Below are 67,457 nucleotides of genomic sequence, written 5' to 3' on the forward strand. Positions count from 1 at the left end.
AGTGGACGCTGACCTGCAGCAGTGGACGCTGACCAGCAGCAGTGGACGCTGACCAGCAGTGGACGCTGACCTGCAGTGGACTCTGACCTGCAGTGGACGCTGACCTGCAGCAGTGGACACCGACCTGCAGCAGTGGACGCTGACCTGGAGGAGTGGACGCTGACCTGCAGCCGTGGACGCTGACCTGCAGCAGTGGACGCTGACCTGCAGGAGTGGACGCTGACCTGCAGCAGTGGACGCTGACCTGCAGGAGTGGACGCTGACCAGCAGCAGTGGACGCTGACCAGCAGCAGTGGACGCTGACCTGCAGCAATGGACGCCGACCAGCAGCAGTGGACGCTGACCTGCAGCAATGGATGCTGACCTGCAGGAGAAGGCACCTGGCTCAGACTCAACGGGAAACCTCCCCATGGTGAGCTGCCCCACCTTGACCACCAGGTTCAGCCACGCCCACCCTGTACTTGAGCCACACCCACACTGGAGCCATGCCCACCTGCCCTGGAACCACACCCACCCACACTGGAGCCACACCCACAGTGGAGCCACGCCCACAGTGGAGCCACGCCCACCCTCTCCTGGAGCCACGCCCACGCTGCCCTCCCCGCAGTTCTCAGGACAGTGGGTGCAGCTTGGCGTGGGCCTCTGTTCAGGAGCTGGGCTGTGGTCCTCCACCCCGGCTCATGCAGATCCACAGCTTCCAGTCCCTTAACCTTGGCTGTGGGCCGCTCCAGGCCTTCTCTGGGCCTCACCCACTGGAGCCCAGGGGGATGGAGCCCGGGGGACAGAGCCCAGTGGTCACAGCCCCAGACCCTCAGCTCCATGGAAGGGGAAGCAACTTCCTGAGAGATAAGCAGACAGACCACAAGTTTACCGGGCCCCTGCAGTCCTGCAGGACCCGGTGCAGTGACCACAGACCCGGCAAGCACACAGTGCCCCGTGCTCTTCCGTGACGGATCCCGTGTGACAAGCTGATTTCTAATTTCTGTGGAGCAGCCCCGGGGCCTTGGAGCCTCCTGGGACACATCAGGGCACAGTGGCCGAGTCAGCAGAGCGAGTCCACCCTCCCTCCGCGGGGACGGGCCGAGTCAGGCAGCGCCTGTCCACCCTCCACAGGGGCCGGCCGAGTCAGCAGAGCGAGTCCGCCCTCCACTCCTGTTCAGTGGAACACTAGAATTCCCAGCCACAGCAACAAGGCAAGAAAAAGAAATAAAAGCATTTACAAAGGAAAGTGAATTATCCTAACTAGACTAAAAAGCACACCAAAAAATTCCTAGATATAAATCATTTTAGCAACGTAGCGAAATACAAAATCAACACACATGTGCATAACTTTTCAATATGCCAACAAGGAACATGCTGAGAAAACAATTAGAAAAACAATTTCATTTACAATGGCTCATATATATATAAAATTCATGTAATATAAACCTAGTCCATGAGGGAAGAGATGTCTACAACAAAAATCTTAAAACCTTGCGGAAAGAAACTAAAAAGCATCAGGAAGCCGGGGCTGCCAGCTCACTCCCGTGTGGGCCCGAGGGCCTCCGACCCCCAGGGCCGCACCCCTCCCCACCCCAGGTCCTCAGGACGCCCTCAAAGCTCACCCAGCCAGGGAACTGGATCCCTGAGGACAGGCCCTCTGCAGAGCCCCGAGGCCACACCTGCCCGGCGGAGCAAGGACAGTACAGCCTACCGAGCAGCCGGGCAGGCCGGGACACTGGCAGTTAGTTATTAGAATGCCCGTGTAGAAACGATGGAGCACAAAATACCAGGAGACGGCGGCAGGAAGGCCGCGGGGCCCGGGGAAGCCCCGGCGGCAGAGGAGGGAACAGCTGAAGCAGAGAGAGGCCAAGTCCAGCAGCCGGTGACAGGAGAGTGACGGTGGCGCGGTTTCCTGAGCTAAGACAGGGCTGAGGACAGCCAGGTCCGGACACAGCCTGGGCCCCCAAGAACCCACAGCCATGGGGCAGCTGCTCTGGCACAGAGACCCTGAATTCAAGAGGAGGAGGAGGAGGAGGAGAGCTCCACTCCCACATGCCCTCTCCAGCGAAGTCCTACAGTGGAAGGGAGACGTCATGTCAGACATCCAGGGAGCTCTCAGCCCCACTCCCAGGACCACCCTTGGCCTGGCGGGGGGAGGCAGCGTGTGCGTCAGAGGAGGCTTAAATTCAGGCGCTCACTGCAAGGGAAATGAAAATCAGACCACGACTAAAAGACCCAAACACACAATCCACATGAAAATCTAGGACTAACATTCTAGGTTGTGCCATCCCCAGGGAGAGGCCTGTGGAGACCCCGGGGAGCTAGAGCCCTGAGACATGTCTTGTGTCAGAAAGCAGATGGGGATGGAGACAGGAAATGAGCCTGTGCCGAGACACAGGCGTGGGGCTCTCAGAACTGCAGTAGGAACCAAAGAGAAACGCGTCATCTTCTACACCAGCGGAATGGAGCGGGGAAGGGAGGAGACAGGAAAATGACACACTGGATGGAAGGAAGATGGCAAAACGGACTCTGGTTGACCAATAAGTACACATCTGGATGGCAATTTACAATCACAATCCTCTGGCACTGAGAGCAACCCATCACAATAACTGTAAATAGACTAAATTTGCCAATTAACCACGACCCATCGATGTGTTGTCTTCAAAGACCCCAAAGAGTTGGAAATAAAAGGGTAGAAATCTAAGAGGCAGACGTAGCCCAAAAGCAGAGAGAGGAAACCTGTTTTCTGGTAAAACTGAACGTGGGAGCTAAAAACAAAGACACAGAATACGTGTGGGCCTGACCGGTGCAACCACACAGCTACGTCAGCGTGAATTGGCAGTCTGGAAGTCTGCTTTTCAAAATTCTCATCAAGCTGGAGGAAACACACGGTGGTGTGGTTTGGGCTGTGGCATGTCATGGTCACGTCACGGGCGTGGCCGGCAGCCTGGCCAGCTCTCCCAGCCCCTGGACCCCCACCCCTGCCTCCCGGCGGCCTCTCCTGCGGCTGGGGCTGAACGTCCTAGCTGCCCTCTGTGAACAGGATGCCAGGCGACTGGGACCTCGTCACACTGTGTCTGCCAAGACCCTCCTCCCAAATCAGGCCCCACCCCTGGCTTCTAGCTGGCAGGAATTTAGGGACATTATGAAGCCCAGAACAGAGTTCCTTTGCCGGACTGCTCGACTGCAGACGGCCCCATGCCATGACAGTTCTGCACCAGACCGAGCTGGTCCAGCCCAACCTCGTCCCCGCAGCCAGCCCCAGGGGGACAGGGCAAGCAGAGACCGGAGACAGTGAGCTGGACCGGGGTCACCACCTCCCCCGCAAACCACGCGACCCGGGAGAGCAGCGCAGGGCTGAGCCCAAGATTCAAGAGCTCCCGGGGTGGCCAGGGTGCCGGGCGGGGGGGGCACGCGCCAGGCCCGGCACGCGGGGGCTCCGGGGAGGGGTCCGCATCCCCCAGCCCCGGCTGACCTGTGGGTCCTGTTCCCAGTGGACCGGTTCTGAGCCCTCCCAGAGATGGGGATACCCAGTTAAGACGGAGGAACTCAGGCTACACCTGACTGAAAGCCAGTTTAGGGAGAAGTGGAAGACTCCAGTCAAGTGCCTTGTAGCTCCTCTGCCCAGGCCCAGGCCTGAGAGCTATGGACGCACAGACACCCCTGGAGCGGGGCAGGGCACCCCCTGGGGCCTCTCCCAGGCAGGGGCCTGGGTGGAGGACACCGGCCGGCCTGCCCCTGGATGCTGGGCGGCCACGGACGCTCCTGGCCTGGGCCTGCACTGCCCACGCCTGGGGGGCGGGGGGCTGGGATTGCTCCCTAGTCCACCAGCCCCTCCCTCCCCGGCACCTCCCTCCCCCAGGCACCCAGACGCCTGCAGACAAGCCACCTGCCGGCACCTTGCCTGGCTGCGGCTGCGGCTGCGGCCGCAGCTCTGCTCCCCAGCCGTTGGGGCAAGAAGGACCTAGACCCTGCGGCCTGCAGTGGCCCGATGGTCTCGGCTCCACCCCACCCGCAAAGGTCACCCCGGCGGCGTCTGTAACTAGCAGCACACACAAGGGTCCCCAGCCCACACCTTGGCCAGGAAACCCCCACGTTGACATGAGTGCAGGCCCTTCTGGGGGCTCAGCCCCAAAAAGGCAGGGACCCGTGTGTCCGGCTCTGCCCACGCCTGGCCCCAGCTCCTGCCCCCCCCCCCCCCCCCGCAGCTGGGCCCGCAGCTGGCTGCAGCCCTGCAGTTACCACAGCCCACCACAGGGCGGCAGCAGCGCCCCTGCCAGCCGTCCCCCAGGCTTGGCCGCAGTCATGGGGGACCTGGGACACCGACCCCTAGCAGCCAGAGGTGGGAACTGCCCTCGGCCCCTCCCCAGGCTGGACGTGTACCTAGGCCAGCTCTAAGGCCCAGGAGCCCACCAGACCTCACTTGCAAGCCGATGTCAGGTCCGGAGCCAGCTGTCCCCAGTGCCACCCCAGGGCTCTGCCCCCCAGCGTCGGCCTCTCCCTGTCCTTTCCCACCCAGAGGGCGCCCGGCCCGGCCCGCACGGTGCCCACGTCGACGTGGCCATGCACCCTGCCTCGGGGCCTCCTGCGGACAGGGTGGCTGCCTGGGAGGGACTGGTGGGAGCTGGCAGGGGACCGGCCTGATCAAGGGAGCAGCCCCTCCAGAGGGGACGTGGGAGCGGTGCCTCAGCCGTCCTGGGAGCCCACCCACATGGCTGCTCCGTCACCCTGCCTGCCTCCTTCCCTCCACTTCCTCCTCGTGTTCCTGTTTTGGGATTCTGGGTTCAAACTTGGGGCCTTGCACCTGCGGCCCACCTCTATCCATTTTTCTTTCTTTTTGGGGGAGGTCGAAAAGGGAAAGTCGGTGACGGAGGGACTCCCACCACCAAGACCTGCCACCGCTCGCAAACGCTGACCTGTCAAAAAACTGAAAGAGCAGAGGAGCCATGCCAGCAGCCCGGATCAGCTCCAGCGGAGCCTGAGGTGTGCCGGGAGGAGGCCGGCCAGAGCAGAGCCAGCACACACGGTGCACAAGCGTGGCTTGAGGGCACCGGAGCTGGGCACCTCTGCTTTGTGCCAGTCCTGGGGCTCGAACTCAGGGCTGAACGTTTTTTGCTCAAGGCTGGTGCTCTTACCACTTGCGCCACAAGGCCGCTTTTTTTTTTCCTTTTTGAAAGGTTTATTAGAGATAAAGGTCTCACGGAGTTTCCTGCCCAGCCTGGCGCCCTCTCCTTGCTCTCACAGACCCACCCACCTTCGAAGGTGCCCGCTTCTGCCCCCAGCCCCCCTGGCTCGGCAGCGCTGGCTCCTTGGTGTGTGTGCGTAGGAAGTCTAAATTCCTGGGGCTTCCCCATCTCCTGCATGATTACGTTTACAATGTTAAGGCTCACTCTCTCTACTGTGTGGCCTGTGGGTTTGCACGAAGGTGTCCTGCTGTCTGTCCCCGCTTGGAGGACGGTGTCCTGCTGTCTGTCCCTGCCTGGAGGATGGTGTCGTGCTGTCTGTCCACTCTTGGAGGACGGTGTCCTGCTGTCTGTCCACTCTTGGAGGACGGTGTCCTGCTGTCTGTCCCCGCTTGGAGGACGGTGTCCTGCTGTCTGTCCACTCTTGGAGGACGGTGTCCTGCTGTCTGTCCCCGCTTGGAGGACAGTGTCCTGCTGTCTGTCCCCGCCTGGAGGACGGTGTCCTGCTGTCTGTCCCCGCTTGGAGGACAGTGTCGTGCTGTCTGTCCACAGAGGACGGTGTCCTGCTGTCTGTCCCCGCTTGGAGGACGGTGTCCTGCTGTCTGTCCCCGCTTGGAGGACGGTGTCCTGCTGTCTGTCCACTCTTGGAGGACGGTGTCCTGCTGTCTGCCCCCGCTTGGAGGACGGTGTCCTGCTGTCTGTCCCCGCTTGGAGGACGGTGTCATGCTGTCTGTCCACTCTTGGAGGACGGTGTCCTGCTGTCTGTCCCCGCTTGGAGGACAGGGTCCTGCTGTCTGTCCACTCTTGGAGGACGGTGTCCTGCTGTCTGTCCCCGCTTGGAGGACGGTGTCCTGCTGTCTGTCCACTCTTGGAGGACGGTGTCGTGCTGTCTGTCCACTCTTGGAGGACGGTGTCCTGCTGTCTGTCCCCGCTTGGAGGACGGTGTCCTGCTGTCTGTCCATTCTTGGAGGACGGTGTCCTGCTGTCTGTCCCCGCTTGGAGGACGGTGTCCTGCTGTCTGTCCACTCTTGGAGGATGGTGTCCTGCTGTCTGTCCCCGCTTGGAGGACGGTGTCGTGCTGTCTGTCCACTCTTGGAGGACGGTGTCCTGCTATCTGTCCCCGCTTGGAGGATGGTGTCCTGCTGTCTGTCCACTCTTGGAGGATGGTGTCCTGCTGTCTGTCCCTGCTTGGAGGACGGTGTCCTGCTGTCTGTCCACTCTTGGAGGACAGTGTCGTGCTGTCTGTCCACTCTTGGAGGACGGTGTCGTGCTGTCTGTCCCCGCTTGGAGGACGGTGTCCTGCTGTCTGTCCCCGCTTAGAGGACAGTGTCCTGCTGTCTGTCCCTGCTTGGAGGACGCTGCACAGCAGCCCCGCTGTCCCGCGAAGGTCCCTGCGCTCTCCGCTCCTCCCGCCCCTTCTCCCCGGAACTCCGGTGTTTCTGGAGCGCTGTGTGGGCCCTCCGGGCTGGCCGCTTTCACCAAGCAGGTGCCTTTGCCCCTTTCTGCCGTTGGTTTGTTGTGATCTGGGCATGAAAAGCCTCCACGGGCTCAGGTCCGGGGGACGTGGCTGCATGTCGATCCGGGGCCCCTGGCCTCACCCTGCGGCCCATGGCGATGGGTCTGTCTGACGCGCTGGTGTGGGGCGAGGTGGGGAGACGCAGGCGGCGGCGCCTGGCGAGGGGGTGCCGCCGGCCCCGCCCCCGCCCCGCCCCGCCCCGCCCGGCCCCGCCCCGCCCCCCCCGCCCCGCCCCTGCCCCGCCTGGCCCCGCCACGCCCCGCCCGGCCCCGCCCCCCCCCGCCCCGCCCCGCCCCGCCCCGCCCCCCCCCGCCCCCGCCCCGCCACGCCACGCCCGGCCCCGCCACGCCCAGCCCCGCCACGCCACGCCCGGCCCCGCCCCGCCCCGCCACGCCACGCCACGCCCCCCGCCCCGCCACGCCCCACCCGGCCCCGCCCCGCCACGCCCCCCCCCGCCCCGCCACGCCACGCCCCGCCCGGCACCGCCCCGCCCCCCCCCGCCCCGCCCCGCCCCGCCCGGCCCCCCCTGCCCCGCCACGCCCCCCGCCACGCCCCGCCCCACCCGGCCCCGCCCCTGCCCCGCCCCCGCCCCGCCCCGCCCCGCCCCCGCCCCGCCACGCCCCGCCCGGCCCCGCCCCGCCACGCCCCGCCCGGCCCCGCCCCTGCCCCCGCCCGGCCCCGGCCCCGCCCCGCCCCGCCCGGCCCCGCCACGCCCCGCCCGGCCCCGCCACGCCCGGCCCCTGCCCCGCCAGGCCCCGCCCGGCCCCGCCCCTGCCCCGCCACGCCAGGCCCCGCCCCCGCCCCGCCCCGCCCGGCCCCTGCCCCGCCACGCCCCGCCCGGCCCCGCCCCGCCCGGCCCCGCCCCGCCCCGCCCCCCGCCACGCCCCGCCCGGCCCCTGCCCCGCCACGCCCCGCCCGGCCCCGCCCCCGCCCCGCCACGCCCCGCCCGGCCCCGCCCCTGCCCCCGCCCGGCCCCGCCACGCCCCGCCACGCCCCGCCACGCCCCACCCGGCCCCGCCACGCCCGGCCACGCCCCTGCCCCGCCCCGCCCCGCCCGGCCCCGCCACGCCCCACCCGGCCCCGCCACGCCCGGCCACGCCCCTGCCCCGCCACGCCCGGCCCCGCCCCTGCCCCGCCACGCCCGGCCCCGCACCCGCCCCTGCCCGGCCCCGCCCCGCCCCGCCCGGCCCCGCCACGCCCCGCCACGCCCCGCCCGGCTCCGCCCCTGCCCCGCCACGCCCGGCCCCGCCCCGCCCCCGCCCCGCCCCGCCCGGCCCCGCCCCTGCCCCGCCACGCCCCTGCCCCGCCACGCCCCGCCCGGCCCCCGCCCCTGCCCCGCCACGCCCCGCCCGGCCCCGCCCCTGCCCCGCCACGCCCCGCCCGGCCCCGCCCCTGCCCCGCCACGCCCCGCCCCGCCCCTGCCCACGTGAGGCCAGCTGCTTGGTCTGCCCTGTGACCAGCCTCACCCGCCCCACCACACTGATAACTGAGCGTGCCATCACCGTCCATGCGGAGACCCAGAGGGATGCGGGTGTCCAGCGTGGCCGGGCGGGCCCGGGTTAGCGAGGGGCGCCCTGCGCTTGTGTGACGCGGCCATTCTCGGCACCTCTTCGTGTGTAGCCCCCCTACGTGGACGGGTGGACGTGGGGTTCGAAGGGAACCTCTGTCTACTCAACTAAGATCGCTTTAGTTAAACAAAATCGATTCCATCCCCCCAAGGGCTTCACTGGGCCGGCCAGTTCCTCGTGGCCTCTCTCTTCGTCCATTCCAGTGACTCGTGCTGAAGCAAAACTGACCCACGGATCCATCCATCCAACGCAGCCGGGTGCTTGACGATTGCTCTCTCCTAAGTTCCTTGTGAAACAGGCCTTTTGTTTGTTCTGTTTGGCGCCGCGCTCTGGACGCCTCCTTCCCCTCCATCCTGGCTGGAGCATCTTGTCGGGGCGGGGCCGCGGCGTGGGGAGCCAGCGGGGCGGGGCGGGGCGGGGCGGGCGGGGCGGGCGGGGCGGGGCGGGGCGGGGCCGCGGCGTGGGGAGCCAGCGGGGCGGGGCGGGGCGGCGCGGGGCGGGGCGGGGCGGCGCGGGGCGGGGCGGGGCGGCGCGGGGCGGGGCGGCGCGGGGCGTGGCGGGGCGGCGCGTGGCGGGGCGGGGCGGGGCGGGGCGGGACGGACGGGGCGGGGCGGGCGGGGTGGCGCGGGGCGGGGCGGGCGGGGCGAGGCGGGTCGGCGCGGGGCGGGGCGGGGCGGGGCGGCGCGGGGCGGGGCGGGGCGGGGCGGCGCGGGGCGGGGCGGGGCGGCGCGGGGCGGGGCGGGCGGGGCGGCGCGGGGCGGGGCGAGCGGGGTGGCGCGGGGCGGGGCGGCGCGGCGCGGGGCGGCGCGGGGCGGCGCGGGGCGGGGCGGGCGGGGCGAGGCGGGGCGGCGCGGGACGGGGCGGGCGGGGCGGCGCGGGGCGGGGCGGGCGGGGCGGCGCGGGGCGGGGCGGGGCGGGGCGGGGCGGCGCGGGGCGGCGCGGGGCGGGGCGGGCGGGGCGGCGCGGGGCGGGGCGGGCGGGGTGGCGCGGGGCGGGGCGGCGCGGCGCGGGGCGGCGCGGGGCGGCGCGGGGCGGGGCGGGCGGGGCGAGGCGGGGTGGCGCGGGACGGGGCGGGGCGGGCCGGGCGGGGCCCTCCGCGGCGGCGCCTCCACCCCTGCAGCCCTGCCTGCTCTCTCCCCGCCGCTATCTCCTCTGGCGTCCGCGCCCCAAGTGCCCGGCTGACCCCTTCCCGCCCCGCCCTCCACCCATCGGCCTAATTCTTCACCCTTTACCTCGCTGCTTTGGTTTTCTCTGAGCTGCCTCACGTTTCTGGACCTTGGTTGGAGCAGAGCTGGTCTGGAGCCGGCTGACCTGCGCCTACCCTACCCCTGTCCTCCCAGCCACCGCCACGCCCTCCTCCCTCCCGCCCTCCCTCCCGCCCTCCCGCCCTCCCTCCTCTCCCGCCCTCCCTCCTCTCCTGCCCTCCCTCCTGCCCTCCCTCCTCTCCCGCCCTCCCGCCCTCCCTCCTGCCCTCCCTCCTCCCCTGCCCTCCCTCCCCTCCTGCCCTCCCTCCCCTCCCGCCCTCCCTCCTCCCTCCCGCCCTCCCTCCTCCCTCCCGCCCTCCCTCCTCTCCGGCCCTCCCTCCTCCCTCCTGCTCTCCCTCTTCCCTCCTCCCTCCTCCCTCCTCCCTCCTGCCCTCCCTCTTCCCTCCTCCCTCCTCCCTCCTCTCTCCTGCCCTCCCTCCTCCCTCCCGCCCTCCCTCCTCTCCGGCCCTCCCTCCTCCCTCCTGCTCTCCCTCTTCCCTCCTCCCTCCTCCCTCCTGCCCTCCCTCCTCCCTCCTGCCCTCCCTCTTCCCTCCTCCTTTCTCCCTCCTCCCTCCTGCCCTCCCTCCTGCTCTCCCTCCTGCCCTCCCTCTTCCCTCCTCCCTCCTCCCTCCTGCCCTCCCTCCTCCCTCCTGCCCTCCCTCCTCCCTCCTGCCCTCCCTCTTCCCTCCTCCCTCCTGCCCTCCCTCCTCCCTCCTGCCCTCCCTCCTCTCCTGCCCTCCTTCCTCCCTCCTGCCCTCCCTCCTCTCCTGCCCTCCCTCCTCCCTCCTGCCCTCCCTCTTCTCCTGCCCTCCTTCCTCCCTCCTCCTCCCTGCCTGCATGCCTGAGGTGTGCGGGCCCCTGCCCAGCCCCAACCCCGCCCCGCCCGCACTCAAAGCCCCTGGGCCAGAAGGGCTCACCCCTTCCCGAGGGAACTTTCCAACCTGGCCAGGGCTGGACTTGTCTGGCTGTCTGGAGGCGGCCGTGGGGAGTCCCCGCCTCCACCCCAAAACCTGCCTGGGTGTGCGGACCTCAGCAGAGGGGCCAGGAAGCCCCTCACTGCCAGATGACCCACCTGCGGAGCAGAGTGCCTCGCGGCCACTCGGGCCCATACGGCCTGCAGATGACAGGGACGGTGAGCACTGGGCACCGGACGTTCCTGTGCCCTCCCTGCTGGTCTGGAGGCCCAGCCACCCAGGGACACCAGGCTGGACCTGGCTCCATGCCCCCAAAGAGGAGCAAGACCTCGGGGGCCAGGAATGTGGGAGCAACGCGGATGCTGCCGGGACCTCCCCCCCCCCCCCCCGCCTCTGGAGGGGCTTGGCATGGGGGGGAAGGGCAAGTGGGGAGGCTGTCCAGGAAGCTGGACAGGAGGTGACGGCGGAGGAGACTCCGAGACTGCAGTGGACCCCTGGAACTGCTCCAGCAGTGACCTTCCCCCTGGGCCTGGGCAGCGCTCATGGGGGGCAGTCTCCAGTTATGAGGTCAGAGGTCAAGTTCAAAAAGCCACAAGCCCATGCACGCACTAAAGCAAGCTTTGGCTCTGAGGGTGGTGGTGTTGGTGTGGGGTGCAGCTGTGAGGATTGAGCAAGGCCCAGGCCCGGGCTGAAGGGCCTGCAAGGCCTGGGGATCTCTGGCGGATGCCTGGAGGCCGTAGCCCACGGCCCAGCCTCTTCGCGGGGAGAGGACAGAAGAGGTGGCACCCTGCTCGTGTGGACACATTAGTGTGGAGAAGGCTGGGAGCAGACCAGAGCTACACCAACCGCCGCTCGGCTCGCTGCTGGAGAGCCAGGCCCGGGCAGCAGCCTCTCCTGGGCCTCTGGTGGGGGTGGAGGCTGGGCGCCTGTCACCCCATGCCCCTGACCAAGCAGGCTTAGCTTTGGCCATCCTGCTTTCCCGTGCACAGGGACTGGACGGGCCGGCAGAGCCCCTCCCAGGGCAGCCCCTGCGCCTCCCAGTGGCCGACGCGGGTTAGGAATGACTTTCTGTGCTCTGGGCCAGCGCCAGCGGGGCACCTCCGCAGGCTCTGAACCAAGAGCATTCCCCAGGCGTGGGGAGGAAGCTGAGGCCTTACCAAAGGGCCCTGGGGGCTCCCCAGTGAGGGCAGCAGGTCCAGGCCAGTGCCTGGAAGGTCACCAGCCCTGCAGGCTTGGGCCAGGGCACCAAGTGGGGCAGGGGCCTTGGTCAGCACAGCTTTCCGGCGGGAGCCGCCATCCCCAGGGGCCACTGGCTCTGCCTGAGCCTCCAACAGCACCAGACTCAAGAAGGGCTTCCCGAGCCAGCGCGCGCCTGAGCCCCACTGGCCCTGGAGGCCGTTGAGGTGCCGGGGCCCAGGACAAGAAACGGGCTGCTCCTCCCAGCTCCACCGCTCGGCTCCGAGTGTCCAGCGCACACCAGCTCCTCGCAGCTCCACCGCTCGGCTCCGAGTGTCCAGCGCACACCAGCTCCTCCCAGCTCCACCGCTCGGCTCCGAGTGTCCAGCGCACACCAGCTCCTCCCAGCTCCACCGCTCGGCTCCGAGTGTCCAGTGCACACCAGCTCCTCCCAGCTCCACCGCTCGGCTCCGAGTGTCCAGCGCACACCAGCTCCGTGCACAGCGCACAGCCGGATGCCCGGTGCCCCGGCCCAGATGGAGCCCCTCCTCCCCACCCCACCGCCTGGCCTCTTCAGGGGTTCACTTCCTGACTAGGGCCTCCAAGCCCTCCGTGGTATGGCCCAGGCAGGCTGGGTCTCTGGTCAGGGCTGGGCCTGGCCCCAGGGCTCCTGCCTTAGCCCTGCGGACTGCTCTCCAGAGGAGGCCACTGGTCCTGGTGCCCACAGAGCCGGCACCAGGGCTTGCAGAGTCGAGCCTCTGTTCTCCACGTTTATTTAATCTCGGGAGCATGTGCTCTGGGGGTGCCCGCCTGCCATCCTGCTCTGTCCACTTGGCCTTCGTGGGCCGCTCATCCCTCGCCCTCCGGGCGTGGCTCGGCGTCGCGTGGTCTTTGCCGCTTACTCATCAGGGCTGGCACGAGGCTCTGAGAACCGGAAGGGCTGCTTTCCTCCGCTCCCGGGGCCCTGTCACCTGTCCCTCCTGGAGTTACTCCTGCCAGTGGCTGGGCAGCGCACGCGCGTGCACGCACACACACAGGTGCCCACACAGACACCCACTCAAATCCCCAACCCCACTGTCAGCTCCCCTGAGAGCAACCGGGAGCTACAAATGGCACCCCGGACCCTGGACCATGCCCGCCAGAGGGCTCCCTGGGGACCTGAGGAGGGACGGAATCCCAGATGCTGCCGGGCCTCAGGTCTGGCAGTGTCTTTGCCAGGCCCCTGCCTTCAGCCCCATGCGGCCTTCTTGGCGCTCCAGGTCTCCCAGGCTTGGCACCCGCAGTGGAAGGGGTGGAGGGCCTGGGCGCAAAGGCACCGTGGGGCACCACACACAGCTCCCCACGGGGGATGGGATGGGAGCCCCCCTCACCCCCCATCCCCTACCCCCACCCCAGGAGGCGAGAAGAGTGGGCGGGAGCAGGGCCTGGGGACGGGGGGGGGGGGGGGGGGGGGGGGGGGGGAGCCAGGGGCTGCGGCGCGGGAGACGCTGGCCCTGAGGTTTGGTGAGAGGAGGTGGGGCGCGCAGAGCAGGAACATGAAAACATCTGTGCTCCACCTGAGGGGACGGAGACGTGACAGGCCGACACCCACGCCGGGCCCACCAAGGCTTCGAGAGCTGATCTGAAGGCTGTGGACCGAGGTAGAGGAGCCCTGGCCAGCCCGGCCACAACTGGGAGCCCAGGGTGGGCATTCGGGGGAGGGGAAGCACAGGCCAGGGCCTTGGCTGGGAAGTGGTCAGGATGTGGGGCGCGGGGACCCTGGGCCTCTGGGACAACACCACACCATGCCATCCTTCTCGGGCCACACTGGCCTTTGGCCTGTGAGGCTGGGAGTCTGTCCACAGCCACTGACAAAGCTCATGTGGGCGACGGGTCTTCACAGTGGGACAGGTCTCCACAGGACAGGTCTCCACAGGGGGACAGGTCTCCACAGGGGACAGGTCTCCACAGGACAGGTCTTCACAGGACAGGTCTTCACAGGGAGACAGGTCTTCACAGGGGTCAGGTCTTCACAGGACAGGTCTCCACAGGGGGACAGGTTTGCACAGGACAGGTCTCCACAGGGAGACAGGTCTTCACAGGGGGACAGGTCTCCACAGGGGGACAGGTCTTCAGAGGGGTCAGGTCTGCACAGGACAGGTCTCCACAGGACAAATCTCCACAGGGGATAGGTCTCCGCAGAGGGACAGGTCTCCACAGGGGGACAGGTCTCCACAGGACAGGTCTTCACAGGACAGGTCTCCACAGGGGACAGGTCTTCACATGGGTCAGGTCTTCACAGGCTAGGTCTCCACAGGGGCCAGGTCTCCACAGGGGCCAGGTCTTCACAGGGGACAGGTCTCCACAGGGGACAGGTCTGCACAGGGGGACAGGTCTGCACAGGACAGGTCTCCACAGGGGGACAGGTCTTCACAGGGGGACAGGTCTCCACAGGGGGACAGGTCTCCACAGGGGGACAGGTCTCCACAGGACAGGTCTCCACAGGACAGGTCTCCACAGGGGACAGGTCTTCACATGGGTCAGGTCTTCACAGGCTAGGTCTCCAGAGGGGCCAGGTCTCCAGAGGGGCCAGGTCTTCACAGGGGACAGGTCTCCACAGGGGACAGGTCTCCACAGGACAGGTCTTCACAGGGGACAGGCCTTCACAGGGGACAGGTCTCCACAGGGGGACAGGTCTCCACAGTGGGGCAGGCCTCCACAGGGGACAGGTCTCCAGAGGGGGACAGGTCTCCACAGGGAGACAGGTCTCTACAGGGGAACAGGTCTCTACAGGACAGGTCTCCACAGGGGACAGGTCTCCACAGGACAGGTCTCCACAGGACAGGTCTTCACAGGGGACAGGCCTTCACAGGGGACAGGTCTCCACAGGGGGACAGGTCTCCACAGTGGGGCAGGCCTCCACAGGGGACAGGTCTCCAGAGGGGGACAGGTCTCCACAGGGAGACAGGTCTCTACAGGGGAACAGGTCTCTACAGGACAGGTCTCCACAGGGACAGGTCTCCACAGGACAGGACTTCACAGGGGACAGGTCTCCACAGTGGGACAGGTCTCCACAGGAGGACAGATCTTCACAGAAGGCAGGTTTTCACAGGGAACAGGTCTCCACAGGGGGACAGGTCTCCACAGGGGGACAGGTCTCCACAGGGGGACACAGCTGTCCACAGGGGACAGGTCTCGACAGGGGACAGGGCTCCTGAGGGGACAGGTCTCCACAGGACAGGTCTTCACAGGGGGCTAGGTCTCCACAGGACAGGTATTGACAGGGGCAGGCCTTCATAGGGGACAGGTCTCCACAGGACAGGTCTCCACAGGGGGACAGGTCTCCACTGGGGACAGGTCTCCACAGGAGACAGGTCTTCACAGGGGGACAGGTCTCCACAGGGGCCAGGTCTCCAGAGGGGCCAGGTCTTCACAGGGGACAGGTCTCCACAGGGGACAGGTCTCCACAGGACAGGTCTTCACAGGGGACAGGCCTTCACAGGGGACAGGTCTCCACAGGGGGACAGGTCTCCACAGTGGGGCAGGCCTCCACAGGGGACAGGTCTCCAGAGGGGGACAGGTCTCCACTGGGGACAGGTCTCTACAGGGGACAGGTTTCTACAGGACAGGTCTCCACAGGGGACAGGTCTCTACATGGGGACAAGTCTCCACAGTGGGACAGGTCTCCACAGGACAGGACTTCACAGGGGACAGGTCTCTACAGGACAGGTCTCCACAGGGGAACTGGTCTCCACAGTAGGACAGGTCTCCACAGGACAGGTCTTCACAGGGGACAGGTCTCCACAGGGGGACAGGTCTCCACAATGGGACAGGTCTCCACAGGGGACAGGTCTCTACAGGACAGGTCTCCACAGGGGACAGGTCTTGACAGGACAGGACTTCACAGGGGACAGGTCTCCACAGGACAGGACTTTACAGTGGACAGGTCTCCACAGGACAGGACTTCACAGGGGACAGGTCTCCACAGGGGACAGGTCTCTACAGGACAGGTCTCCACAGGAGTACAGGTCTTCACAGGGGGACAGGTCTCTACATGGGGACAGGTCTCCACAGGACAGGACTTCACAGGGGACAGGTCTCCACAGGGGGACAGGTCTCCACAGTGGGACTGGTCTCTACATGGGGACAGGCTTTCATAAGGGGCAGATCTCCACAGAGGACAGGTCTCTATAGGGGGATAGATATCTACAGGGGGACAAGTTTCCACAATGGGACAGGTCTCCTCAGGACAGGTCTCCACAGGTCTCCACACAGGGCAGGTCTCCACAGGACAGGTCTCCTCAGGACAGGTCTCCACAGGTCTCCACACGGGACAGGTCTCCACAGGACAGGTCTCCTCAGGACAGGTCTCCACACGGGACAGGTCTCCACAGGACAGGTCTCCACAGGAGGACAGATCTTCACAGAAGGCAGGTTTTCACAGGGAACAGGTCTCCACAGGGGGACAGGTTTCCACAGGGGGACAGGTCTCCACAGGGGACAGGTCTCCACAGGGGACAGGTCTCCACAGGGGGACAGGTCTCCATAGGACAGGTCTTCACAGGGGACAGGTCTCCACAGGGGACAGGTCTCCACAGGGGGACAGGTCTCCACAGGGGGACAGGTCTCAACAGGAGGACAGGTCTTCACAGGGGGATAGGTCTCCACAGGGGGATGGGTCTTCACAGGGGGACGGGTCTCCATAGGAGAGGTCTTCACAGGGGGACAGGTTTCAACAGGACAGGTCTCCACAGGGGGACAGTTCTCCATAGGGGACAGGTCTCCATAGGAGAGGTCTCCACAGGGGACAGGTCTCCACAGGACAGGTCTGCACAGGGGACAGGTCTCCACAGGGGACAGGTCTCCACAGGGAACAGGTCTTCACAGGGGGACAGGTCGCCACAGGGGGACAGGTCTCCACAGGACAGGTCTGCACAGGGCAACAGGTCTCCTCAGGACAGGTCTCCACAGGACAGGTCTTCACATGGGGACAGGTCTCCACAGGGGGACAGGTCTCCACAGGGGACAGGTCTCCACAGGACAGCTCTCCACAGGGGGACAGGACTCCACAGGGGACAGGTTTCCACAGGGGACAGGTCTCCTCAGGGGACAGGTCTCCACAGGGAGACAGGACTCCACAGGGAACAGGTCTCCACAGGACAGGTCTCCTCAGGGGACAGGTCTCCACAGGACAGGACTCCACAGTGGGACAGGTCTCCTCAGGACAGGTCTCCACAGGGGACAGGTCTCCACAGAACAGGTCTCCACAGGGGGACAGGACTCCACAGGAGACAGGTCTCCACAGGACAGGTCTCCACAGTGGGACATGTCTCCACAGGGGACAGATCTTCACAGGGGGACAGGTCTCCATAGGACAGGTCTTCACAGGGGACAGGTCTCCACAGGGGGACAGGTCTCCACAGGACAGGTCTCTACAGGAGGACAGGTCTTCACAGGGGGATAGGTCTCCACAGGGGGATGGGTCTTCACAGGGGGACAGGTCTCCATAGGAGAGGTCTTCACAGGGGGACAGGTTTCAACAGGACAGGTCTCCATAGGGGACAGGTCTCCACAGGGGGACAGGTCTCCACAGGGGGACAGTTCTCCATAGGGGACAGGTCTCCATAGGAGAGGTCTCCACAGGGGACAGGTTTCCACAGGACAGGTCTCCACAGGACAGGTCTGCACAGGGGAACAGGTCTCCTCAGGACAGGTCTCTACAGGACAGGTCTTCACAGGGGGACAGGTCTCCACAGGAGGACAGATCTTCACAGAAAGCAGGTTTTCACAGGGAACAGGTCTCCACAGGGGACAGGTCTTCACAGAGGGACAGGTCTCCACAGGGAACAGGTCTCCACAGGGGGGCAGGTCTCCACAGGGGGACAGGTCTCCACAGGGGGGCAGGTCTCCACAGGGGGACAGGTCTCCACAGGACAGGTCTCCACAGGGGGACAGGTCTCCACAGGACAGGTCTTCACAGGGGACAGGTCTCCAGAGGGGACAGGTCTCCACAGGACAGGTCTTCACAGGGGACAGGTCTCCACAGGACAGGTCTCCACAGGACAGGTCTCCACAGGAGGACAGATCTTCACAGAAGGCAGGTTTTCATAGGGAACAGGTCTCCACAGGGGACATGTCTACACAGGTGTAAAGGTCTTCAAAGGGGACAGGTCTCCACATGACAGGTCTCCACACAGGACAGGTCTCCAGACGGAACAGGTCTCCACAGGGGACAGGTCTCCACAGGGGGACAGGTCTCCACAGGACAGGTCTCCACAGGGGGACAGGTCTTCACAGGGAACAGGTCTCCACAGTGGGACAGGTTTCTACTTTGGGACAGGCCTTCATAAGGGGCAGACCTCCACGGAGGACAGGTCTCTATAGGGCGATAGATATCTACACGGGGACAAGTTCCACAGTGGGACAGGTCTCCTCAGGACAGGTCTCCACAGGGGGACAAGTTTTCACAGAAGGCAGGTTTTCACAGGAAACAGGTCTCCACAGGTGGACAGGTCTCCATAGGACAGGTCTTCACAGGGGACAGGTCTCCACAGGACAGGTCTCCACAGGACAGGTCTCCACAGAAGGACAGATCTTCACAGAAGGCAGGTTTTCATAGGGAACAGGTCTCCACAGGGGACATGTCTACACAGGTGTAAAGGTCTTCACAGGGGACAGGTCTCCACATGACAGGTCTCCACACAGGACAGGTCTCCACACAGGGCAGGCCTCCACACAGGACAGGTCTCCAGACGGAACAGGTCTCCACTTGGGATATGTCTCCACAGGGGACAGGTCTACATGGGACAGGTCTTCACCGGGACAGCCTGCACCCGGGGCGGCCTCCCAGCAGCTCCGAAGCCCGGGAGAAGCAGGCCTCGCCTCCCATCCCCACCCGGGCTCGCGTTTCCCGGCCAAGGCACCTCCCGGGGGTCGATCCCTGCTTGGGGAGGAAAGGCGGCCCTCCTCGACTTCGCAGGGGTCCATCGAGGGGCCCAGGCGCGACCCCCCGGGTCTGCGTGGGGAAGGGGGAGACCGCGAAGCCGGAGCCCCCGTTCAGAGCCGCTGGGCCTCGCGCAGGCGCACGGCAGGCCCCGCCCCCAATTGCGCGGCCCCGCCCTGCCGGGGGTTGCTAGGGGAAGTGACGTCATAGCGCGATGGCGGCGGCTCCTTTAGGCAGCTGAAGGGGGATTTAGGCCCGGAAGATCCGAGTCCATCCGCGGCGGGGAGAGGGCGAGCGGGGCCGGCGGGGGCCGGAGCAGCGGCGGCGGCGCTCGGACTGTCCCATCCGCCCCGTATTGAGGCGCTGGGAGCGGCGGGGCGGCCGGAAAGCGATGGTGAAAGCGGGGCCGTGAGGGGCGGAGCCGGACGGGACCCGCAGTAGCGGCAGCAGCAGCGGCGCCGCCTCCGGGAGCGCAGACCCAGGAAGCGGCCGGGCGGGCAGGAGCGAGCCGCGCCGCCGCCATGGAGCTGAGGGTCGGGAATCGGTACCGGCTGGGCCGCAAGATCGGCAGCGGCTCCTTCGGAGACATCTATCTCGGTGAGGCCCGTCCGAGCGTTCGGAGCGGGCCGGGCCGGGCCCGCGGGCGGGGTCGCCGGGAGGCCGGGGCTGCGCGGGCGCCGCCGGGCCGCAGGCCGCCCGGGGCCAACGGCCGGGCGCGGGCGCGGGGCGCGGGGCGGGGGGGCGCGGGGCGGGGGGGCGCGGGGCGGGGGGGCGCGGGGGGGGGGCGCGCGGGGCGGGGCGGGGCGGGGGGGGCGCGGGGCGGGGCGGGGGGGCGCGGGGCGGGGCAGGGGGCGCGGGGCCCGGCCGCCCTCCGCCTCCGCCGTAAACAAAGGCCGGCGGCCGGCGGGGGTCGGGCGCCCGCGGCCCCGGGCGGCCCCGCGCCGGCCCCGGCCTCCCGGCGACCCCGCCCCGCCCGGCCCGGCCCCTCGGAGGGGAGCCGCCCTTGGGGCCCGGGCCCGCCGCGCCGGCCTGCGGAGCCCGGAGCCGGCGGGAGTTAGAGCTGAGGTGAATGCCCGCCCGTGTTGGCCCGGGGAAGTTGCCACGGCCTCCGTCTCGGTGCGGTCCGGGGCTTTGTCCCCGAGCCGGGCACCGCCCCGCTTCCGGCCTGTGGCAGCCTTTGCTTGCCGCCCGGGAGGCTGGCTTGGAACGGCCGCCTGAGCGCCTGGCGCCACCCGGCTGGCCCTAACTTCGGACTCGTATAATTCTCCAAGTAAACTTGAAAAAAAAAAACACGTTGTTTGGGTTATGTCAGATTCACAGAGAAAAGACGTGCACACGTGTCATTAAAAGTTGACTGACATCTTCTAGTTGGCGGTTTTTAAGTTCATTTTGCTGTGCTTCTTCGTGGAATTGTACTCGAATTATTCCACGCACCATGATCGCGAGCACTTGCAGCCTGCCAGTGCTGCGCGGCTAGAGGAGAGGCTGCCTGTCTGGGGCAAACGTGTTTGTGAAGCAGCCGGCTCCCGCGGGGAGAGGCAGCAGCGCCTCTGGCCTGGCCTCCAGACTCCACACTCCCACCCTTCTATAGGACCTTGGGGCTGATCAGGTGTGGAGGTGAACTAGCCTATTAGCAGGTCCTCAGTTACATTTGCTGCCTGGGTGCACGGGGTAACTTCACCATGTGCTGCCTCGATGCCTTTGAACCTGTGCTTCTGCTAGAGTGGCCTGCTAAGTAAAATCTGCTTTAGAGACGCTGGGGTTTTGCTGTTTAAATATTTATGACCAGGTAGTTAGCTAGATGTCTTCTCTGCAATGTTTTGGGAGTCAAAAGTGCTGGGCACATTGAAGCTGCTTGGCATATTTATAGAACAAATAGATTTTGGCAAAAGTTTTAACCTTAGGATCTACTGGAAAGTTAATAGCCACCCTTTCACAGGCATCAAAAGGTAGGCATTTTGAAGCCAAGCGCTGGTGGCTCACGCCTATAATCATAGCTACTCAGGAGGCTGAGATCTAAGGGTCATGGTTCAAAGCCAGCCTGGGCAGAAAGGCCATGAGCATCCCTTCAATAAACTACTCAGAAAAAGTTGAAAGTGGAGCTGTGGCTCAAGTGATAGAGCGCTCCTTGAGCAAAAAAACTCAGTGCCCAGGCCCTGAGCTCAAGCCCTAAGGCAAAATATTAAAGAAATTAAAATTTTTAAAAAAGGTATTTTAGACCTTTGGTCTCAAAGTCCTTGCCCAAACACGTTGTGCTTTCTGAAGATGACCAGCGCTTCACGTGTGGTGTGGCTGTCACAGCATTCGGGTGTGAGTGCTCCTCTTGGAGACGGGGCCTGGTGAGGGCTCACTGCGCGTTCACTGTGCTGGCCACACAGCGGGCGCTTGGCCAGGTGGGCTGACCTCCAGAGAGGTGTACCTGACTTCCTGTGTGTTCTGAAATGGATTGCTACGGTTCTGGGGTTGAGTGCCCTGTGACTCTGCTTGCTTGCTGGCTTGAACACTGCTAATCTTTCCATCTCATTGTCTCTTTGCCCACATTGCTATGCTTTCAAGTCTTACTGAGGAACTAAAACATGAGATATTGCTTAGAAAGGCAGGTCCTGGGGGAGGAACCCCTAGAGGCAGAGGGCTGGTCTGAACCGTGTAGTGTATTGGCTTATCCTTACCACACTGTCCGCCGTGTCGAGAATTGAGGAATTGGGTCCTTGTCTCCAAGGCTGTATGGTGTGTATTAAAAGTAGGAGGGTAATTGAGACCAATCCAGTTGCTGCCTCAGGATTTCTTATAAAGCACTCCACTCTCCCAGTGGGGCTTGCCTTGTTTTGAGCCTGGCTCTTGGTTTTGGGTTTTCTACTTGGGGCTTTGGACATCCAAGGTAGATGGAGCTGAGGGAGGGAAGACCATGCCCTGGTGATGTGCTGTTCAGAAGGTTGGTCTGGCGCAGTGGTCCTGCACATTAGCCTTCATGTTGAACCCAAAAACGCCCCTTGAGAGAGTAACAGCGTCATGAAGCTGATTCTAAAGACCAAGTTTCCAAAAGTCCAATCTCAGTCTTTATGTAAGGCAGTCTGATGTGGAAGGCTCTTCAGGGGTAGGCCGTGAAGGCCCCACAGCCCACACTGTAAGAACACCTGGGCAGGATGATGAGCTTGCTGGTTGAGGCAGCCTCTTAGCCCTGTGTCCACCCCTGTATTAGCTTATTGCTGTCAGGATGAAAGCGTGTGGGGTTTTGTTTTGTTTTGGTTGAGGCTGTGGAAACCAGAGATCCCTTCGCTTTTGCTAGCACCATGCCACTTAGACACGTGATAACATGTTAGAACAGCTAGTATTCTTTTGTTTTTTGCCAGTCCTGGGGCTTGAACTCAGGGCCTAGGCAGTGCCCCTGAGCTTTTGCTCAGGATAAGACTCTACCACTTGAGCCGTAGCAGCAATTCCAGCTTTTTCTGTGTCTGTAGTGCTGAGAAATGGAACCCAGGGCTTCATGTGTGCTAGGTGAGCACTCTACCACCGAGCCAAGTCCCAGCCTCATGGGACAAGGTATCTTGAGGGAAGACTTCTGGAGGAGAGGGGAGGCCGAAGGCCAGGTTGTCTGTGGTGATACGGAAAAGCCAGCATGGATGGAATCAGTGTAGGAGTAGCAGCTGCCGGGGCCAGGCCTCTGTTCTTGCTTTTGTCTCCTAGATGGTAGGTAGGGTGTAAGGACCAGACAGGCAGAATGAAAGTTTTTTGCCCACAGTTGACACTTGTGCTTTACTCTAGTCTCTGAGCCTCACCTGGGTGGGTGGAATAGTCAGACTTTATGAAGTGCTTGGTCTCTTCCTTCATCTCTGCTCCTTTTTACCTGATGTCTCTTGCAGCAGCATGCTAGGGTGTCTGAATACCATGGCAGCTACTTTTGCATTAGGAAGGTGTTGTGCTGGCTCATTTCCAGTGGGAGGCAGCGGTGCTCAGCAGTTAGTCCCCTGCAGTCTTGCCTTGGGAGGTGGCCTTTGCCCTTCTGTTCCAGGACTCCTGCTTGTTGACGAGACAGTCCTTAGTGGGAATTGCTAGCATCTGTGCTGGTCACTCAGCGTGCCTTTCGGTCCCAGTACAGCACACGCTGGGTTAGGGCCATATACTTCACCACCTGCTTTTACCTGCTTAGCTTGAGAGGCATAATTTTGCTTTTCTCCTCTTTAACCTGATCAGTGTCCGTACCTAGGGAGTCTTGTCTTCAGTGAACCAGGGTAATTGTGGTTGCCTATTTTTTTAATTGTTATTATAAAGGTGGTGTACAGTGGGGTTATAATTACACATTAACTCAGGTAAAAGTGTACATTTCTTTGTGGACAGTGTCACGCCTTCCCTCATTCTCTCCCAGGTTTTTCCCTCCCATTTCCACCCACAGGTTATATAGTTGGTTTTCAACATAGTATCTAGTGAGGACCACTGTTGCGTTTTTTTCACCCTTTGTCCCTCCATTTCTTTTTTCTTTTTGTTGGTCGTGGGACCTGAACTCTGGGCCTGGGTGCTGTTCCTCAGCTCTTCAGCTCAAGGCAAGCGCTCTACCATTTGAGCCATAGCACCATTTCCAGCTTTTTCTGCTTATGTGGTGCTGAGGAATCGAACCCAGGGCCTCATGCATGCAAGGCAAGCACTCTACCACTGAGCCACCTTCCCAGCCCTGTCCCTCCATTTCTATCCGCACCCCCCCCACCCCCCTTACCCTCCTAAAGATAGATAAATGAACGAACATGACAGAAAGAAAACAAAACAGCAACAGAGAAAGAACCTTGTTTCCATTTCCTGGAGTTCATTTCCATGAATATTACTTCACATGATCAGGCACACACAGACATTGAGCCTTTGTCTTCTCTCCTAAGGATACCCTCCTTTGGAGCTAGGATTGTTGAGGGATGAGGTTGTTGGGGTAGTAAATGTCCTTATATAAACAGTCAACCTGAATAAACATTTCTCCTTGTTCTGAATCTGGCATCCAGAACTCAAGCTATCTTTTAAATATTCAATTCTTTCTAATAGTAGTCTTGGATCTTTCTGTGATAGAAAGCCGTGTTTTATAATTCCAAATCTGCAAACTGATGTGTTTTTCATTGCTGTTTTGTTTTGGGGTGCGGATCCTGGAGCTTGAACAGGTCATGGCCTGGCAATGTGTTCCTGAGCTTCATTTACTTGAGGCTAGTGCTCTACCACTTGAGCCACAGCTCCACTTTTGGCATCTTTTTTAGTAGGTAAGAGTCTCATTGACTTTCCTGCCTGGGCTGGCTTCAAACCTCGGTCTTCAGATCTCAGCCTCCTGTGTAGCTAACTTTCATAAAGTACGATTGAAAAAAGAACATTGTTATCAGTGCTAAGTTGCCGGCAGCCTTCCTCCTCGCCTCACTCTGCATCTGCTCTTTGGTGGCAGTGTGAGGACTGCACTGTGAGCAGCGTGGCCAGTGGGCTCAGGAGGTGCCACCAGCTGGAGAGGTGCAGTGGCCGGGCTGCAGACCCCTGAGTCTGTTTTGAGACACACAGAACACATAGCACTTGAAGCTTCACGGCTGGGTCTTCTCGCTGAGTAGGTGATGGGAGTTGCTCTCGGGGCCCCGGGGTATATGCTGCTGCCATGTGCTTATGGAGGCTGTGTGCAGCGCCCCTGTGGCCTTCGTGTCCACGCTTACATCTTTGTTTCCTGGTTCATGAAGAGATGGGATTCATGATGTGTTCTAGAGAGCCAGTGGTCATTGTCCCCAACTGTCATTCTTGCAGGAGTGATCGTCAGACGTGAGCTTGCCACAGAGCAGTAGAGCTTGAGCTCTCTGCTTTCCTGAAGGCCCTGATCTATCTGGCTGGCCGGCCAGCCGGCCCCAGGCTGTCGGGCCCAGTGGTGCTGGCCCCGAGGCTGTGCTGTGTGTGTGATATCGGGAGGTGCTGATGTAACTAGTGAGATGAGTCACCCTTCCTCTGGCTGGCGGCTGGTGGCTTCGATGCAGAGTCCAGGTCCTTAAAGGAACTCAGAGGTCATTTTTCATTTGCAAGTACATTTTAGATGAAGTCATTTCTCTTGTAATTGGATAGATTGTCCTGGTTGTAGACAATCAGAATAAGATGTATTTATTACCTGTCTTGTCTTTGTTGAGCGGTAAGTGACGTTCTTGTCTTTAGCATGATCACCAGCAGTGGTCCAATGCAGTCATTCTTGTGGATCTACAGCATTGGCGGCGGGCTTTGGGCCGAAGCTTGCCTAGAGGTAGCTGTCCGAGCAGACCAAAATGACTTCTGTGGTTCTTGGTTGTTTGCTGGACTGAGGGGGGTCGGCAGCTGGGTTGTCCTGATGCTTAAGTTTGTCTGGCTCCACCTTTTCCTGTGATTCCGTGTTGAGTGGCTGATAGCACCTTTGTTTCCTCGGTTCTCTGTGAGATACACAGCAGATCCCCACCCTATCTTGGTTGGCAAGAGTAATTCTGCCGGGAGGGGTGGGGAGGGCAGGCGGCTAGCCAGGGTGCTCTGCTCCCCTCTCCTGTACCCAGCACAGATCCTTACTGGGCTAAAGCATAGATTTAACATTTCTAAATGAAACCTGATTTTTGCCTCAAACTTGTAGGCTAGCTGTCATGGCGTTAGACTAACAAAAGGTGTGCACTCGATGTGTCGTGTGATGGTGGTGTGTGTACCTGGTGTGTCCTATGGTGGTGCTATTGGGGCCTTGGGACACCTTTTGGTCTGGTGTCCCCAGAGAGGGAGCGAGGAATCTGTTGGGCTGATTAAGGACCTTTGCCAGGCTTGTGATGGTTTAGAGATTACTCTGCACCTTGGGGGGACTCAGCTGGCCGCATATGACCCAGCGTGAGAGTGGGTGGTAAATGTCATACCTGACTAGGCCCAAGCTGTGGTGTGAGGAAGGCATATCTCCCCAGTGCCTATCAAGGCAGCACAGAAGACAGCCTGGAACTGGGCCACAGTTTGCATTGGGTGGGGTGGAAGGTGCAGGGTCCAACAGATGGGACTCATAGGAAGGTTCAGGCCAGAAAGGGCAGGGCCTGGACCTCTGGTGACTGGAAGTAGTTGGAAATGGGTGCCTAAAAAGGCTTTCTTGAGCACTTTGAGAGTGGCTCTCCACAGATGTCTATGACCTGGCAGTACCATCACATAACAGAAAGGAACAAGGACCCGCTATTTGGTCCATCGCAGAAAATGAAAATCAGTGTTTGTAAGTAGATGTCTCCATTCTGCGCTGAGTGGACGCCACATGGTTAATGTGTGTGGTTTTCTTTCTTTGCCAAGGTACGGACATTGCTGCAGGAGAAGAAGTGGCCATCAAGCTTGAATGTGTCAAAACCAAACACCCTCAGCTCCATATTGAGAGCAAGATCTACAAAATGATGCAAGGAGGAGGTATGCCCTTATGAAAGCCTAGATTGGGTTGGGTTTGTTTTTGCTGGTACTGGGACTTAGGACTTCACAGTTTTGCTTGGCTTTTTTTTTTTTTGCCGTTGCAGTCTACCACTTGATCCATACCTCCAATTCTGGCTTTTTGCTGGTAAATTGTATATACAAGTCCTTTGTATCTGTCTGCCTGGGCTGGTTTCCAACTGGGATCCTCAGATCTCAGCCTTCTAAGAAACCAGGATTACAGACATGAGCCACTGGCAGCCAGCAAAAGCCTTGGTTTTGCGTGGTGAGGGAGAAAGTGTCACAAATCAAAGTTTCTGGTTCATTTAGGGAAAGGCAAGGGTCTACTCACTGCCTTGACCAGATTTTTGTGTTCAGAGACTTAGGTACTGAAGGCCTCATTGGTCAAAAAGCATCAGTATCAGTCTTAGGCTTTTGTTTAAGTACCACCTTCTTTGGCTAGAAAGTAGTCTGAAGCCCAAGTTTGTGTGAATGTCAGAATACACATGTGGGCTTATGATGTGATATGAGTGTCAGCCTTGTTTGGGGTCTCCTGAGGTGGTCCCTGGTACTGCCTGCCGGGTCATGTTTTCCTTTGAACTTTGGGAACGGAGGCTTGGAACATTCTGGGCTCCAGTTTTCTCTTGGGTAGGACAAAGATTTCCGCCTCTGTGTCCCAAGTGTATCCACCCCAAGGCTTTGAGCACTGAATTCAGTTGGGCCAGGTGTAGAAACGCTTCCACCTTAATCTTATCAGTCTTTTCTTTAAGAATTTTCTGGATTTTACAATAATTTGACTAAAGGAGCAGAAGGGAATTTACTAGGAAATTTAGAACCATGAAGACATGGTAACATTGAAGAATGAGTCTTGCCAATAGAATTCTTCTGGAGGCCCAGTCTCAGCCTGAATTAGAACCTGTTCTGTTTGTTGGTTTGTTTTTGTACTTGTCCTGGGGCTTGAACTTAGAGCCTGGGGTATGTCTGTCCCTTAGCTTTTCCATTCAAGGCTGGCGCTCTACCACTTGAGCTGGCTTTTTTGCTAGCTAATTGGAGATAAAAGTCTTACAAACTTTCCTGCCTGGGCTGGCTTCAAACTGTGATCCTCAGATCCCAGCCTCCTGGGTAGCTAGGATTATAGGCGTGAGCCACCAGCACCCAACTGTTTGGGTTATTTTGAGACAGGGTTCTGTGTGCCCAGGGTGGCTTTATGCTCCACATCCTCCTGCCTCACTTCCTGACTGCTAGGATTACAGGCTTGTGCCCTATCACACATGTGTGCTCATGATCTTTGTATTGTGAGCTACTCTACATTGTCAGAGAACACACATGATGTGCGAAGTATCTTAGGTATTGAAGTACATGCTCGTAACCCCTCATCCCCTTGAAGAGCCCCTGGTTCCCCTGGGAGCCTGAGCACTTCCTGGCCCCTGTTTTCCAGGAAGCTTGATGGATGTTTTGGTTTGCAGGGCTGGGGATCAAACTCAGGACTTTGTTATGTGCTCTACCACTGAGGTAGATACTCCCTCATTCTGTTTTTCAGTTATCTGAGTAACAACGTTGTCTAGAAACATTGTCAAGCTTAATTGTTTTAAAACTGAGCTGCTGAAAAGTTTGTGTGTGTGTGTGTGTGTGTGTGTGTGTGTGTGTGTGTGTGTGTGTGTGTGTGTGTATGTCTCGGTCATGGGGCTTGCACTATGAACCTGGGTGCTGTCCCTGAGCTTTTCAGCTCAAGGTCAGCACTCTACCACTTGAGCCACAGCAACACTTCCAGTTTTCTGATGGTTAATTGGAGATAAGAGTCACATGGACTTTCCTGCCTGGGCTGGCTTTGAACTGTGATCCTCAGAGCTCAGCCTAAGTAGCTGGGATCACAGGCGTGAGCCACCGGCACCTGGCCTAGTTTTAAGCTTCTTAGATTTGGGCCATTAAAGAGTATTTTCCAGCTGGGCACTGGTGGCTCACACTTGTAATCCTAACTACTCAGGAAGCTGAGATCTGAGGATCATAGGACAAAGAAAAGTTTGTGTGACTATTATCTCCAATCAATCACAGAAAAAGCCAGGAGTGGCACTGTGGCTCAAGTGGTAGAGTACTAGCCTTGAGCAAAAGGAGCTCAGGAACAGCGCCTAGGACCTGTTGTCGTCGTCCCCCCCCCCCAAAAAAAAAAAAAAAAAAAAAAAACCACAAAGACGTTACTTGTTGAAGAAAAAACTGCTTAATCTTGGTTAAAAAAAATTAAGCATGGGGCTGGGAATGTGGCTTAGTGGTAGAGCGCTTGCCTTGCAGGCATGAAGCCCTGGGTTCTGTTCCTCAGTACCACATACACAGAAAAAGCCAGAAGTGGCGCTGTGGCTCAAGTGGTGACATGCTAACCTTGAGTAGAGAAGCTCAGGGGCAGTGCCCAGGCCCTGAGCTCCAGCCCCAGGACTGGCCAAAAAAAAATTACTAAGCATCCCACCAGGCACTACAGCTCACATCTGAACCCTCGCCGCCTAGGCAGTGAGGCAGATCTGTACCTCGGGTGCGTGCCACAGGCACGGAACAGTGTCCCCCTACAAGGAGGGTCTGGCTGATCCACACTGGCAACGTTGTTAGTTGACTTACTCATCTTGGAAAGCAATCTGATGCTACCTTTTAAGTCTTATGTAGTCCAATAGTTTGTATCTTATAATCTACAAGAGTCTACCTAGAGAAAAGATATGAGGAATCCATATGTAAGAATTTTTCAAGGGGGCTGGGAAGGTGGCTCAGTGGTAGAGTGCTTGCCTTGCATGCAGGAGGCGCTGGGTTCGATTCCTCAGCACCACATAAGGAGGAAAAAAAAAACAGAAGTGGCGCTGTGCCTCAAGTGGTAGAGTGCTAGCCTTGAGCTGAGGGACAGTGCCCAGGCCCAGAGTTCAGGCCCCACAACCAGACTCCCTCCCCCCTCCCCCCCCCCAAAAAAAAAAAAAAGAATTTTTCAAATTGAGTATATAAGAAAATGCTTAAAAGCACCCTTTCCAGTAGATAAAGTAAGCTTCACCAAATGGCACAAGGATATTGTCAAGTACTATATGGACGTGGTGTTAGGCAGCACTTAGGCATGCTTTGCTTTCTACAGCGTCTGGTTAGGTTACCTGGCAAGCACTGGCAAGGTCGGTCAGATAGGTCATAGATGCTGCTGTTAGGAGTGTTGGAGGTCTCCTGTTGGGTTGGGTTTCAGCAACGTTTAGACATTATATAGTTTACGTTCTATCTTTAGGTAGTCAAGTGATGTTTAGACGGAAGGATTCACCCAGTGTCTTGTAATGGAAGTACTGAGAGAGCTGAGGCTCACGGCAGAGCCATGTGTGGGAGGGTGTGTGCTGAGTGCTCAGGTTGCATACACTGGAGGTCACATACACAGGGAGAGCATGGGCAGTGTCCAGGGAGGGTTTGAGAAGCTCACCTCCTCCTGCCGCCGCAGGGCTGCTGTCTGTGCCTGTTTTCACGTCAGTCTTCACAGTCACCTGCTCCCAGCTTCCCTGGCTACCTTTGCATTGCTCTGGACTGCTACCTTCAGGTTTTAAGGAATCTTTAAATCCCTTCCCCCACTTGGGGTTCTGGATTCTTTATTAGATTTATCCTGTTTTCATTCTCACATCCACCAATTGGCCTGTGTAAAGTCTGGGTTAGTGTGTAAATCCTCAAGGTGTGTTTATTGTTTTTCCAACAACAGAGTGAGTAAGGAAAATGTCTTTCCTACCCAACCCATATTAGCTTTCTTTCCTGTTTTTTCCCAGGCTTACATTTCAGTCTCTTGCCAGTATAGCTGTGGCTTCTGACTGGCCTGCCAGTTCTGACTGCCTGGACTGTTACCCCGTGTGCTTGTGTTTTGTACACTGTCCCTGGAAATCAACTCACATCCAGTCTCACTTCTTGCTACTGCCTGTTGGGCCTTGTTATTTGTTCATATACATATAGCCTGAACTCCAGTTGTGGGCCTGGGGACACGCATCACTACTGCGGTCTTGTGGCCTCTCAGGCCCTTGAGCACTAGGTCGCCCTGGGTGCCTGGGCTGAGGTGCTGTTTGGTCTCTCATCCAGTGGGCATCCCCACCATCAGGTGGTGCGGGGCTGAGGGGGACTACAATGTCATGGTGATGGAGCTGCTGGGGCCGAGCCTGGAAGACCTCTTCAACTTCTGCTCCAGGAAGTTCAGTCTCAAAACGGTTCTGCTGCTCGCCGACCAAATGGTAAGCCGCCCTTTTCCTGAAGAGGCCAGGCAGTAGGGCCCGGGCCTCTGAGCCTGACAGGATACACTGCTCAGTTTCCATGATTACGTCCAGTCATGCGCAGACAGTAAAGGAAACCCGTGTCGTCGTTCTGTGACATAAGGGATGCGTTGGAGGCCTGCCCTTGGCATCCTGAGGACCTTCCCACTGAAGGGGCATTTGGTTTCCGAGGAGACGTGTTTGTAGTCCAGGTCATATGGACACTGCCCAGTAGTGGGCCGTCACTCAGGCTGCTATCTGTCCACTCCCATGGCAGCCAGTGAGAGGAAATGCCCGGCCTGGGTGAGGAAAGCAGGGTTGCGAAAGTAACATGAGAGGTGACTTGGTGAGTTCTGTGGCCACATTCTGCTCTGGCTGAGAACCAGAAAATATCAGCATATTCCTCACTGCCACACAGCTGCTTTCTCTAGGCACATTGCTCTGGGACTGAGTGTCTTACCGTTGCTTCTCTGCTTGTAGATAAGTCGAATTGAGTATATTCACTCCAAGAACTTCATCCACCGAGATGTGAAGCCAGACAATTTCCTCATGGGGCTGGGGAAGAAAGGCAACCTAGTCTACATCATTGACTTTGGGCTGGCCAAGAAGTACCGGGACGCCCGCACCCACCAGCATATCCCCTACCGAGAGAACAAGAACCTCACGGGGACGGCACGCTATGCCTCGATCAACACGCACCTCGGAATCGGTGAGCTGGCCTGCGGGAGAGGGCTGCTTGCAGGCAGACTTAAGGCTATGGCCCATTGGTCTGGAGGCTGTTGACAGACCTGACTTCAGCAAAGGCTGGAGCCATGTATGTTTATCTAAGTGAGTGTGGCGGAAGGGACAAGAGCTGGCTTTTCTTTCTTGGGGATGGGTGGCGATTCTAGGGCCTGGACTCAGGGTCTGGGTGCTGTCCTGGAGCTTTTGTGCTCAAAGCTAACACTCTACCACCTGAGCCAGCTTTTAGTGTTTAATTGGAGATAAGTCTCATGGACTTGGCTGGCTTTGAACTGTGATCCTCAGATCTCAGCCTCCTAAGTATGTGGAATGACAGGCGTGAGCCATGACACCAGGCTAGGGCTGGCTTTGAACTATGATCCTCAGATCTCAGCCTCCTGAGTATCTGGAATGACAGGCATGAGCCGCAGAGCCCAGCTAGGACTAGGACTGGCTTTTCTTAACAGCTGTCTGAGACATTGACATTGCTGGTGGGAATTTTTTATTTTTAAAGTTTTATTTCCAGGGGCTGGGAAGGTGGCTCAGTGGTAGAGCACTTGTCTTGCATGCTCAAGGCCCTGGGTTCGATTCCTCAGCACCACATAAGCAAAAAGAAAAAAAGCCGGAAGTGACGCTGTGGCTCAAGTGGTAGAGCGCTAGCCTTGAGCTGAAGAGCTGAGGGACAGCGCCCAGGCCCAGAGTGCAGGCCTCACGACCGGACCCAAAAAAAAAAGTTTATTTCCATTATGCTTGCTAGGTTTTCTGATTTTATAAACACACGTGCCATCTTTCATGTAGTTCCCTTTTCTTTCCAGAACAATCTCGAAGAGACGACTTGGAGTCTCTGGGGTACGTGCTGATGTACTTCAACCTGGGCTCTCTCCCCTGGCAGGGGCTGAAGGCTGCCACCAAGAGGCAGAAGTATGAGAGGATCAGTGAGAAGAAGATGTCCACCCCTATTGAAGTGCTGTGCAAAGGCTACCCCTGTGAGCGCTCTGCCCTCTGCCCTTGTGCCTGTCCCTGCTCCTCACCAGTGCTGGCTGCCTGTGCTAGCTGGTTGCTGTGGGAAGATGCCTGCCTGCCTTGTCTTCTAGAGAAGGGTTGGCCAGAGGAGCGCATTTTTGTGCGATGTGACAGTGGCTTCTGTTCCTTCTGTTGTATTCCTGAGTCCCCCTTGTCTAGAAGGTGCTCTAGAGAGATAAGAACGAGGCCAGACTGAGTGCTCTCACTTGGGAGCTGTGTAATTAGATTGTACCCTATTGTGTTGATTTTGTCATTTTTACTTATTCTTTTGGAGGTGTTGGCTATGTGTCCCAGGGCCTTGTGCATGGTAGAGGAGGAGCAAAGCAAGCCCTCTACCACTAAGCGACCCCATCTAGTCCTTGGCATTTTTGTGTGTTTTTTTTAATTCTTTTTTTTTTTTTTTTTTTGGTTGTGGGGCTTGAACTCTGGGCCTGGGCGCTGTTGTGCTCTTCAGCTCAAGGTGAGCGCTCTACCGCTTGAGACACAGCACCACTTCCAGTTTTCTAGTGGTCAATCGGAGATGAATCTCACAGACTTTTCTGCCTGGGCTGGCTAAGACCAGGATCCTTAAGATAACCTATATCTGACTAGGTTTCAGATTTTTTTTTTTTTTTTTTTTTTTGTCAGTCGTGAGGCTTGAACTCTGGGCGCTGTCCCTCAGCTCTTCAGCTCAAGGCGAGTGCTCTACCACTTGAGCCACAGCGCCACTTCCAGTTTTCTGAGTGGTTTATTGGAGATGAGTCTCACGGACTTTCCTGCCCGGGCTGGCTTTGAACAGCGATCCTCAGATCTCAGCCTCCTGAGTAGCTAGGATGACATGTGTGAGCCACCAGCACCCAGCTCAGATTTTGATTTTTATGTCGTCAGTGTGTTGGTACCAGAGAAACAGACACTGGTCTGCATTGTAGCTCATAATGGCTAGTTAGCTTTGGGTTTCTCGTTTTACAGCTGAATTTGCCACATACCTGAATTTTTGCCGCTCGCTGCGCTTCGATGACAAGCCCGACTACTCCTACCTGAGACAGCTCTTCAGGAACCTGTTCCACCGCCAGGGCTTCTCTTACGACTACGTGTTCGACTGGAACATGCTCAAATTCGTAAGTGCCACTGTCGGCTTGGTCTGTCTCAGAGCTTGGAATGCGAGTGTTGCTGGCACGGGTGGGCAGGCCTTTTGTGTGTGAGGGCCAAGATGAACGGTGAAATGAGCTCAGCCTACAGTTATGTTTGCCTGTGAACTCAGTACTGAGAAGGGAGCTGCTTGCAGAAGCAGGGAGGCCCTGAGCCCAAGGTACAGCTCACTCGGGGCCTCTCCGCAGGGATTGCTGGCGTTGCTTAGGTGAAATGTCAGCCTTCACTTTCTCTGTAATCTTTTCTTTTTCTTTTTTGTCCTAGACCAGGACTCAAACTCGGTATCTGACACATTCGCTCACTGGCTAATACTCTGCATTTAACTTGAGTTAAAGCTCCAACCCCTCCATCCTTGATTCAGCAGATTAGAGCTACTACATTTTTTTTTTTTTTTTTTTGTCGGTCGTGTGGCCTGAACTCTGGGCCTGAGCGCTGTCCCTCAGCTCTTCACTCAAGGTGAGCACTCTACCACTTGAGCCACAGTACCCCTTCCGGTTTTCTGGTGGAGATAAGAGTCTCACAGAGGGCTGGGAAGGTGGCTCAGTGGTAGAGCACTTGCCTTGCATGCCTGAGGCCCTGGGTTCGATTCCTCAGTACCACATAAACAAAAAGCCGGAAGTGGTGCTGTGGCTCAAGTGGTAGAGCGCTAGCCTTGAGCTGAAGAGCTGAGGGACAGCGCCCAGGCCCAGAGTTCAGGCCCCACGACCGGACCAAAAAAAAAAAAAAGAGTCTCATGGACTTTCCTGTCCCAGCTGGCTTTGAACATGATCCTCAGATCTCAGCCTCCCAAATACCTAGGGTTACAGCCGTGAGCCACCGGTGCCTGGCAAGCTGCTGCTTGTTCATTTGTATTTTTTTATTGTGATTGTAAAGATAATATACAGAAGGGATAGTTATGTAAGTCAGGTAAAGAATACATTTCTTATGTCACCCTTTTCCTCGCTTCCTCTCAGTTTTTCTCCTGTCCCACCTCCAGGTTGTCTAGTTGATTTTCCACAGTGTCCGTTGAGTTCCGCTGCTTCGAGCTACTTCTCGGGAGTTTCCTTTCAGGCGGCTTGTCTTGATTCCGGGCTGCGGGCAGTCCTCTCAGCCCTCCGGTACCTTGCAGCGTGTGCTGTATCACACACCCAGTTTGAACGGTCTTGCTGTTGTAATTACTTTTTTGGCTTGAACTCAAGGCCTCATGTTACTTTTCTGGGCCTCTGGGCTTGCGTGCCCGTGGCTGGTGAGTTGCCTACTTGAGCCGTTTTTTGCTGGCTATCTCCTGGGACCCGCCTCTCCCTGTTCTCAGCTCCGCCCCTCCCTACTGTCTGCTCCACATGGGTTCAGAATACACTTTGGGAAACCTGGTGGGGCAGGTTGCCTAGCATTCAGTTTGGCTCTGTTCTTAAGTCTAGTTTTACCTTTGTCTTCCTCTGAGTGCTCAGGTGTATAGCCCAGGAAGCCCCAGACCTTGGGGCCACTGGTCCCTGCAATGGCCCTGGTGTGCACTTAACACATGGAGGTCCTGCCACCCGGTCTCATGCTTCTGTGGATCATGGTTTCTGTTTTCATTTAAAATGTGTCTTTTGAGTCAGGGTTAATAGCTTACTCGTGTAATCTTAGCGCTCCTGCAGGCTGGTTTGAGTTCAATTGCAGCCTGCCTAGACTACATATTGGGACTCTGTCTCCAAAAATAGGTTTTACTGGTTGAAGAACAGAGTTGTTTGCTACAAGCTAAAGGCTCTTCCAGACATGTCTATGCCCAGCCCAGTGAGGAGAGCATAAACTACCCTGCTCAAACCTGGTCCTGCTCCACATGCGCCCAGCCTGGCCTGGCCCGACCTGACCTGGCACTGGAAGAAAGCCTTCAGGGTAGTTTGCCCAAGTGCTAAAGGACAGCACTGTGCTGCTTCTGAGGACTGTCCAGCTTCTCCCCCTTGCTTGGTTCTAACCTTGTCTGGCCTTGAAAATTTGATCTGAAAAGGGCTAATTACTGTGTATTGCCAACTGCTGGCTGTGTAGGGTTGCAACCCCTCAGCTCTACCATGTGGCTTAACAGCAGCTCCAGAGCACCTATGAGAGGTGGGCTTGAGTCTGGCAACACAGGCAGACAGGATGTGAGCCCAACTCAGAGCATTGGTAATAAGATAAATATAGTTCCAACTGGTGTTTCATCTTAACTGCTTAAGATCAAATCTGTCTTACCAACCTGGTGCGATCCCTGATGCGGGCTGTGTGCACAAGGTGGCTGCCCCCGTGGGCTGGGTCTGGACTCTGCTTGGACCTCTGAGCTCAAGTACTGCCTCCACCTTATCAGCGCACGAGCGCTTCCTAATGAAAAGCTGAGGAGCTCCAGGATGGTGCCCTCGCCTTATGGAGAAGTTGCATCTTGTGGCCTTCTCTGCTGCCCTGGTGGCTTTCTACCCCAAACGCTCCCTGGATTGCCAGCCAAGGTTCTTTACCAAAGCCCGGTTTCCTTCTGTTGTGTTCTGTTCTCGTCTTTTTTGTTCCTCCCCAGGGTGCCAGCCGGGCTGCAGATGATGCTGAGAGGGAGCGCCGGGACCGAGAGGAGCGATTGAGACACTCCCGGAACCCAGCCACCCGCGGCCTCCCTTCCACAGCTTCTGGCCGCCTACGGGGAACCCAGGAAGTGGCTCCCCCCACGCCCCTCACCCCTACCTCACACACGGGTGAGCACACCCATGAGCCTCGGGAGGGGAGGCCGGCCCCGGCAGCTCTCCAGCACGAAGCCCAGGGATCCTGGGCCTGCCCACTTGGTGGTTGGTAATGTGGCCCCATCTTAGTCCGTTTTTGCTCCTGAGAGTTAATGGGCCTGGGGTACAGCTCACAGCAGCCCCCCTGAAATGTCCTTTTCTAGAATATGATCTGTTAAGGGTTGCGTTCCCTGAAAACTGTTTGGATAAATTCCTGTTTTTCTACATTATGTTTTCGTAATACAAGACATTTCTGGAGTGGGCTTTTTTGTGGTGCCAGGACTGGACCTAAGGCCTTCCTCCCCATAGTGCGAGCACGCTTCCCAGGCCACTGCCAGCCCCACGTTGGCTAGTAGGTGTGCTGCTACCCTGGAGAGCCCATTGGGAGCTTCCTGGGGTGGCCTTGGAGGCACTTAGCTACGGTCCTGATCTGAATGTTGGTGCGGCCAGGGCTGCACCCACTGGCTTGTGAGATGTCCTTAGGATCCCTGGCTTTTCTCTCTCTGCCCCAGCCAACACCTCTCCTCGGCCTGTCTCTGGCATGGAACGAGAGCGAAAAGTGAGCATGCGGCTGCACCGTGGGGCCCCCGTCAACGTCTCCTCCTCCGACCTCACGGGCCGGCAAGACACCTCTCGCATGTCCACCTCACAGGTAGGTGTGTGGCAGGCTCAGAGCCCAGGAAAGCCAGGCCCGGGTGTGAGGATGCGTCCGCCCGTGCGGGTGCCAGGCACAGAGTTGAGTGGGGAGAGCTCTGCGAAGGCAAATCTCCTTCCTCACTTTGCTTCTTGAGTGGTGTGGTACCCGCCAGCCAGGCTGAGCCAATGGCCTGGTCTCCTAGCCATGACTGATGGGAACCGTGAACCCCTGCTGTGTGATTTCAGGAGGTTCCTACCCCACGCCCTCCCTGGCAGGCCTCGCACCCGCTTGGATCCACCCTCCAGGATTCTAGATGGTTGCTAGCTGGGGTCACCCCAGCCAAGTGCCTGGGAAAGAGGAGGCCAGGCTGCCTGCCTGCAGTCCCCATGTGGTCTCCCTAGTGGTGCATGTACGAGGTCCTTCATTGGTATTTCTGTGCTGGTGGGGGAAGTGGTCAAGGCAGGCAGGAGGGCCTGCCGGGTCCAGGCCCTGGAGCATCCTCGGCTCTGTTGTGTATGGTCACTGAGGTGCCTCTTTTAACAGACCAGAGTGCCTGCATGCACATTTCCATCTCTTTCCAAGTCCTCTGGCTCATGTGGGGGGGAGGGGGGTATCTCGTCCGGGGAGGCACTCCTTGGGGGGGGGTAGGATATCTCGTCCAGGGGGGGGCACTCCTTGGGGGCAAGGATATCTCGTCCAGGGAGGCACTCCTTGGGAGGGGGGTGGGCAAGGATATCTTGTCCAGGGGGGCACTCCTCTCAGGCAGTGAGCAGGAATTAGCTTTGGAGTTGGCTCCCAGCCGCCGTCCTTGGTCGGCTCACTGGGTGGGGCCTGGCACTGAGTGCGGCTGAGCGAGGCATCTCGAGGCCGGCCACTCTGGGGAGAAGCAGGCAGGAGTGCTGAGTGACTGGCTGTCACTGATCTCTGGTCACTGGAGGTGGGTTTTCTGTGTGACAACTGCCTTCCGTGAGCCAGGGACCTCGAGGGTCTGGCCTGTGCCCCTGGTGCGCACATCCCCGCCCCTGTGCCTCGCACGCTACCGAGTGGGCTTCTTCCCATGCCAGCCGATCAGCACGTCCTGGGCGCGGACCTCCGTGCCCGCTTGAACATCCTCTGCCGGCTCAGAAAGGGCAGCCAGCCGTTCACCCGTGGCTGAAACCTAAAACTCTTCTCAGGCGGCTGAGTCCCCACACCGACCCAGGGACTCTTGCCTCCAACTCACCAGCAGAAAGCTGAAAGTGGAGGTCTGGTTCAAGTGGTAGAGTGCCAGCTGTGAGATAATTCCAAGAACAAGTTCAAGCCCCTGTACTGGCACAAAAAAAATGGGACAGGTGCGCGTGCATGTGTAAATAACACATTCTGGCCACGTGGGTCCTGGAGTGGGTTTCAGGCATCAGAGGCTCTGTGGCCTGGCCCTGGCCAGCACCTGCTGTGGCTGTCTTGGCTCAGAAATCGTAAAGAAACGTGCTCTTCCTTTCATGTGGTGAGCTTGGCACTCAGCCTGTCAGTGCTGGCTTGGACTCGCGTTCCACAGGAAGAATTGTGACGTGTGCTTGCATACCGGGGAGGGGGCTCTGGGTGTTTTCCTTCCAGGAAGCGCACCTCGGCTTTTCCTCTGGAGATGGCTCCTACGCAGGCTGTCCCTGATGTGGGCACACTGTCCGGGTCTGAGCGCCCAGGCACTGCCACCTCTTAGGCACTCGGTGACTTTAGCCTCTGCCCGGGCAGCCACTGTGAATCTAAGGGGGACAGATGAGCTCTTCTTTCTATCAGTTCTTTCTAGACCCCTCTCTCCCCCCAGTCAGGCCTCTGACATGGTAGTTTGGAAGTAGAAGGGCAGGGAGGTCTCCTTGCAGTTCTGTAAAGGCCCTGAAAGTCTAGGGGTGGGGGTCTGTTCACATGGAGCTGGAGACGGGAGGTGCCTGCGTGCAGAGGCCTTGGGCAGCCTCGCATCTGAGGCCACGCTTGCCTCTGCTGCCGCTCCTCTGGGAGCCGTGCCTCCTGTGGAGGCGCGTGCAGCAGGTCTGCAGGGCGCCACGGCATCGTCTGGGTCGCTGGGCACCCTGCCTGCTGGCCTCGCCTCTTCCCGCGAAGGCCTTTGTATGCGGGAGGTGGCTTCCGCTTGGCCCAGTGGGTTAGTCCAGTCCGAGTGTGAATCGGTTAGTCTCCATCCGCTGAAAGCATGGGTGCCGAGCGTCTGGCAGCTCAATCTGTTCTGGGACTTTTTTTTTCTTGGTGGGAAGGAGGAGGATGTGCACCGAGCTTGTCTGTACGGGTGCCAGTTACTTCTTCAGCGCTCTCTCCCCAGACGAAGGTCTGCAGCCGCATGCTCCCCCTGCACGTGCTGTGACCCGGTTTGTAGGGCCTGCCCATCCGCGCCATCCATCAGGCATCCGCTTTTCATAGCGCAAGAGCCATCCGGCAAGTCCAAGCTGTGCCTTACTGGTTGTGGCAGCCCAGGAATAACCACTCATCTGAGAACTGTGTGGGCTCCCCGCAGTGGCCCGTCCGTGTCTGCGGACCTGTTGAAGGCCAGATGCGGGTAGTGGGAGCCAGGGCCTCGCAGGCTGGGCCAGTAGAACACTTACCGACGGCTGTCTTTTCCCCACCTCAGAATAGCATTCCTTTCGAACACCACGGCAAGTAGCTGCTCGTCTCCGTTGGAAGGCAGCACTGGGTGAGTGCGGTCTGGCGGGGCTTGGCAGGCAGCGGGCTCCGGGCAGGGCGGCGACCCCACTGGCCCTGGGGCTTGCAGGGCTGGGCTTGCATGCCAGGTGTTGGAAGTAGAGAGAGGCTTCTTCTGCTTTCTTTGTTCTTCTCGTTGTGTGGGTTCTGGAGCGGCTGTGATCGGCCGTGCAGTTGTCTCTGGACAGGGAAACGCCCCGCCGTGCCTTTGGCCTCTCTGTGACCACAGTCTGATTGCCAGGGCTGGCCTTGGGCCTGGCCCCTGGTGGTTCTGGTCGGGCCGCCTCATCTGGGCAGTTGTGCTGGGATGTGTGTCTGCTGTGCTCAGCTGGGGGGCGCCGCGCTTGGTGTAGGGGCTCTTGAGCTCTTGCTGCGTTCAGACGCCTGGTGGTCTCTGCCCATCTGGCTTTCCTCTCTTTCATTTACCTCTGTCCTCATTTTGTGTTTCTTCCCAACTTGGTCCTTGCCCATCTCGTCCACGCAGCTGCCGTCTGCACTAACCCATCCAGCCACAGCCACCCACTCCCTGCTGTCGGTGCATGGCTGGCCTCCTCGCCAGGCTCCTTTCTTGTCAGCCACGTGGCCCTCAGTGGCTCCTTCCGTTGGGAGCTGGAGCTCGGTGGGAGGGGGCACTGTGCTGGGAGGCCTGCTGCCGGTGTAGCGTTCTGTGCTCTTGGAAGTGCATTGGAGAGCTGCTTCTCGTGTTTTCCCCAAGGCCTGTGGCTTTTTGGAGCACCAGATTAGTTTCCAGGAAGGGAGGCCAGGTGGATCCTCATGGCTGTGGCTCTGCGGTCTCCTTGCTTGCATGCCTTGTCCTCCTTCCCATCTTCCCGCCACCTGCTCTGCTCAGCACAGCTCCCTGGATGTGGAGGTGCCCTGTGCAGCCGGGGGCCATCGCCGGCGTGTCCCCCCCCCCCCCCCCCCCCCACTCCATCCTGTGGTATTTGTGCCCAAGCACCTGGCGGCCAACTCCTCCGGCCTCATGCTGACCTTGTCCTGTGCTTTGGCTCCGACAGATTCCCGGTCGGGTGGCTTCCAGTGGTCTTCAGTCTGTCGTGCACCGATGAGAACTCTCCTTTTTGCTGTGAAGGGCAGACAATGCATGGCTGATCTACTCTGTTACCAATGGCTTTACTAGTGACACGCCCCCCGGTCTAGACCCGAAACGTTAACGCCGGGAGCTCTCCAGGCCACTCACCCAGCGACGCCCATGGGGAATCAAAACACAAACTAAACGGACAGGCTCCACGAGCAGCCATCGCCAGGGGCTGCCACCCTGCCCCCACGTGAGCTCGGTTTTCGCGGGTCTGGGAAGAAGAGCAGAGTGTGGGAGACCATTGCAGAGAACCAGACTCCAGTCAAGAGCCTCTGGGCTCCCTCCGGTGGTGGCGACCTGCGCCCCCTGCCGATCCCACCGCAGCTCCCGTCTTCTACTTGGTTAAGACAGTTTTGTATCATTTTGCTAAAAATTACTGGCTTAAATCTGTGTAAAGAAATCTGTCTTTTTATTGTTTCCTTCTTGTCTGTTTTTGCGGTCTTGGGAAAAAAGAAAGATGTTGACCTTGAAGAGCCCTCGGGCCGGCGCTCAGAGGTGGAGGTGGCAGAGGAGCCCACGTGTTTTGTTTTCTAGTGTTGTGCTGTCTGCTCTGGAGATTCTCATCAGAAGTTGTGTGCGTGTGTGTGTGTCCTGTGGGTCCCATCAGCCCACGTTCGGCGTCTTGCTTTCCCTTCCCCACTGTACGCTGAAATTCCGGATTGGGGCCACCACGTGAGGGTGCCAGGCGTGGCCTTCCCAGAGGAAGCGGACCAGTCGCCATGTGGCGCGCTCCCACAGACAGGCCTTGAAGGCAAGGCCCGTGTGTGGTCGGGGCGCTGTGTCTGGTTATTCTGAGGTGTGTTGAAAGTGCTACCATACAGATGGCGCTGGTCTGCTGTCACCTTTCTCTCTCAAAGCCAAGGAGCAGGCTGCCCTGGGCACCACGGCTTGTCCACAAGACACCCGTTGAAGGGAGTCCACCTTGAAGTGCCACATGGCAGGCAACCGCCCACCCACTTCCGTGTCACTCCTGCCGCTGGACGTCTGGGTGGGTGAGCGGGGTGCTGGGCAGCCCTGCCGGGCTCTTCCCTCCCTCCTCCACCCTGCCTGTCACGCACGGCACGTGGAGGGGAGGGGCGGGGGGAGGGGGTGTCTGAAACCAGGCGCAGTGCACACTGCGGGGAGGGGGAGTGTCGCCTCCCTCTCTTCGGGCATCCTGTGCGGAATTCTGCTGTGAACTGGGCTCTAGGGTTGGGCCTTCAGGACTTCCGCGGCTCCCTGCTTCTCAGCATTGGCCCTGGGCTGGCCGCTGGGGTGTGATGGGGCCATCGCTAGCTGTCTGTGTTAGCCTGTGGGTGCTTTCTAATCCCGAGTCCTTGCCCTGGACATGTAGGGATGCAGGTCTGGAAATGCATGGGGAGCTTGGGGTTGGAGAAACTTGGACGTGTACTGTTGCAAATCCTTGGTCAGAGCTGGGCTTCCTCTCTGGGTGAGCCGCCAGTGGCAGTCCCACATGGTGGACGTGCATTGTAGACGTGCAGGTGTCCTGCGGCCGGGCCGGGCCGGGCCTGGAAGCGCACCTGCCCCGAGTTGTCCAGGACATGGCTGTGATGGTTCTTGCCTAATATTTAACCCCATCATCACTTGCAGGAGACGTAGTTAGAATGTGTATCAACCTGTGTCTTGGTGACCAGTCTGAGCTGTGCGTTTGTACTACCACTGTATTTGTGTACCTTAACAATTGTGTACATAATAAATTCATAATGACTTCTACCTTTCTCCCCGCCCCTTCCGTGTGGTTATTTCACCAACTAGAGCTGCCGTTGTTCAGCTGACTGTGAGGATGGCATCCTTTCCTTCTTCGCCATGGGTGCTGGGTGCCGTGAGGAGGGGCTGGGGGAGTGGGAGCCCGTGAGTCGTCCACTTGGGGATCTTGTGATGTTTCTGCAAAGTCCACGGTGGCAAACCCCTCCTGAGGGCTGGAGCTCTTGGGAGGAAGTGTCTGACCTCACCTTGGTGGTGCCCTTCATGAGAGCCATGACGGCATGTGTGCTGGAAGGCAGGTCCTATACTCCCTCACCTCCCTGACCTGCTCCCCTCTTCCCCTCCCCCCCCCCCCAGCCAGGTCCAACCAGACTCCGTCTTCCCTAGCTTTTTTTTTTCTTTTTTCCCACGGCAGTCCTAGGGCTTGTCCAGAGCTTTGCTTGCTCAGGCTGGAGCTCTGTCACCCGACCCCCCCCTCCACTGTAATAAGTCTCGGGATTTTCCTGCCTGGGCTGGCGTTGGACAACAATCCCTCCATCAGCCTCCTGAGTAGACTATATACATAAAGGCTTCTGAGCCTCCTCCAGCCTCTTTCTGGCCTGGGTGGGTGCCTGTGGTCACCTACCACGTCCCTGCCAGTGGCTGTCACTGTCCAGCAGCCCTCCCACCCGCGCCCCCCCCCCCCACTAGAAGAGGTGCAGAGCCTTGCCTCAAGTTTTCTGAACCTAAGTGGACCCTTGAGAACCTACTGTAAACAGCTCTCCGGCTTTCCACCAGCGTCCACCACCCTTCACAGGGTCTCCAGGTCTCATCAGCATGAGCCTAGGTTGCCCGCCCCATTTATCTCCCTCTCTGGCTGCTGAGTAATACTGCCCAGCAGCCTTCCATTTAGAATCCAGCTGTGGCCCCCTCCCAGCTAAGCAATGGCTCCGGTTCTTGTTTCCCAAAGCCCGACGTCTAGGGTCCACCATTTCCTAGCAAGGTGTGCAGGGCACCTCCTCGTGTGGCCTAAGGTTGAGTGAGGCCCTGGGGCTCCGGTGAGGACCGCAGGCCCTGTCCACGCAGCCCAGCCACCTCGTGTCTGCATGCGGGCACAGGTGGTGCACAGCCATGGTGGCCCCTGCTGCTCCGCTGGGCCCGGGGCTGTCTCCGAGGACACGCTGACCCTTGGGCGTCAACGTGGGGCTGTGTGGCTGCCATGGCCAACACTGCCTGCCAGCCGAGTCCCAGTAGGCAGACGCAGAAGACCAGATAGGGGAGGGGACACCCAGAGCACACTTGCCTGACAGGGTCAGGGCAGCCGTGCATGCGTGCGTGGATGCATGTGTGCATGTGTGTGCACACGCGCGTGGCCGGGCCTGGGACGTGAGCTCTTGCCTCCTTTTCCTTGCAGAGGAGCAGGGACGTGGCGTCTCTCCGGCTGCACCCAGCCCGCCAGGGTGCCCGCTGCCGTCCCCAGCGCCCACGACGCACCACCTACTGAGGGCTCCCGCCACACAGGCCACCAGTGGCCGCACGGGCAGGTGGGTGCCAGGTGCCCGGGGGGAGCCCGAGCACAGCGCGGGCTGGGCAGAGGACGGGGAGCGAGGGAGCGCGCGGGAGCCAGCTGCAGGTCCCACCACGTAGAGCAAGTTTGCCAGCCGGCCAGAGGGACGAATAAATGGAAGGCAGGAAAGTCTATGTTTGAAGCCCACAGACAATGAACAGTCACGCTCGGCCTACCCCGGTCAGCTCAGACTCTGCAGGTCCCAGGCCAGCCTGGAGGCCCGGCACCGCTGTCTGTGGCCTCCAGCTTCCGCCCTGCCAGCGCCTCGCCACTCCCTGAGAGCATGGTGGCTGCTGAGCTTTCCAGTCAGCAGTGTTTTGCAACACGTAGTGCGGGGAAAATGGACAAGGACCAGAGCCACTCTAGTAACCAGGTTGTTTCTTAGTGGGGGTGGGACCAGCACAGCACAGCAGCACAGCACAGCACAGCAGACAGCTCCCGGGACGCGTTCCTGAGACTCCTTCCACCTTCTCGGGCGGAAGGAGCCAAGAGGGGCGGGCGCGGTGGGGTAGGGGGGCGTGAGGAAGGGTCCTGGGCAGTGCAGTGCCGCCCTTCAGCCTCCCCCAGCCCCACGCTCGCATTAAAGTCGTGTTGTCTCCAAAGTGTGGGTTTCCAGGTCCTTGGCCACAGGGGTGGGGGTGGGGGTGCAGGCTGCACAAGGCTGGCAGGCCGGGTCCCTGGCAGGGGCAGCTAGTAACCGGGGCTTGGCTTCACCGCAGATCCACTTTGGAATGACACGGTTCCCACCCCGCCACCTCCCCCCGTAAAACACTGACCCGCTGACCAGGCAGCCAGAGCCGAGCCGATGGCCCCGCCTCAGCTGGTCCTGTTGGTGAAATAAATATGAGCGTTGCCAGTCTCTGTACCTCGTCCCTGCTCCCTGCCTGCCCGGCCGGGCATTCACACGCTGGTCTCTGGGGTGTGAACCACCTCCCCGTTCTTCTCAGGCTCCGCCTTCAGGAAGTGTTCCACCTCCTGCGAGTCCACCCTCAAGTCCGCGGGGGGCTGGTGGAGCTTGTCCTCGGCGGGCGGCAGCGCCGCCTGGCGACGCTTCCCCAGGCAGACGTTCCCCAGCAGCAGCACCAGGGAGGAGGCCAGCACCTCGGCGCCCGCCAGGATGAACACGTACTTGTACACGCACGTCGCGTCCAGCAGCTTGCCTGCAACAATGCCCCAGTCACCGGGGGCTCCGGGGCCCCCAGGGGCACGGGGGCGGGGTCTGGCCGGATCCCACAGCAGCTCCCGCCCACCACCCTCCCAACTTCCTCTCCCTTCAGAGGCTAAAAATAGATGTGACTCTGGGCATTTGCAGAGTCACAGGGCATGCTGGGCCCGGCGATCTTACACACACACACATACACACACACACACACCTGGTGGCCTCCGTGTGGCTGCCACTGGGGACAGAAACCACAGAGGGCCCAGCACAGGAGTTCTGGGCTCCCTCCCCAAGACTGACAGAAACAGGGAGCCAGAGGCTGCAGATGCCCTCCCACAGCCAAAATCATCCCAAATTTCACAGGTTTTCTGTGCCTTAAAAAAAAGAAAAGAAAAAAGAAGTGGAAGTAGCAGTGGCTTTGCCCCGTGAGCTGCCCAGAACGGCAGCCCTGGTGCAGGCTGTAAAGCTGAGCCCACCCCAACGCCTGCCGCCAGCCTCTCCCCGGCCTCCACCTCCTGAGGCGGGCGTCTGGCGGAAGGGGCGAGGCCACGCCCGGCCCGGCCCTGCACTCACCGCCGGACGGGGGTCCGATGAGCACTGCCACCGCCTCCATCAGCAGCACGAGCCCGATGGCACTGGAGAACTTCTCGGTGCCCACGATGGCCATGAGTACCTCAAACTGCAGCGCCCCCACCATGCCGTAGGAGATGCCGAAGAAGATGCAGAAGACCACCAGGCCTCCGTAGTCGCTGGCCGTGGAGCCCGTCAGGTCGGTGAAGCCGTTGAAGAACATGGCAAAGCTGAAGAGGTACACGGAGTAGGGCCGCACCTTCTGGAGGCCGGTGATGAAGCCGGCGGTGGGCCGGGCGAAGATGTCAATGAAGCCCAGGATGGTGAGCAGGAAGGCCGCCTTGGTATCCGGCACACCCAGGTCCTTGGCGTAGCTCACCACAAATACCGGGGGCACAAAGAGACCCAGCACCATGATGGAGGCGGCCACCGCGTAGACGACGAAGCCCGGGTCCCGGAAGACGCTCAGGTCCAGCAGCCGCCGTGGCTGGCGCGAGGGCTGGGGGCCCCCACTCGGCCGGGGCGCCAGGAGCGGCCGCATGAGCGCAGCGCACACGCAGCAGTTGAGCAGCAGGCCGCCTAGGATGAGGAAGCCGCCCCGCCAGCCATAGTGGTCCTGGAGCACCTGGCCCAGCGGAGACAGCGCACACAGGAACACGGGGCTGCCGGCCGCGGCCAGCCCGTTGGCCAGAGGGCGCCGTTTGCTGAAGTAGCGGTTGAGCATAATGAGGGAAGGCTGGAAATTAAGGGCCAGGCCCAGGCCTGCGGGGAAGAGAGCGGCCGTGACCACCCAGTCCCCTCCCCCCCAGAACCACGCTTGGCCTACAGCTCTTCAGAGACTCGGGCCCCACGCCACACCCCGCCAGGCCGCAAGGGTGAGGCCCCACTCACCGGTGATGACGCCCGTGGTGAGGTAGACCTGGATGATGCTTCTGCAGAAGGAGGCGGCCACCATGCCCAGGGCGGCGAAGAGGCCCCCCACCAGCATGACTGGCCGGCACCCGAAGCGGTTCACACACACGCTGCAGAGCGGGCCTGTGGGAGGCACTGGGGATGTGGGGCGGGCCTCCAGCCAGGCTCCGCCCTCCCCACGCCCACTGGGCCTTCCCCCCACCGTGAGCTCAGGGTCACCCCTTGCCCAGGCCCAGGCCCACTGCCAGTGTCTCTTGGCAGGAACTTGTGGGCACCTGCTCAGAGCCCCAGGGCCGGTCTCTCTATTCAGTCCAGCCCGTGCAGGGCCCTCGGGAGCTTCGTCCCCGCGGCTGTGTACAGATACCACACAGGAGCTGGATGGGGCCCAGTCCACTTCCACTGGGCTCTGCCTGCCCTCCAGGGAAGCCCGGGCTTCCGGGCCATCTGGGTGAGTCCCCGAGGACTCCGGACGTGGCCCCGGGGCAGGTGGCCCACCTGTGCCATAGAGCATGGCCAGCAGGATGGAGGAGATCCAGGCCGTGTCGCTATAGCCGATGCCAAACTCCCGCATGAGCTCCTTGAAGAAGACGCTGACGGCCTTGGGGAAGGCGTAGGAGAAGCCGGTGATGACAAAACAGCCAAAGAGCACAGCCCAGCCCCAGCCGCCATCTGGGGCTTTGACGCCGGAGGGGCCCTCGTCCACGGCAGCACCTCCCATGTCCAGGAAGGCTGGAAGAGAGAAGAGCGCGAGTCCCGTCACCCCAGCTGCAGCCCAGGAGGGCAATTCTGGGACAGACAGGCAAGGTCCCTGGGAAGCCCAGGCTAGCCCCTGCGGCCACTACACAGCTCCGTCGTCGGCAGCCTGCTGGCACCGGCCCAGGACCTTGTAGTCACCTTCACCTGCTGCTTTGGAGGCTGACAACTGGGCCCCTGGTTGGCCTCCCGCCTCCCACACTGGCTGGAAAGGCCCTTTTGGGGGACTCAGCTTTGCTCCTGTAAAAAGTGGGAGCTGCAGGGAAGCCAGCCTGTGTCTCCTGGTGCTGGGCTTCGCAGTGGCGGGACCTGCCACCCCAGTCCCCTGGCCACGCCGAGTCCTCCCTGCAGATTCTGCACCAGCCTTGCTCCACCGGAGACCTCTACCCAGCCCCATCCAAGTCCAGGCTGTTTCTCCCCAGGGGGGGCTGGGGTCCAGCCCTTCCCACTCTAGGTCCAGGTGCTGTGCAGGGAGGGGCTTGGGGTGGGGCCGAGACTGTAGGGTTGGAGTGGTGGGCAGAGGGGCGGGTGGCCACTTGTCCCCCTGGGTAGAGGCCGTTCACTGTGGCCCTGCCTGGAACTACCCACAGACTGACCTTGCGACGGCCGATGGCCCCGATGGGGGGGGGGGGGGGAGGCGGCTATCTAAAGCAGGAAGCCACGGGGGAAATCCTGACCCCAGCTACCAGGCAAGCAGCCTGCGGCTGACTTCCCTCTTTATGCGCCCGTCTAGCTCATGTGAAGCAGAGCGGACCAGACTGCATCCTCCTGCCTCACACCCAGAAGCACCTCCCGGGTCCCCAGCCCTGCCCCACAGCCCCTCCCTCACCAAGGAGACGGCTGCAGCGAGTGTGTCCGCCTCTGACCTGTGGCCTTCAATCCACCGTGTAGTGTGGCCAGCCAGCAAGCTGGAGAGACAAGCAGGCCCCGGCTGTGAGGCTGGCTGGCGTGTCTGGTGTGGACACCCCCGCCTCCAATGCTGGGAGCTCCAGGACAGGACGCTGGGTGGGGCCTTTCAGCCCCGCCCTGCCGCCTCCTGCATGCAGCGTGCACCGCCCTGATGGCTGGCCTGGAGGTGTTGGCCAGGGACCCAGCGGGGTCTTCAAGGGCGCCCTGCCTGACCCCCACCCAAGACAGGGCCAAAGAGGCGAGCATCCAGCGGACCCTCACCCCCAGGAGAACAGACTACATACTATGGGGAACTCTGTGTGTGCGTGGTGCTGGGTTTGAACTCAAGGCCTTGTGCCTGCTGGGTGGGCACCTGGCCGCTGGAGCCACGCCTTAATTGGCTCGGATTTCCTCTGCCCGTCCTGGGAAGGCACCCTGGCGTAGCCTCCCCTAGGCTGGGTCTGAACCTCAGCCCTCAAAAGCCCTACAGGCCGGGCCTGCCTCTCCAAGGGAGGATTTTAGGGGTGCATCTCACCATAGCCTCGGGGTTCAGAGGGTGTCTGCAGGTGGGACAGCCAAGGAGGGGCCGAGCATCTGCCCGCCGGGCCTCCCCCTCCCCAGGCCTGGACCCCCAGCCTCCCCACACCCCTGGACCCCTCCCTCCCCACGCCCCTGGACCCCTCCCTCCCCACGCCCGGACCCCCAGCCTCCCCACACCCCTGGACCCCTCCCTCCCCACGCCCCTGCTCCCCTCCCTCCCCACGCCCGGACCCCCAGCCTCCCCACGCCCCTGCTCCCCTCCCATCCTCCCTCCCCACGCCCGGGCCCCCAGCCTCCCCACGCCCCTGCTCCCCTCCCTTCCTCCCTCCCCACGCCCGGACCCCCTCGCACCCGCGTTCCCAGACGTGAGGGCTCAGCAAGGTCTGATTCGCCATCGGGAGCGGGAGCGGAAGCTAGGCGCGCTTCTTGCCAGGGGCCACGGGGCCGGGGTCAGGGGCCGGGGTCCGGTCGGCGCGGCCCCGCCCCGCGCCCCCCCCCCCCGCGGCCCCCGCGGGCTCGGCCGGCCTTTCCTTGACATTTACCTTCCCTGCGAACCAGCCCCGAAATAAACCAGCGGCCCGAAAGCCGATCTGGGCTGCGGGAGGGCTGCCCGGAGGCGCGGCCGCGGAGGGGCCCGGCCCTGCGCGGGAGGACCCCGGCCCCGCTCGGGTGCCGCGGGCCGGGGAGACGGGAAGGCCAGGCCGGCCCGCGGAGACCCCTGCGGTGGTAGCCCCTTCCTGGGGAGGCCGGCCCCGCCCCCGGCCGCCCTGTGCCCCGCCCCCGGCCGCCCGCGCCACGCCCCCGGCCGCCCGCGCCACGCCCCCGGCCGCGCCACGCCCCCCGCCCGCGCCACGCCCCGCGGCACCTGCGGCCGGGAGGCGCGTGGGGAGCAGCGCGGGGCGCGGGCCTCGGGTGGCGCCTAAGCCGGGCCGTGGACGATGGGGTCGTTCTGCCGCCGGCGGGGGAGGAGCCGGAGGCCGGGCGGGGCGGGGCGGGAGGCGGGCGGGGCGGGGCCGAGCCCGGCGGACGCTCCGCCCCCGAGGCCGGGGAACGTGGGGGACGTGACCGCGCCAAGGGAGGAGCCGCGCCGTATTGCCTGGAATAGGCGCCCTCACCCCGCCTCCGGGCGCGGGCGGGCGGGCGAGCGCGGGGCCCGCGCGCCGAGCCCTCCGCGGGGACCCGGGCTCCGGGCGCCGCTCCGCCCGCGGCAGAGGCCGTCCGAGCCGCCCGTTTCACAGATGGAGGCTGAGGCGGGGAGGCCCGGGCTCGCCGGCCGCGGGGCCGCCCGCCCGCCCCGCCCCGCCCCGCCCCGGTTCCGCGCCGGAGTAGCCCGAGGCCGGGGCTCCGCTCACGGGGCCCCGAGTGCCGCACGCGGCTCCTCCCGGCTCCCAGGGGCAGGGCCAGCGGGGCCCGCACCGACCGCTCCCGCCTCCCGCGCCCCCGAGCCGGCGGCCGAGCTCGGGGGCGCTGCCTGGGATCGGAGGGAGGCTGAGGGCCGCCCCGCATCCCGCACCTTGCGCCCCGCATCCCGCGTCCCGCGCCCTCACGGCCGCCCCGCACCCCGCGCCCCGCACCCCGCGCCCTCACGGCCGCCCCGCACCCCCCACTCCGCGCCCTCACGGCCGCCCCGCACCCCGCGCCCCCCACCCCGCGCCCTCACGGCCGCCCCGCACCCCCCACTCCGCGCCCTCACGGCCGCCCCGCACCCCGCGCCCCCCATCCCGCGCCCTCACGGCCGCCCCGCACCCCGCGCCCCCCATCCCGCGCCCTCACGGCCGCCCCTCGCGCCGGCCGGGGCCCTCGTCCCCTCCGCCGCGCAGCCGAGGCCGGGGGCCGGGGCGATGGGGCCGGAAACCCCGGGAAGCGCGCACCCCGGCCGCGGGCTCGGGGCGACCGGCCTGCCTGTGCCGGCCCCGGGACCCGACCGGCCGCGGGGACGAAGCGGGCTCCGGCGCCCCGGCGGGCGCGTCACCGCGCGCTTTTCCTGGGAGAAAACTTCCCGGGCGCGGGGTCCGGGCGGCGCGCGGGGCGGCCCCGCTCGTCGGGCCGGCGGGGGAGCCGTGCGCACGTGCGCCCTCCACCCGCGCGTTCCCGCCGCCCGCGGCCCCGCGCTCCGGCCCGGTCCCCGACGCGCGGACGCCCGCGAGGGCCGGAGGGGGTCTCAGCCCGCGGGGCCCAGCCGTCCCGCGCCTACCCGCCGCCGCCGCCGCCGCCGCCGCCGCCGCTGCCCTCGCGCCGCCGGGGGCGACTTTAAGCGCTCGGCCCGCGCGGCCCGGCCCCCGCGCACGTCACCGCCGCCCGGCGCCGCCCCGCGCCCCGCCCGGACCCCGCGCCCCGCCGCCCCCCCGACGGCGCGGGCCCCGGTCCGCGGCTCCGTCGGCGCGGCCCCCGCCGCAGGGCGGCCGCGCGGACCTCCGCGCCCGCGCCCGGCCGGCCACGGCTCGGGACGGGCGTCGCCCGGGTCGCAGCCCCGCCGGGTCCCGGCCCGCGCCGTCCGCCGCCGCGCGCGTCCGCTCCACGTCCCTCGCCATTTCCATGAAACGAGCGGGCAGCCGGCGCCGAGGCGGCCCCGAGGGGCGGAGCGCACCGGGCCGAGGCCGCGCCCGCCCGCCCGCGGCGGGGAAGCTCCCACCTTCCCGCCCGACACCCTGGCTGCTCCGGAGGCCGGGACAGGGAAGCCCCTGAGGCCGACTCCGGCTCACCGAGCACCGGCCTCGGTCGAGAAGCCCAAGGAACAACGTCGGGCCCGGAGCGTCAGCCCGAGTTCACACCCCCGAAACAAACAGCCCACCTTCCCATGGGCCCCTCCAAGGGACCAGGAGCGGTCAGGTTTGACCCCCGCCCTGCCTGGGGCCTGACCACCCCACCTCCAAATGCCAGAGAAGCCAAGCTCCGAGCACGCCTGCCCACCTGAGAACCAGCCCCTCCCCACCAGCACGCCCGCCCACCTGAGAACCCCTCCCCACCAGCACGCCCGCCCACCTGAGAACCCCTCCCCACCAGCACGCCCGCCCACCTCAGAACCCCTCCCCACCAGCACGCCCGCCCACCTCAGAACCAACCCCTCCCCACCAGCACGCCTGCCCACCTCAGAACCAACCCCTCCCCACCAGCACGCCCGCCCACCTCAGAACCCCTCCCCACCAGCACGCCCGCCCACCTCAGAACCAACCCCTCCCCACCAGCACGCCTGCCCACCTCAGAACCAACCCCTCCCCACCAGCACGCCTGCCCACCTCAGAACCAACCCCTCCCCACCAGCACGCCCGCCCACCTCAGAACCCCTCCCCACCAGCCAGCAGCCCAGCAGGCAGCGCCGCCACCCCCCCCCTCGCCTGGGCTGACCCAACCTCAGGTGGCCGGTCATGCAGCAGTGGCGCCTGGCTTGCGAGGCCCGGAGTGCTGCTGGGGGGTGAGGACAGACTCCCTGCCCCCGCTGGGTGGCCAGCTGCGCCCCCACACCTCCTCCACCCCTCAGGACCAAAGAGCTCAGAGCTGCCAGTGAAGAGCTGGGGCCTCCCGGGTCCCACGCCTGAAGGCCAGAGAGGAGCTGGCTGAGCACCCCCCCCCAGGGAGCCCCTGGAAATGCTGCAGCGCAGGGGTGCGGCCAGGGAGGAGCTGCGTCCACCCTCCCATGGACCGGCGCCCCCCAGCACAAGCTTTCCTTTCTTTGTTGTGGTCCGTGGTGGGGCTCGAACTCGCCCTGGGCGCTGTCCCTCAGCTCTTCAGCTCAAGGAGGCACCCTACCCCTTGACACAGCGCCACTTCCACTTTTCTGGGGTTGGTTGGAGGTAAGGGTCTCACGCCGTTCCTGCCTGTGCGGTCCTCAGCTCTCAGCCTCCCGGGTCCCCCCGGGTCACAGGGGGGTGGGGGAGCTGGGGTGCGGGGCATCCCCTCCACAGGGCCGGCTGGCTCTGGCCCTGCCGCCTCTCGTGTCCGCTCTGCCCCGGCCAGCACCCACTCAGCCTCCGTCCATTCCCGGCCTCTGCTGCAGCCCATCCAGCTCTGGAATGAGGCTGTCCTGGCTGGAGCTGGGGACACTGCACTACTTTTCTAAGAACTCTGTCCCTGGGAGCCAGAGCAGACGCGGGCTTCATTCCGTCTCCAGCCCTGGGCAGGTGTCCCATCTCCGGGCAGTGCGGGCGCCAGTTCCAGAGTGTGCTCAGAACAGGGGGAGGGGCTTCTCAGGTCCCCTCTGCAGCCCACCCAAGCCCGGGAGGTGAGGACTGGCCGGCCTCCCTGCCGGGAGCTGGAGAACCCCCTAGGGCCTGGGGACCCCACCTCCTGGGCCCTTGGGAATCCTTTGTGATTCTCTAGGTTGTTGCCTAGCTGGGCTGCACCCCAGAGCCAGCTGCTGCCCCACAGACAGGGTTGAGGCCAGGTGAAGAAAGCCGAGTCTTAGAGACAGACATCCCAGCCCAGCCACGGTCCCGGCAAGCGGGGGACGCCACTGGCCTGGCCACAGGAACTTCTCTGGCTGCCGGGACGTGGTGGCTGTGCTTTGTGCTCGGATCCAGAAAGCAGCGATGGGGAACTAGCCAGGGAGGAGCTGGGCAGGACACTGGGAGCACTTGGGGAGGCTGAGGGGCCTGGCCTGGGTCCCCACGGGCTGGAGAGCTGTGTTAGCTCTCAGCTGGCCCAAACACAGCAGCTGAGAACAGCACTTCTGTCTGGAGGTCCGGAGGTCCGCTCTCTGTCCCTGGGACAACATACTTGGAGCGGTGCGGGTTTACTTTGGCTCCAGTCTGAGAGGTGTCTGCCCAGGATCCCTTGGCTCCCTTGTTTCTGGGCTGTCGTGAGGAAAATCATCCTGGCAGGAAGCGCGTGGCGAGCAGTGCTGCTCAGCTCCAGGCGGTCAGGACTGAGGAGGAGGAGGAGGAGGAGGGGGAGGAGGAGGGAGAGGAGGAGGGGGGAGGGGAGGAGGAGGGGGAAGGGGCTGGCAGGCCCCGCCCTCTGAGGGCTCTCTCCTGCTTCTACTGCTGCTACTTCAGCTGCTTCCCCCAGCCAGACCCTGCCTCTGGGAGCCCCGTGCCCATGCTCCCCAAGAGCCTGTGAGGCCTGGACCCCCACAGGTCTGTCCATCCGCGAGGTCAGAGCCTCCGATCCCAGCCACCTCTGAGCACTGCTCCACTGGGCAAGCCTCAACACATAGCTCTTAAAGGGACCTAACAGACCAGGACAGAGCCCACACTAGTGGCTCACGCCTGTCATCCACTACTCAGGAGGCTGAGACCTGAGAATCACAGCTCAAAGCAGCCCGGATGAAAAGTCCCTGTAAAAGTCTCATCTCAAGATAACCTCCAGAAAAATCAGAAGTGGTGCTGTGACTCAAAGTGGTAGAATTCTATCCTTAAACAAAACGAGCTCATGGACAGTGCCTAAGCCTTGAGTTCAGGCCCTACAACCAAAAACAAAGCTGGTAGTGGGGGGCTGAGAAAGTGGCTCAGTGGTAGAGTGCTTGCCTTGCATGCCAGAGGCCCTGGGTTCGATTCCTCAGCACCACATAAGCAAAAAGAAAAAAACAGGAAGTGGTGCTGTGGCTCAAGTGGTAGAGCGCTAGCCTTGAGCTGAAGAGCTGAGGGACAGCACCCAGGCCCAGAGTTCAGCCCCCAGGACCGGACCCCAAAAAAAAAAAAGCTGGTAGTGGGGGTGAAGCTGTGGCTCAATTGCTAGAGCACTATCCGAGTAAAAGAGCAAAGGGATAGTGTCCAGGTGCCCAGGCCCCAAGTTCAAGCCCCAGTACCAACACATACAGGCGTGCACACGCGCACGCACACATACGTGCGCTCACAATGTCATGGCAATGGCTCGGCCCTGGCAGTGCATGCCTGTAATTTTAGCTACTCAGGATGCTGAGGTCAAGATCAAAGCCAGCTCAGGTAGAAACATCCAAGAGACTTCTATCTCCAACTAACCAGCCAGCAAAAAGGTCATAGTGGAGCTGTGTCCCAACTGGTGGGACTCCAGCCTTAGGCAAAAAAGCTAAGCAAGACCTTGAGCCTCTGAATTGAAGTCTCAGTCCTGGAAAAATCAAGGCAATACATCTTGCTAAAACACAAAAATCAGTAAATAAAAACATTAAGGCAGTAAATAAATTCAAAGCAAAATTCATATAATCTGTGGGCACAGAACGGCACTCGGCCTGTTCTCAGTCAGTGTTGGGCAACCCCCAGCTCCCTCAGTTTCAAAACCTTCAACACTGTCACCACCCCATAAAACGCCCTACATCCATTACGTAATCACACCCCGCCGGGAGCAGCACATTCATGTCATGCAAACAGACTCACAGGAATCGCGGCCAGCCTCTCCCCGCACCCCCCCGCCGCCCCCCAGCATAGCGTCTTTCAAGTTTATGGACAAAGGAGGATTCACCTTTTTATGGCTGAACACTATCATAAGAGTCTTATGGAGCCAGGTACCAGTAGCTCACACCTATAATCCTAGCTACTCAGGAGGCTAAGATCTGAGGATCGTGGTTCAAATCCAGCCCTGGACAGGACAGTCCATGAGACTCTTATCTCCAATTAACCTCCAGAAAACCAGAAGTGGCGCTGTGGCTCAAGTGGTACAGCGCTAGCCTTGAGCTGAAGAGCTGAGGGACAGTGCCCAGGCCCAGAATTCAGGCCCCACGACTGGCAAAAAAAAAAAAAAGATTGGGCTGGGAAGGTGGCTCAGTGGTAGAGTGCTTGCCTTGCATGCATGAGGCCCTGGGTTCGGTTCCTCAGCACCACATAAGCAAAAAGAAAAAAGCCAGAAGTGGTGCTGTGGCTCAAGTGGTAAGAGTGCTAGCTTTGAACAAAAGAAGCTTAGGGGGGCTGGGAAGGTGGCTCAGTGGTAGAGCGCTTGCCTTGCATGCCTGAGGCACCACATAAGCAAAAAGTAAAAAGCCGGAAGCAGCACTGTGGCTCAAGTGGTAGAGTGCTAGCCTTGAGCTGAAGAGCTGAGGGACAGTGCCCAGGCCCAGAGTTCAAGCCCTATGACTGACCGCCCCCCCCCAAAAAAAAAGTTTCACCGGAACTCTTCAGCCTGGGCTGTCTTTGAACTATGATCTTCAGATCTCAGCCTGCAGCAGAGTAGCTAGGGTTACAGGTGTGAGTTAAGAGCATGGGGTTTTTTGCTCTTTTTTTTTTTTTTTTATCTAGGAATGAAAACTGTTTCTCTTATCTCTTATTTATTTTTTATCAGTCTTGGGATTTGAACTCTGGGCTGTCTTTGACCTTTTTTTTTTTTTTTTGTCGGTTGTGGGCCTGAACTCTGTTCAGCTCAAGGCTAGCACTCTACCACTTGAGCCATAGCACCACTTCCGGCTTTTTTTTTTGTCTGCTTATGTGGTGCTGGGGAATCAAACCCAGGACCTTTGCATGCAAGGCAAGCGCTCTACCACTGAGCCACCTTCCCAGTCCTGCCCTTGGCCTTCTTTTGCTTAAGGCACTCTACCACTTGAGCTACAGCGCCACTTCCAGCTTTTTCTGTGATTAATTAGAGATTAAAGTTTAGCTGCCTTTCACGACTAGGCTGGTTTTGAACCCTAATCCTCAGATCTCAGCCTCCTGAGTAGCTAGGATGACAGGTTTGAGCCACCAGGGCTCAACCTGCTTCACTTTTGTGTATATGTGCCTGTGTGTGTGTGTGTGTGTGTGTGTGTGTGTGTGTGTGTGTGTGTGTGTGCGCGCGCGCGCGCACTCGCATGCACGTGCACACGTGCAGGCACTGGTGATCAACCCCAGTGCCTTACTAGCTTTTAACTTATTATGTGAGGATATAAGCTTATATCCAACAGGGAGCAGACATGGAGAGCTTTTCGTGCTCAAGCCTATTCTGGCTTCCAGGGAGAGTGATTTGAAAGCCTTTATTTCACTAGAATAGCAGATGAGTAAATGAAATGTGTTAGTATCGGACTTGGGTTTGAACCCAGCCCTTTCATCAGACATGACTGTAGAGAAGATGTCTATTTTTGTCCCACTTTCCCCATTTGTGTACTCATTTTGTTTTAGTTCCTCCTGGTACAGTTCCACAGCGAAGCATCTAGTGCAGAGGCTGGCATATGCAGTACCGCATCATCGTGTTATATCATTTGCTCATTTATTCTTCACAAGACACCTGGTTACAGATCTCACATCCCCCATCTTGAGCGGACGGGTGATCTGCCCTGTTCAGTCCCCAGCCGCCTCTCAGGTCAACCTTCCCGCCAGCAAGGACTGTTTACAAGCGCGTTGCTGCGTGGAGAGCGGAGCGGCGCCTCAGAGCAGTTTCCTCACATCCTGTGACAGTGCAGTTCCTCTGTGGGTTTTATGTTTTGTTTTTGTGTCAGTCCTGGGACTTGAACTCAGGGTCTGGGTGATGTCCTTCAGCTTTTTCACTCAAGCTTAGGGCTCTAGCACTTGAGCCACAGTTACACTTCCTGCTTTTTGGTGGCTAGAGATAAGAGTCTTACAGACTTTCCTGCCCGGGCTGGCTTTGAACTGAGATCCTCAGATCTCAGCCTCCTGAGTAGCTAGGATGATAGGTGTGAGCCACCAGCACCCGGCCTACCTTTGTTTCTTTTGTTGCTTGTGTTTTTAGCGTCATTTTTACTTTTTTTTTTTTTGGTTGTGGGGCCTGAACTCTGGGCCTGGGCGCTGTCCGTCAGCTCTTCAGCTCAAGGCGAGTGCTCTACCACTTGAGCCACAGCACCACTTCTGGCTTTTTCTACTTACATGGTGCTGAGGAATCGAACCCAGGGCCTCAGGCATGCAAGGCAAGCACTCTACCACTAAGCCACCTTCCCAGCCCTGGAAATCATGTTCTTAATAAATATAAAGAGGGAGATTCCTATAAAGTTTGGAATCCAGAGCAACCAACAAAGCAGCTAAGCTTGCCTCTATTTAGATGAGACCTCAGTGGGAAACTCCTGTAAAACCTCCCTCTCATTTGAAATGGTAAAATCCTGTGAATAGGTAGAGACGGACCCCAGGGTGAGGGTGGGTGCTGAAAGGAAGTGGAGAGCTGGCCTTTCCTCAGCAGGTTAGGGTAGGCCCAGACCAGCCCTTGCTGAGGTTGGGGGCTGCGTGAAGTCCTGCTGTGCTCCACCAGCTCCAGGGGAGCACAGGAACAGGTAACAGCTACCGTTTTTCTTTAGTTCTCATTTCCTGCCCTGAGAACAGGAAACGTTTCTCCCTCCCTCCTGCTCCCAACTCTCTCACAACCTGTCTCTCCACACCTGTGCGCTAGCGCTGGCTCCCTCCCCCCCCCCCCTCGTTGAGAATCTGGGCTCTGCGCCCTCTGGACCACCACCCATGGTTTCACCTAAGTTTACGGTTGTTTGTGAGTTCATTTTCGGGAGGTTTGAGATAGAATCTGACTCCTTGCCTTGGCCTGTGGGCTTGCAGTTGTTCCAACTTTTAAGAAATGCACTCTGAGCCTCGAGCACTCATGTGCTCTGCCACGTAGCTGCACAGTCCCAGTCCAAACATTCTTTTCTGCTTTGTTTTTATGCTGGTCCTGGGGCTTGAACTCAGGGCTAGCACTGTTGAGCTTTTGTGCTTAGGGCTAGCGCTCTACCACTTAAAACACAGCTCTACTCCTGGCTTCTTTTTGAAGATCCGCATCTCAAGGACTTTCCTGCCTAAGCTGGCTTTGAGCCATGATCCTCAGATCTGCATCTACTTGAGTAGCTAGGATCACTGGCGGTGAGCTACCAGCACCCTACTCTAAAACATTCTTCTGTTTTTTCTTTTTCCTTTCTTCTTTTTTGCTTTTGTTTTGTTGATCATGGGGTTTGAACTCTGGGCCTGGGCGCTGTTCCTGAGCTTTTTTTTTTGTTCAAGGCTAGCACTCTACCATTTGAGTCACAGTATTTATGTGGTGCTGAGGAATCAAATCCAGGGCCTCAGGCATGCAAGGCAAACACTCTACCACTGAGCCACCTTCCCAGCCCCCATTCTTCAGTTTTCTCACTACTGTTCCCCCCCCCCCCTTTTTTTTTTTTTTGGCCAGTCCTGGGCCTTGAACTCAGGGCCTGGACTCTGTCCCTGAGAGTCTTTTGCTACAGACTAGTGCCCTACCACTGGAGCCACAGCACCACGTCTGGCTTTTTCTGTGGTTAATCAGAGGTAAGAATCTCAGGGACCTTCTTGTCTGGGCTGGCTTCGAACAACAGTCCTCAGATCTCAGCCTCCTGAGTAGCTGGGATTACAGGTGTGAGCCCCAGTGCCCTGCCAGTCTTTGCTTCTGGATACAGAGACTCACTCCTAGTCCAGGCTGGCCTTGAATGTCCCGCCCTCCTGTGGCTTCTTCCTGATTGCTGGGATTGCAGCAGTGGGCTGAGGGCCGTGCGGGTCACCAGCTGTTCCCCAGGCTGAGCTAGAGTGGGCATTGCGAGGCAGGGCCTGTGGGGGGCTCCCTGGTCTTCTCTTCCTATTCCCAGGGGGTTGCCCTAGGGACACCCCTCTTGTCATTGGGTGTCCAAGCCTCTACTACCAGTGGGGCAGCCAGGGCGGGGCAGCAGGGAGACACCCCTGTGTTGTGACCAGGCTGGGCAGGAGATCCAGCCCGCAGAAGCACTCCCAGGTCTAGTTGGCTTTTGGCCTGGAGGCTGGCCAGGAAGGAGCTGGGGCTCACCCCCCCACCTCTTCCACCCCCCACCCCCCGCCGTGGAGGATAGGACCTCCAGGAGCCCAGTGCTCTTCCTGCTTGCTTCCCTCTGCCTGTCCCCGCCCGTGCCCTATCCCACCTGCCCTTCCTGACCTGGGGGAGGGGTCAGGCTCACTCCACAGTGCCCACCCTGGCCCTGGAACCCCCCAGGGTTGGGCCTGGCTGTTGAAGAGCCCTGCTGGGTGCTGAGGGGCCAGCAGTAAGATGGCCTCAGGGTATGTCCGGGAGCCCGGGGTGCCCTGGCCTGCAGATGTTCCTTCCCAGGGCAGACTGAACCTTCTCACAAGGCTGCCCTCAGGCCCCGGCATTCTCTCCTCCCACAGCCCCTGTCTCTCTGCCCGTCTTTAAAGTGGAGCTTTGAGCACGGCTCCCAAGTTTCTTCCCTGTGCTCTTCAGCTCAAGGCTAGCACTCTACTGCTCTAGCCACAGCACCACTTCCAGTTTTCTAGTGATTTATTGGAGATGAGTCTCACCGTGCCGGGCGCTGGTGGCTCACGCCTGTAATCCTAGCTACTCAGGAGGCTGAGATCTGAGGATCACGGTTCAAAGCCAGCCCGGGCAGAAGAGACCGTGAAACTCCTATCTCCAATAAACCACCAGAAAATCGGAAGTGGCGCTGTAGCTCAAGTGGTAGAGCGCTCGCTTTGAGCTAAAGAGCTGAGGGACAGCGCCCAGGCCCAGAGTTCAAGCCCCACGACCGACAAAAAAAAAAAAAAAAAAGAGTCTCACCGTCTTTCCTGCCCGGGCTGGCTTTGAACCGTGATCTTCTGATCTCACCCTCCTGACTAGCTAGGATTACAGGCTTGAGCACCGGCACCCGGCACATCCGGCTTTTTCTGTGTATGTGGTACTGAGGAATGGAACCCAGGGCTTAATGTGTGCTAGGCGAGCACTGTTCCCCTGAGCCACCTTCCCAGCATTTTTTTTTTGGTCAGAGCTGGCTTTCTCTCCTGTGAGCCCTGGCTCCTCTAAGCACTCTGCTGGCTAACTGGCTAGCGTTGAACCACCACCATATAAGTGAGTCACTGGGATGCGGGCGCCGTCAGCACCCAGCAACACACCTCATGGCTGCTTCTGTTTGCCTGCCCCTCGCCCAGCGGGACAGTGGGAGGAGCCTGGACCCTTAGAAGCCGGGCAGGGGCCCCCGGAGTCTCCCAGACAGGGTCGGCCACCAGGCCTCTGCCCGGGCTCTGAGAAGGTGCTGGTGGTGAGGACGCGGGCGCCGTGGGGCCCAGCGTGGCTCGTGGGGCCCGGTGTGGCTCGGAGCCTGGACCCCTCTCCGGTGTGCTGGCCACGTCCAGTCTAGGCCTCCATGCCCAGCGGCTACCCCACACCCTGTTGCCCCTCTGTTCCCCGAGGTCACCCTTGGGCCCCGTGACCCAGCCCTTTGGGGGTTCTGGGGGTTCCCTGCACCACTGGGCTCTGTTCCCTGCTCCAACCTGGGCCACGGCGTGGCCTCCCCTCCCCTCGCGGCCTCTCCCCCGCTGGCAGTCCTGCATCCCCGCTGCAGCCCGGGCGTCTGCGGCCCTCGGGCCTGCCTGGCCTGCGTGGGGCCTGTCCCCACCTCAGACTCAGACTCACACAGGCCACAGCGGGAGCCCCAGACAGAGGGCCTCTGCCGCCCTGGCACCCTCCCAGGCCAGGCCGGATGCGAGCCGGGGAGTGACCCGCCGAGCCTGGCTGGCCCTGCAGAGGCTTGCCCCGTGGTGGGTGCTAGAAGGCCGTCTGTGCTCCAGACCTTGTCCAGCCGGCTTTGTCCTCTGCCCTCAGGGCACCCCGGCTCCGCTCGGCCTCATTGGACGCTTGCTCTCACTGCACGCTCCGCTCTCCAGGGCTCTGGCACCTGCTGACCTGTGACCCCTGTCCCTAGATTTCTCCTTCTCCAGGACAGACAGGCTTGGGCCCCGCCTCCCCGTGCTGGGCGGCCAAGGAGACCTGTGGATTCCCCAACTTGAGGGGTGGCACTTGCTGCCCCAGCCGGGCGGGGCCGTGGCGTCTGCAGACTTTAGCCCCCGGCGTGGGGTGTCTGGGGCTGGGCGCCGGGGAGCGGTCAGCCTGGGTGCCAAGGCTGTGCCTCATCTGACCCCGGCCTTGCCCGACCATCCTGCCTCCCGTGGTCAGCACTGACTGCTGGGGAGCTGCGGGGTGTGGAGGGGCCAGGGCTACGGCCGTCATTCCCACAGGTGCGCGTTCACCAGCTCCGTGAGGGCCGCGGGCGTCACCGGCTTGCCGCCTCCGGAGACTGCACCTTGTGGTCTCTCGGGAACTTGTCCAGCGTGAGGCGTCTCACAGCCTGGAACGCCCTCTCGGGCCACTGTGGCCACTGGGGACAGGGTGGCCATCTTCTCCAACCCCCACCTCCAATTGGTGCTTCCAAGATGCAGCCTGTGAGCGGAGGCTCCATGGTGCCCACCTCCTCCGGCGGCAGAGACGGTGGAGCCCAGCAGTGCGGAAGCACTTGCCCAAGCCGTGCGGGCCAGTGTGCGCCCGCTCTGCCCTCTGCCCCGGCTCCCTGTGCTGCTGGGTACCCAGTGAGGGGTGTCCAGGAGGCCTGTGGCCGGGTCAGCTGTGAGACCCGGGTCCAAGGAAGGACCAGTGTCCTCCGGCCCCTCCAGGCCATGGTCCCAGGAGGGCACTGGCCGCCTCGCAGACATCCCACCCAGGGGCCAGGGGCTGGCTACTGGGCCGGGGCACCCTGGGGCCCCCACACCCACTGCTCCTGCAAGCTGACCACCTGTAGGCTGACCGGACAGCGGCCCGTCTGGTCCCGGTCCTGCCCTGCCTGAGCCGTACATGGGCGGGGAGGCCAGTGCCAGCCCTCCCAGCGCTGCCCTGCTTCCCTGTCGTAACCAGATGGCCATGGGGGCCGGCAGGGTCAGCACAGGCCCGGAGGAAGTGGGGATCTGTAGTGGGTTCCATGATGCCGACCCCCAGGCCTGGAGAGCAGCCTTCCACGGGTGAGGGCCGCATGGCCAGGTGATCCCAAAAAGGGACTGCCCGGCTAGACACCGGAAGGTAATGCGCCTGAGCTGCCGGAGGACGGCCGAGGGGGCCTGCTCAGACCCTCGCTCACGCCTCCGGAGGGCGCACAGAGCCAGCCCCCCAGCTCCCTGGGCGGCGTGTGTGTGTGTGTGTGTGTGTGTGTGTACACTGAGCTCCCTGGGCGGTGTGTGTGTGTGTGTGTGTGTGTGTGTACGCTGAGCTCCCTGGGCAGCGTGTGTGTGTGTGTGTGTGTATGCTGAGCTCCCTGGGCAGCGTGTGTGTGTGTGTGTGTGTACAGAGCTCCCTGGGCGGCGTGTATGTGTGTGTGTGTGTACGCTGAGCTCCCTGGGCGGCGTGTGTGTGTGTGTGTGTGTGTGTGTGTGTGTGTATGCTGAGCTCCCTGGGCAGCGCGTGTGTGTGTGTGTGTGTGTGTATGCTGAGCTCCCTGGGCGGCGTGTGTGTGTGTGTGTGTGTGTACGCTGAGCTCCCTGGGCGGTGTGTGTGTGTGTGTGTGTGTGTGTGTGTGTATGCTGAGCTCCCTGGGCGGCGTGTGTGTGTGTGTGTGTGTATGCTGAGCTCCCTGGGCGGCGTGTGTGTGTGTGTGTGTGTGTGTGTGTATGCTGAGCTCCCTGGGCGGCGTGTGTGTGTGTGTGTGTGTACGCTGAGCTCCCTGGGCGGCGTGTGTGTGTGTGTGTGTGTGTGTGTACACTGAGCTCCCTGGGCAGCGTGTGTGTGTGTGTGTGTGTACACTGAGCTCCCTGGGCGGCGTGTGTGTGTGTGTGTGTGTGTGTACGCTGAGCTCCCTGGGCAGCGTGTGTGTGTGTGTGTGTGTACGCTGAGCTCCCTGGGCAGCGTGTGTGTGTGTGTGTGTACGCTGAGCTCCCTGGGCAGCGTGTGTGTGTGTGTGTATGCTGAGCTCCCTGGGCGGTGTGTGTGTGTGTGTGTGTGTATGCTGAGCTCCCTGGGCGGCGTGTGTGTGTGTGTGTGTGTGTGTGTATGCTGAGCTCCCTGGGCAGCGTGTGTGTGTGTGTGTGTATGCTGAGCTCCCTGGGCGGCGTGTGTGTGTGTGTGTGTGTGTGTATGCTGAGCTCCCTGGGCGGTGTGTGTGTGTGTGTGTGTATGCTGAGCTCCCTGGGCGGTGTGTGTGTGTGTGTGTGTGTGTATGCTGAGCTCCCTGGGCAGCGTGTGTGTGTGTGTGTGTGTGTGTGTGTGTATGCTGAGCTCCCTGGGCAGCGTGTGTGTGTGTGTGTGTGTGTGTGTACGCTGAGCTCCCTGGGCGGCGTGTGTGTGTGTGTGTGTGTGTGTGTACGTACGCTGAGCTCCCTGGGCAGCGTGTGTGTGTGTGTGTGTGTGTGTGTATGCTGAGCTCCCTGGGCGGTGTGTGTGTGTGTGTGTGTGTGTGTGTGTATGCTGAGCTCCCTGGGCAGCGTGTGTGTGTGTGTATGCTGAGCTCCCTGGGCAGCGTGTGTGTGTGTGTGTGTACGCTGAGCTCCCTGGGCGGTGTGTGTGTGTGTGTGTGTGTGTGTGTGTGTGTACGCTGAGCTCCCTGGGCAGCGTGTGTGTGTGTGTGTGTACGCTGAGCTCCCTGGGCGGTGTGTGTGTGTGTGTGTGTGTGTGTGTGTGTACGTACGCTGAGCTCCCTGGGCAGCGTGTGTGTGTGTGTGTGTGTGTGTGTGTACGCTGAGCTCCCTGGGCGGCGTGTGTGTGTGTGTGTGTGTACGTACGCTGAGCTCCCTGGGCAGCGTGTGTGTGTGTGTGTGTACACTGAGCTCCCTGGGCAGCGTGTGTGTGTGTGTGTGTATGCTGAGCTCCCTGGGCGGCGTGTGTGTGTGTATGTGTGTGTATGCTGAGCTCCCTGGGCGGCGTGTGTGTGTGTGTGTGTGTGTGTGTGTGTGTATGCTGAGCTCCCTGGGCGGTGTGTGTGTGTGTGTGTGTGTATGCTGAGCTCCCTGGGCGGTGTGTGTGTGTGTGTGTGTGTGTGTGTGTGTGTATGCTGAGCTCCCTGGGCGGTGTGTGTGTGTGTGTGTATGCTGAGCTCCCTGGGCGGTGTGTGTGTGTGTGTGTATGCTGAGCTCCCTGGGCGGCGTGTGTGTGTGTGTGTGTACGCTGAGCTCCCTGGGTGGTGTGTGTGTGTGTGTGTGTGTGTGTGTATGCTGAGCTCCCTGGGCGGTGTGTGTGTGTGTGTGTGTGCTCTCTGGCGGTGTGTGTGTGTGTGTGTGTGTGTGTGTGTGTGTGTACGCTGAGCTCCCTGGGCGGCGTGTGTGTGTGTGTGTGTGTGTGTGTGTACGCTGAGCTCCCTGGGCGGCGTGTGTGTGTGTGTGTGGATGCTGAGCTCTCCGGTGGAGTGTGTGTGTGTGTGCTCTCTGGCGGTGTGTGTGTGTGTGTGTGTGCTCTCCGGCGGCGGGGGTGGGGGGTGGATGCTGAGCTCTCTGGCAGCGGGGGGAGGTGGGGGGGGACGGGACGCAGAGCTCCTGCTCTGTAAGCGCAGGTTTGAGGGCTTCCTTACCTCAGCCCGTGCATCACCCCTGTGCACACGCGAGTCTGGATAGTGTGGCCTCCAGTGCCAGGCCAGAGCAGAGGGCAGCCCCACTGGCCTGGGTGCAGGCAGGGGGTGCCGGGTCTGCAGAGGCGCCCTCTTCAGAGGCTCCAGAAGGCAGAGTAGAGGGGCAGGGGGGGGGGGTCCCAGGACACGGGCAGGCAGAGGGCAGCACCCTGGTGCGCTTGCTCCGAACCCCGGGCAACAGGGTATGTAACTTGGCTACAGGAATGGCTGTGATCACAGCCACATGGCCTCCCCGCACGGTTGCCTGTGCGGTGGCATCTCGCTGGGCCTTCCTAACTCAGCGCTGCAGGCGGGGACTGACAGACTCTCCTCGCTCTCGGCTCCGGAGCTGGTGTCTGGGAGCCTGATGCCAGGCAGCCAGGGACTTCTGGGGCCTCTCCCTGGCTGGCACACATCCCTTCTCCCTGTGTCCTGACCTGGCCTTCTCTCCACACATGCTCCCGGTTCTCTCAGGAGTCAGGGACCTCCCTTGTGGCCTCGTCCAACCATAATTATGTCTTCAAACAGCCACATGGGGGGGAGGGCTGGGGCTTCCGTAGACGGGTCTGCTTTGGCAGGCAAATCACTTACAGTGTGTGTGTCCCACAGCTCCCTGGCCTGTCGGGGGGCAGCACATCCAAGGTATGGCAGACCTGGGGTGCAGAGTCAAGTCCCGGTCCCCCTGGAGGGGCAGCTGTCCTGGGAGGGAAGCCCCGAGGCATGGCTGTGGCTGGAGGTGGGGGCCGGGGAGTTTGGGGGCATTTGGACTGGAGCTAACCCCACTGGAGTGGAGTAGTGAGGTATGGGAGTGCACCCCTGACCCCTGACCCCTTCAACAGCAGCACAAAGGGCCTAGGTGGCCTTGCTGTACTGAGGGGCCACAGAAGGCAAAGGCAGCTCTGCAGAATGGTCCAGACCAACTCCAGCACACCAGGGTGGGAGTGGGGCTGGAGGAGGCGGGGGGGGGGTTTGGGGGGCAGTTATGCAGAATGATGCTGTACCTCCTGGCAGTGTACTCACAGGGAATTTCCAGACAAAAGTGCCTGCGGTGTGGGGGTCACCCCGCCTCCACATCACATCCTGGTCCCAGTTTGCCCCCCCCCACAGGACAGGTCTGGACGGGGGGGGGGGGAAGGATCCCCCTGTGAGGGGTGATGAGCTGGGGACTGCCACCGCAGGTGCAGCTCAGGATGCCTGGTCACTGCAAGTTCTCTGTGTTGCATCTGTGGGCCCTGACCTCTGCTATTCTTCACTATCTCCCACTATTTCCCAGGAAAGCAACTTATGTGGAAGGCAAACTGTCCCTCCAGAAGGGAGCAGAGCTTGTCTTCTTGTCATCTTCAAGACCGCTGCCAGGCACTGGCTCCTGGACCACTCCAGGGCCAGGCTCTCCCGGCTCCTCCCAGGACGGAGGCTGAGACGAGGGACAACCAGGCCATGCCTGTGACACAAGACTATTTCAACTATGCATACCGCACCTTTCTCCAGTCCTCCCGTGTTTAACCTGAACAGCGATGGCGGAGATGGATTTGCTCAGTGCTGAACGGTGATGGCTGAGACGCGCTCGGTGCTGAACGGTGATGGCTGAGACGCGCTCGGTGCTGAACGGTGATGGCTGAGACGCGCTCGGTGCTGAACGGTGATGGCGGAGACGCGCTCGGTGCTGAACGGTGATGGCTGAGACGCGCTCGGTGCTGAACGGTGATGGCGGAGACGAGCTCGGTGCTGAACGGTGATGGCGGAGACGCGCTCGGTGCTGAACGGGGCGCTCGGTGCTGAACGGTGATGGCGGAGACGCGCTCGGTGCTGAACGGTGATGGCGGAGACAGGCTCGGTGCTGAACGGTGATGGCGGAGACGCGCTCGGTGCTGAACGGGGGCGCTCGGTGCTGAACGGTGATGGCGGAGACGCGCTCGGTGCTGAACGGTGATGGCTGAGACGCGCTCGGAGCTGAACGGTGATGGCTGAGACGCGCTCGGTGCTGCCGGTGATGGCGGAGGACGCGCTCGGAGCTGAACGGTGATGGCTGAGATGCGCTCGGTGCTGAACGGTGATGGCTGAGACAGGCTCGGTGCTGAACGGTGATGGCGGAGGACGCATACAGTGCTGCTTCTCTTTGCTGCCACCTAACACTTCTCCCTTCCCCCTCTGTGTTCGGGGACGGGTGCTGGACCTGGGGTGGTGTCACACCCGTGCTGGGCCTCCAGGCTTCACACTAGTTCCTAGGGGAGGCTCAACCCGGTTCCCTCCCCACCACCCAGGAAAGCTGGGGCTCCCCACTAGGCCCGGGAGCCCCGAGCTCACGGCCCCCCATGGACCCCAGGCCCATTGCAGTCCCCCAGAATCCTCCAGGCTCCCCAGGTCCCCGGGCCTCCCACGTCCCCCCGGGCCTCCCACGTCCCCACGGGCCCCTCACGTCCTCCCGGGCCCCCCGCGGGCCCCCTGCGTCCCCCCCGCGTCACCCGGGACCCCCGCGTCCCACCCGGGCCCCCCGCGTTCCCCCCCCCCCCGTCCCCCCGCGTCCCCCGGGCCCCCCGCGTCCCCCCGCCCCCCACGTCCCCCGGGCCCCCCACGTCCCACCGGGCCCCCCGCGTCCCGTCCGGGCCCCCCCCCGCGTCCCCCCCGGTCCCCCCGCGTCCCCCGCGTCCCCCGGGCCCCCCGCGTCCCCCCGCCCCCCACGTCCCCCGGGCCCCCCACGTCCCACCGGGCCCCCCGCGTCCCGCCCGGGCACCCCGCGTCCCCCCGGTCCCCCCGCGTCCCCCGCGTCCCCCGGGCCCCCCGCGTCCCCCCGGTCCCCCCGCGTCCCCCGCGTCCCCCGGGCCCCCCGCGTCCCCCCGACCCCCACGTCCCCCGGGCCCCCCGCGTCCCGCCCGGGCCCCCCGCGTCCCCCCGGTCCCCCCGCGTCCCCCGGGCCCCCCGCGTCCCCCCGCCCCCCACGTCCCCCGGGCCCCCCACGTCCCCCCACCCCCCACGTCCCCCCACCCCCCACGTCCCCCGGTTCCCCCGCGTCCCCGCGGGCCCCCCGCGTCCCCCGGTCCCCCCGCGTCCCCAGGGCCCCACACGTCCCCCGGTCCCCCCACGTCCCCCGGGCCCCCCACGTCCCCCGGTCCCCCCGCGTCCCGCCCGGGCCCCC

At 61.3% G+C, this 67,457-nt stretch overlaps 3 protein-coding genes across 5 annotated transcripts; 2 read left to right on the forward strand and 1 right to left on the reverse strand.

Annotated features, from left to right (window-relative positions):
- The first annotated feature begins 18,716 nt into the window (after positions 1–18,716).
- On the forward strand, positions 18,717–41,815 carry Csnk1d (casein kinase 1 delta). 2 transcript variants are annotated; one of them, XM_042668710.1, is made up of 10 exons: positions 18,730–19,102; positions 25,772–25,882; positions 29,945–30,093; positions 30,592–30,820; positions 31,647–31,817; positions 32,803–32,951; positions 35,483–35,654; positions 36,191–36,330; positions 38,930–38,992; positions 40,017–41,815. In XM_042668710.1, the coding sequence occupies exons 1-9, from the start codon at positions 19,027–19,029 to the stop codon at positions 38,960–38,962; spliced, it is 1,230 nt and encodes a 409-aa protein (XP_042524644.1). In that variant the 5' UTR covers positions 18,730–19,026; the 3' UTR covers positions 38,963–38,992; positions 40,017–41,815. The 2 variants fall into 2 exon arrangements, with proteins under 2 accessions (XP_042524643.1, XP_042524644.1); XM_042668709.1 differs by lacking the exon at positions 38,930–38,992 and having other exon boundaries at positions 18,717–19,102.
- Positions 41,816–43,707: 1,892 nt separating this feature from the next.
- On the reverse strand, positions 43,708–50,379 carry Slc16a3 (solute carrier family 16 member 3). Of its 2 annotated transcripts, XM_042668708.1 has the most exons (6): positions 50,363–50,379; positions 47,570–47,648; positions 46,483–46,716; positions 45,967–46,110; positions 45,079–45,837; positions 43,708–44,506 (listed from the first exon to the last, which is right to left on the reverse strand). In XM_042668708.1, exons 3-6 carry the CDS (start codon positions 46,703–46,705, stop codon positions 44,247–44,249), a joined length of 1,386 nt encoding a protein of 461 aa, XP_042524642.1. In that variant the 5' UTR covers positions 46,706–46,716; positions 47,570–47,648; positions 50,363–50,379; the 3' UTR covers positions 43,708–44,246. The 2 variants fall into 2 exon arrangements, with proteins under 2 accessions (XP_042524642.1, XP_042524641.1); XM_042668707.1 differs by lacking the exon at positions 50,363–50,379 and having other exon boundaries at positions 47,570–47,680.
- LOC122098335 (basic proline-rich protein-like) lies at positions 49,107–51,026 on the forward strand. Its single transcript, XM_042668711.1, has one exon. The coding sequence runs from the start codon at positions 49,107–49,109 to the stop codon at positions 51,024–51,026; it is 1,920 nt and encodes a 639-aa protein (XP_042524645.1).
- The last annotated feature ends 16,431 nt before the right edge of the window (positions 51,027–67,457 follow it).

This window comes from Dipodomys spectabilis, unplaced genomic scaffold, assembly GCF_019054845.1.
Source record: "Dipodomys spectabilis isolate Male_0828 unplaced genomic scaffold, ASM1905484v1 ptg000476l, whole genome shotgun sequence".
NCBI lineage: Eukaryota > Metazoa > Chordata > Mammalia > Rodentia > Heteromyidae > Dipodomys > Dipodomys spectabilis.

Excerpts from the sequence above, each read along its gene's own strand:
- Csnk1d (XM_042668709.1), top strand. The coding sequence starts at position 19,027 with ATGGAGCTGAGGGTCGGGAATCGGTACCGGCTGGGCCGCAAGATCGGC. Across the intron at positions 19,103-25,771 it reads CTTCGGAGACATCTATCTCG|GTACGGACATTGCTGCAGGA; the intron begins GTGAGGCCCGTC and ends TTCTTTGCCAAG. Across the intron at positions 30,094-30,591 it reads TGCTGCTCGCCGACCAAATG|ATAAGTCGAATTGAGTATAT; the intron begins GTAAGCCGCCCT and ends CTCTGCTTGTAG.
- Slc16a3 (XM_042668708.1), bottom strand. The coding sequence starts at position 46,705 with ATGGGAGGTGCTGCCGTGGACGAGGGCCCCTCCGGCGTCAAAGCCCCA. Across the intron at positions 46,111-46,482 it reads GGCCATGCTCTATGGCACAG|GCCCGCTCTGCAGCGTGTGT; the intron begins GTGGGCCACCTG and ends TGCCTCCCACAG. Across the intron at positions 44,507-45,078 it reads CATCGGACCCCCGTCCGGCG|GCAAGCTGCTGGACGCGACG; the intron begins GTGAGTGCAGGG and ends GCATTGTTGCAG.
- LOC122098335 (XM_042668711.1), top strand. The coding sequence starts at position 49,107 with ATGGGGTCGTTCTGCCGCCGGCGGGGGAGGAGCCGGAGGCCGGGCGGG.